This window comes from Saccopteryx bilineata, chromosome 1, assembly GCF_036850765.1.
Source record: "Saccopteryx bilineata isolate mSacBil1 chromosome 1, mSacBil1_pri_phased_curated, whole genome shotgun sequence".
Lineage (NCBI taxonomy): Eukaryota > Metazoa > Chordata > Mammalia > Chiroptera > Emballonuridae > Saccopteryx > Saccopteryx bilineata.
Genome location: NC_089490.1, coordinates 148,976,958 through 149,035,176, shown reverse-complemented (window position 1 = coordinate 149,035,176; position 58,219 = coordinate 148,976,958). Strand labels below are relative to the sequence as shown.

Genomic DNA, 58,219 nt, shown 5'->3' with positions numbered 1-58,219 from the left:
CTCCTCCAATGCTGGTGGGAATGTAAAATAAGCACAACCACTTTAAAATAAGGTCTGGGCCTGACCTGTGGTGGCACAGTGGGATAAAGTGTCGACCTGGAACACTGAGGTCGCCGGTTTGAAACCTTGGGCTTGCCTGGTCAAGGCACATATGGGAGTTGATGCTTCCTGCTCCTCCCCCTTCTCTCTCTCTCTCTGTCTCTCTCTCTTACTCCTCTCTCTCTAAAAAATCATTAAATAAAATATTTCTTTAAAAAAATAATAAAATAAGGTCTGGCCATGGCCAAATATCTCGGTTGGTTAGATCATTGACTGGATGTGCAAAGGTTGCAGGTTCAATCCCCAGTCAGGGCACATACAGAAACTAATCAATGTTTCTATCTCCACCTGGTCAGGCTGGCAGTTTTTTATAAAATTAAATGAGTGCCTGACCAGGCGGTGGCGCAGTGGATAGAGCGTCGGACTGGGATGCAAAGGACCCAGGTTCGAGACCCCGAGGTCGCCAGCTTGAGCGCGGGCTCATCTGGTTTGAGCAAAAGCCTACCAGCTTGAACCCAAAGTCGCTGGGTCCAGCAAGGGGTTACTCGGTCTGCTGAAGGCCTGCGGTCAAGGCACATATGAGAAAGCAATCAATGAACAACTAAGGTGTTGCAATGCACAGTGAGAAACTGGTGATTGATGCTTCTCATCTCTCTCTGTCCCTGTCTATCCCTCTCTCTGACTCTCTCTCTGTCTCTATAATAAAAAAATAAATAAAATTAAAAAAAATTTAAAAAATGAGTACCCACCATATGACCCAGTCATTGTACTCCTAGGTATTTACCCAAGAAAATGATTTTTTTATTTTTTTTATTTTTTATTTTGTTTTTTTTTGTATTTTTCTGAAGTTGGAAATGGGGAGGTAGTCAGACTCCTGCATGCGCCCGACCGGGATCTATCTGGGATGCCCACCAGGGGGCAATGCTCTGTTGCAACCAGAGCCATTCTAGCGCCTGAGGCAGAGGCCACAGAGCCATCCTCAGCCCCCCGGGCCAACTTTGCTCCAATGGAGCCCTGGCTGTGGGAGGGGAAGAGAGAGACAGAGAGGAAGGAGAGGGGGAGGGGTGGAGAAGCAGATCGGGGCTTCTCCTGTGTGCCCTGGCCGGGAATCGAACCTGGGGCTCCTGCACGCCAGGCCGATGCTCTACCACTGAGCCAACCGGCCAGGGCTCGAAAATAATTTTTTTTAAAAAAGTGATTTAAAAAAAGAAAAGAAAAAAATTACAAAGACTTGTAGACAAATATTCATAGTAGCTTTATCCATAATGCCCCAAAACTGAAAGAAACCCAAATGTTCATCAATGAGTGAGTGGTTCAGCAAACTGTGGTCCATCCATATCATAAAATACTTCTTAACAATAAATAGGAATGAACTATTGGTAAGTGCAAAAACATAAATAAAAATATTTTTTAAGTATTATGGCCTTGGCCAGTTGGCTCAGTGGTAGAGCGTCAGCCTGGCATGTGGATGTCCAGGGTTCAATTCCTGGTCAAGGCACAGGGGAGAAGCGACTATTCGTTTCTCCACTCCTCCTCCTCCCTTCTCTGTCTGTCTCTCTTTCTCTCTTCCCCTCCCACAGCCATGGCTTGATTGGCATCCCTCCCCCACCCCCAGAGCTGAGGATGGCTCCTTGGAACCTCTACCTCAGGCGCTAAAAAGTAGCTCGGTTGTGAGTATGGCCCCAGGTCGGGAGAACATTGGCCTAGACGGGGTTGCCGGGTGGATCCTGGTCGGGGTGCATACGTGAATTTGTCTATCTCACCTCTTCTCACCTAGAAGAGAAGAAGGAGGAGAAGGAGACGACAGTGACAACGAAGAAAAAATTTAAGAAGCATTTTGCCGCCTGACCAGGCAGTAGCGCAGTGGATAGAGCATCAGACTGGGATGCGGAAGACCCAGGTTCGAGACCCCAAGGTTGCCGGCTTGGGCGCGGGCTCATCTGGTCTGAGCAAAAGCTCACCAGCTTGGACCCAAGGTCGCTGGCTCAAACAAGGGGTTACTTGATCTGCTGAAGGCCCGCGGTCAAGGCACATATGAGAACGCAAGCAATGAACAACTAAGGTATAGCAATGCGCGAGAAAAACTAATGATTGATGCTTCTCATCTCTCCGTTCCTGTCTGTCTCTGTAAAAAAAAAAAAGAAGAAGCATTTTGCCAAATGAAAAACGCCAGACACTTTTGTATGAATGGTAACAAAACTTGTAACACTGGTTTCCTTTGCAGGAGGTAGTGACTGGCAGGGCCAAAGGGTGTCTTCCAGGGGAATAGAAACCATACTGTAGTTACACAGGTGGGTTCAGTTTGTGAGTGTTATTTGAAACACCTTACCTTTTTTGGGGGGGGGGCAGAGACAGAGTCAGAGAGAGGGACAGATAGGGACAGACAGACAGGAAGGGATAGAGATGAGAAACATCAATTCTTCATTGCGACATCTTAGTTGTTTGTTGATTGATTGCTTTTTTTTTTTTTTTTTTTTTTTTTTTTTTTTTTTGTATTTTTCTGAAGCTGGAAACGGAGAGAGACAGTCAGACAGACTCCCACATGCGCCCGACCGGAATCCACCCGGCACGCCAACCAGGGGCGAAGCTCTGCCCACTAGGGGGCAATGCTCTGCCCTTCCAGGGCGTCGCTCTGCCACGACCAGAGCCACTCTAGCGCCTGGGGCAGAGGCCAAGGAGCCATCCCCAGCGCCCGGGCCATCTTTGCTCCAATGGAGCCTTGGCTGCGGGAAGGGAAGAGAAAGACAGAGAGGAAAGTGGGGGGTGGAGAAGCAAATGGGCGCTTCTCCTGTGTGCCCTGGCCGGGAATCGAACCCGGGTCCCCCGCACGCCAGGCCGACGCTCTACCGCTGAGCCAACCGGCCAGGGCCTGATTGCTTTCTTATATGTGCCTTGATGGGGGGGTGTGCTACAGCAGAGCGAGTGACCCTTTGCTCAGGCCAGCGACCTTGGGCTCAAGCCAACGATCATGGGTTTCAAGCCAGCGGCCTTTGGGCTCAAGCCAGCGGCCATGGGGTCATGTCTATGATCCCATGCACAAGGCAGCAACCCCACTCAAGCCAGTGACCTCGGGGTTTCGAACCTGGGTCCCCCGCATCCCAGTCCAATGCTTTATTTGCTGCGCCACCGCCTGGTCAGGCACATTACATTTTTAACATGGAAAATTTTTTAAAATAATTTAAGAAAGAAAGGTGGCCCTACAGGTTGTAACAAGAGTGAATATTTATAGGGAGCTTACTCAGCATCAAGCAAGGTATTAAGTGCTTTATATTAAATCTTTATATCCATTTTCTAGTTGGGGAAGGTGACACAGAGAGGTTAAGCAACTTATTAAGTGTTTTGCATTAAATCCTTGCAACAGTTCCAGTTGGGGAAAGTAACACAAAGAGGTTAATTTGCTCACAGTCACAGATAGTGAGCCTGTGGCTGTGCAAAGATGTGAACACATGGAGCCTGACTTCACAATCCACATAGCCTCCACACCCCTCTGCCACAAGCCTGACAGTGTAGCCCGACCAGGCTTTTAGGTTCTACTGGTGAGTAAAAATAGCAAGTTGTGTTTAGTGTTTAGTCATGTATGGTATGAGACGGAGAGAGAGAGAGATAGATAGATAGATGGGGGGGGGGACACTACACACATAGGTACATATACATATATCTGCATGAAACTAAGCAGAAAAATGATCACTAAATAGAACACTCTAGTGGTTGTTAGAGGGACCAGGATGGAGTGAGGCCGGTAAAGGGAACAAGATTTCATGATCTATATACTCTCTCTCTCTCTCTCTCTTTAATTTTTATTTATTTATTCATTTTTAGAGAGAGAGAGAAAGAGAAAGCAAAAGAGGGGGGAAGAACAGGAAGTTCAACTCCTATGTGTTTTGACCAGGCAAACCCAGTTTTTGAACAGGTGACCTCAGAATTCAAGGTTGATGCTTCATCCACTGTGCCACCACAGGTCAGACTCTCTCTCTCTTTTTATTTTTTTTTAATTAAAAAATTTTTTTTTACTGAAAATAGAACTACCTTATGACCCAGCAATCCCTCTACTGGGTATATACCCCCAAAACTCAGAAACATTGATACGTAAAGACACATGCAGCCCCATGTTCATTGCAGCATTGTTCACAGTGGCCAGGACATGGAAACAACCAAAAAGCCCATCAATAGATGACTGGATAGCCCTGGCCGGTTGGCTCAGCGGTAGAGCGTCGGCCTAGCGTGTGGAGGACCCGGGTTCGATTCCCGGCCAGGGCACACAGGAGAAGCGCCCATTTGCTTCTCCACCCCTCCGCCGCGCTTTCCTCTCTGTCTCTCTCTTCCCCTCCCGCAGCCAAGGCTCCATTGGAGCAGAGATGGCCCGGGCGCTGGGGATGGCTCTGTGGCCTCTGCCTCAGGCGCTAGAGTGGCTCTGGTCGCAATATGGCGACGCCCAGGATGGGCAGAGCATCGCCCCCTGGTGGGCAGAGCGTGGCCCCTGGTGGGCGTGCCGGGTGGATCCCGGTCGGGCACATGCGGGAGTCTGTCGGACTGTCTCTCCCCGTTTCCAGCTTCAGAAAAATGAAAAAAAAAAAAAAAATAGATGACTGGATAAAGAAGATATGGCACATATACACTATGGAATACTACTCAGCCATAAGAAATGATGACATCGGATCATTTACAGCAAAATAGTGGGATCTTGATAACATTATATAAAGTGAAATAAGTAACTCAGAAAAAAACAGGAACTGCATTATTCCATACGTAGGTGGGACATAAAAGTGAAACTAAGAGGCCTGACCTGTGGTGGCACAGTGGATAAAGCGTCGACCTGGAAATGCTGAGGTCGCCGGTTCAAAACCCTGGGCTTGCCTGGTCAAGGCACATATGGGAGTTGATGCTTCCAGCTCCTCCCCTCCTTCCCTCTCTGTGTCTCTCTCTCTGTCTCTCTCTCTCTCTCTCTGTCTCTCCCTCTCCTCTCTAAAATGAATTAAAAAAAAAAAGTGAAACTAAGAGACATTGATAAGAGTGTGGTGGTTACGGGGGGAGGGGGGAGAGGGAGAGGAAAAGGGGGAGGGGAGGGGCACAAAGAAAACTAGATAATAGGTGACAGAGGACAATCTGACTTTGGGTGATGGGTATGCAACATAAGTGAACAACAAGATAACCTGGACTTGTTATCTTTGAATATATGTATCCTGATTTATTGATGTTGCCCCATTAAAAAAATAAAATTATTTAAGAAGAAAAAATTTTTTTTTATTTTTATTTATTTATTTATTACAGAGACAGAGAGTGAGTCAGAGAGAGGGATAGACAGGGACAGACAGACAGGAATGAAGAGAGATGAGAAGCATCAATCATTAGTTTTTCATTGCGTGTTGCAACATCTTAGTTGTTCATTGATTGCTTTCTCATATGTGCCTTGACCATGGGCCTTCAGCAGGCCAAATAACCCCTTGCTAGAGCCAGCGACCTTGGGTTCAAGTTGGTGGGCTTTTGCTCAATCCAGATGAGCCCGTGCTCAAGCTGGCGACCTCGGGGTCTCAAACCTGGGTCCTCTGCATCCCAATCCGACACTCTATCCACTGTGTCACTGCCTGGTCAGGCTCTCTCTCTTTTTAAATAGGAGAAAGTATTTATATATTCTTGGGTAACTAAAACTCTATTTCAAAAAATAGATTCAAGCAAACCAGTCACAAAAGGACAAATACTATGTGATTCCATTTACAGGAGGTCCTTAGAGGAGTCAAATTCATAGAGCCAGAAAGAAGAACAATGGGTTCCAGGGACTGGAGGACGGAGGGTTGGGGAGTGAGTGTTTAATGGGGACAGCATTTCAGTTTGGGAAGATAAGAAAGTTTTGGAGGCCCTGGCCGGTTGGCTCAGCGGTAGAGTGTCGGCCTAGCGTGCGGAGGACCCAGGTTCGATTCCCGGCCAGGGCACACAGGAGAAGCGCCCATTTGCTTCTCCACCCCTCCGCCACGCTTTCCTCTCTGTCTCTCTCTTCCCCTCCCGAAGCCGAGGCTCCATTGGAGCAAAGATGGCCCGGGCGCTGGGGATGGCTCTGTGGCCTTTGCCCCAGGCGCTAGAGTGGCTCTGGTCGCAACATGGCGACGCCCAGGATGGGCAGAGCATCGCCCCCTGGTGGGCAGAGCGTCGCCCCCTGGTGGGCGTGCCGGGTGGATTCCGGTCGGGCGCATGCGGGAGTCTGTCTCTCCCTGTTTCCAGCTTCAGAAAAATGAAAAAAAAAATAAAAAAGAAAGTTTCGGAGACAGATGGTAGTGATGTTTACACAACAATATAAATGTATTTAATGTCTCTGAAGCATATACTTAAAATGAATAAAATGGTAAATTTTATGTTATGTATATTTTGCCATCAAACAGTTTTTTTAAAAAAATAGATTTTTTAAAAATATGGTGCAACACAGCTGTGACAAGAGACATTTGAGAAAGCCCATTGGAAGGATCTGACCTAGACATGGGTTCAGAGGTCAGAGAGGGCTTCCTGAAGAAGAGGCCTAAAAGCTGAACAAGAATGATGTGGAGAAAGCAAAAAGGGGCAGGCATGCACTGGTGGGGCAGGTGCCAGAGGAAAGAGAGAAAGAGAGAGAGGGATTGAAATTAGGTCTGGCCGGTTGGCTCAGCGGTAGAGCGTCGGCCTAGCGTGCGGAGGACCCGGGTTCGATTCCCGGCCAGGGCACATAGGAGAAGCGCCCATTTGCTTCTCCATCCCTCCGCCGCGCCTTCCTCTCTGTCTCTCTCTTCCCCTCCCGCAGCCAGGGCTCCATTGGAGCAAAGATGGCCCGGGCGCTGGGGATGGCTCTGTGGCCTCTGCCCCAGGCGCTAGAGTGGCTCTGGTCGCAACATGGCGACACCCAGGAGGGTCGCAACATGGCGACGCCCAGGATGGGCAGAGCATCGCCCCCTGGTGGGCAGAGCGTCGCCCCCTGGTGGGCGTGCCGGGTGGATCCCGGTCGGGCGCATGCGGGAGTCTGTCTGACTGTCTCTCCCTGTTTCTAGCTTCAGAAAAATGAAAAAAAAAAAAAAAAAGAAATTAGGGAAGGGCAGCGATTCAAGTGGTGCCTCATGGGACAGGTTAGCAGGGGTCTGACTATGCCAGGCTGGGCAGCTCAGGGCAATGGGGAGCTTTGAGTGTGAGGGAAGGTGGTAGGGGCTGTGGGTTTTAGAGAGATTCCATTAGTGGTGTAGAGAAGTGATTGAATGGGGTGCTAGAAGCAGTTCCCTCAGGGAAACCTAGGCAGGCTGTAGGTACTTAGGAGGAACTGGGGCAAGGTCACAGGTCCTGGGGACAAGGGAAGTTGCAGCTGAGGTGGGGCAGCTATTAACACAGAGATGCTCTGTTCTCTGACTCCACTGAAGCTTTAGGGCTCATGAATTTTTCATCCAAACAGGACTTGAGTTTCAGATTCCAGGGCGCCTGGCACAGGCTTTTGGGTTCTATTTACTGCCTGAAAACATCACAGGGCCCCAGGAGAGGGACCCTTGCAAGATTTAGTAATGCCAGGGCTGGGGTGAGACATTGGCAGCTCCCAAAACTCCCTGGATTACCTTCTGAACAGGGGGCTGGTAGGATCATGGAGGAAACCTCTATTTGAGAATCAGGCAGCACAGCCCTGGCCAGGTAGCTCAGTTGGTTCACTAAGGTTGTGGTTTGATTCCCCAATTAGGGCAAATACAAAAATCAACCAATAAATGCATAAATAAGTGGAACAACAAATTGATATTCCTCTCTCTCTAAAAAAAAATTAATCAATCAATAAAAAGTGGTTTTAAAAATTTTATTTATTCATTTTATTTATTTATTTATTTATTTATTTATTTATTTATTTTTCTGAAGCTGGAAACGGGGAGACAGACAGACTCCCGCATGCGCCCGACCAGGATCTACCCGGTACTCCCACCAGGGGGCGATGCTCTGCCCATCCGGGGCATCTCTCTATCGCGACCAGAGCCACTCTAGCGCCTGGGGAAGAGGCCAAGGAGCCATCCCCAGCGCCCAGGCCATCTTTTGCTCTAATGGAGCCTCGGCTGAGGGAGGGGAAGAGAGAGACAGAGAGGAAGGAGAGAGGGAGGGGTGGAGAAGCAGATGGGCGCCTCTCCTGTGTGCCCTGGCCGGGAATCGAACCCGGGACTCCTGCACGCCAGGCCGATGCTCTACCACTGAGCCAACCGGCCAGGGCCTATTTATTCATTTTATTTTTTTTTTATTTTTATTTTTTTTATTTTTTAATTTTAATTTTTTTATTTATTCATTTTAGAGAGGAGAAGGAGAAACAGAGAGAGAGAGAGAGAGAGAGAGGAGAGGGGAGGAGCTGGAAGCATCAACTCCCATATGTGCCTTGACCAGGCAAGCCCAGGGTTTCGAACCAGTGACCTCAGCATTTCCAGGTCGACGCTTTATCCACCACCACAGGTCAGGCCTATTTATTCATTTTAGAAAGGAGAGAGAGAGAGAAGAGAGAGAGAGACAGAGAGAGAGAAGGGGGGAGGAGCAGGAAGCATCAACTCCCATACGTGCCTTGACCAGACAAGCCCAGGGTTACGAACCAGCGACCTCAGCATTTCCAGGTCGATGCTTTATCCACTGCACCATCACAGGTCAGGCAATAAAAAGTTTTAAAATAAATAAAAGATACCTTCTTCTTGAGAATGAGGCAGCATAAAATCTTGGGGTTTGCAGGACTAGAATTCCAGCTCTGCAACTGCTGGCAGGTGACTGTGCAAGTCACTCTCTGAGCTGCAGTTTTCCTATCTGTCAAATGGAGATAATAGGCTTCCCTAATTCAAAGCATAGTTCCACTGAGGATTCCACTGAGGGAACAACATATAAGCTTGAGATATTCTTAGTAATAGCAGTACTTGTACCCCACAATGCAGGAGAGAATCTGAGTGAAGGCTGGAACCTGGCTTGCCAAGACTCAGAGATTCAAATTCTGACTTGACTTGCCTCCAGGCTCTGTGGTCTTGGATGGGTGGCTTCAGCTCACTCTACCTCTGCTTCTTCTAACATAAGAAGACAAGAAGGACTTCCCCTCAGGTCCTGAATTATCAAGAAAACAGAGTCAAACACAGGAAAAATAACAGTCTTAAAAAAAAAAAGACATGAAGAAGTGTTGGAAGATAAAGGCCCAATGAATGTGCACTACTGCCCTCATGATTGTGTAATTGCTGATGTTAGTTGCCAGTGGAGGGGGATTGGGCAGTTCAGATAGCTGCTTCCCCCTCTCTTTCCTCTCTCAAGTCCCCTGAAGGGATACTCACTTCAGTCCAAGGGATACTCACTCCAGTCTGGGGCCAGGTTTGGGGAATGAGGGATGAGATCCAAGACAGAGCTGCATGTCTCCCCTAGAGGCCTGCAGGATCTTCCCTCTCTCTGTGAAGCAGAATTGCTTCCAGTCAGGCTGAGATTAAATTTCCCATTTTCTGGCCCTGGCCAGTTGGCTCAGTGGTAGAGCGTCAGCCTGGCATGCAGAAGTCCCGGGTTCTATTCCCGGCCAGGGCATACAGGAGAAGCGCCCATCTGCTTCTCCACCCCTCCCCCTCTCCTTCCTCTCTGTCTCTCTCTTCCCCTCCCGCAGCCGAGGCTCCACTGGAGCAAAGATGGCCCAGGCGCTGGGGATGGCTCCTCAGCCTCTGCCCCAGGCGCTGGAGTGGCTCTGGTCGCAACAGAGCGACGCCCCGGATGGGCAGAGCATCGCCCCCTGGTGGGCAGAGCGTCACCCCCTGGTGGGCGTGCCGTGTGGATCCCGGTTGGGCGCAAGCGGGAGTCTGTTTCCGGCTTCAGAAAAATACAGGAAAAAAAAAATTAAATTTCCCATTTTCTTCCCTCCTCCCCCAAATTTCCCAGAAGCCCAAATCACACACAATCATGCAGTACAACCCTGGTCGGCAGTAGTTGATGAGCCGGGAGCCTAGGTGCTGTGCCAGGCATGAGTTGTGCCCAGAAACGCAGAGCACAGCCTGCGGAAGCAGCACCCACAGCTGTTATGCCTATTTATTTATTTTTTTATTTTTATTTTTATTTTTTTACAGAGATAGAGAGTGAGTCAGAAAGAGGGATAGACAGGGACAAACAGACCAGAACGGAAAGAGATGAGAAACATCAATCATTAGTTTTTCATTGCACATTGCAACACCTTAGTTGTTCATTGATTGCTTTCTCATATGTGCCTTGACCACAGGCCTTCAGCAGACTGAGTAACCCCTTGCTCGAGCCAGTGACCTTGGGTTCAAGCTGGTGGGCTTTTTCTCAAACAAGATGTGCCCGCGCTCAAGCTGGCGACCTTGGGGTCTCGAACCTGGGTCCTCTGCATCCCAGTCTGACGCTCTATCCACTGCGCCACCGCCTGGTCAGGCTGTTATGCCTATTTAACAGAAGGGGAGACTGAAGCATAGAGGTGCAATCACTAACCCAAAGCCCCATAGCCAATGGTGCACTCAGGATTCAAACCCAGCTCTTGTGCTCTGAACTGCCATATAGTAAATAATAATAAGAAACAACTCACTCTCAAGTTGACCAATGTACTTTTCGCTTTTTCCCAGCAGGACCCGTGCCCTGGACCCTTTCTTTTTCTCTACTTGGATAGAGCATGACCTGCAACACTGAGGTTGCCGGTTTGAATCGCTGGGCTTGCCAGGTAAAGGCACATAGGAGAAGCAATAAATAAACAACTAAAGTGAAACAAGTTGATACTACTCTCTCTCCCCCCCCTAAAATTAATAAATAAAATCTTTAAAATTTTTAAAAACTAGGTCCTGGCTGTTTGGCTTGGTGGATAGAGCATCAGCTCAGTGTGCACAAATCCTGGGTTCAATCCCCAGTCAGGGTACACACGAGAAGTGACCATCTGTTTCTCTTTCCTTCCCTTTGCTCCTTCTCTTTCTTCCCTTCTTGCAGCCCTTGGCTTTGATTGACTGGTTCGAGTATGGGTTTGAGTATGGGTAACGGCCCCAGACGGGGCTTGCCCGGTGGTTTCCAGTTGGGGCGCATGTGGGAGTCTGTCTCTTGATCTCTGCTCCTTTCACTTAATTTTTTTTTTTTTTTTCATTTTTCTGAAGCTGGAAACGGGGAGAGACAGTCAGACAGACTCCCGCATGCGCCCGACCGGGATCCACCTGGCACGCCCACCAGGGGCGATGCTCTGCCCACCAGGGGGCGATGCTCTGCCCATCCTGGGCGTCGCCATATTGCGACCAGAGCCACTCTAGCGCCTGAGGCAGAGGCCACAGAGCCATCCCCAGCGCCCGGGCCATCTCTGCTCCAATGGAGCCTTGGCTGCGGGAGGGGAAGAGAGAGACAGAGAGGAAAGTGCAGCGGAGGGGTGGAGAAGCAAATGGGCGCTTCTCCTGTGTGCCCTGGCCGGGAATCGAACCCGGGTCCTCCGCACGCTAGGCCGACGCTCTACCGCTGAGCCAACCGGCCAGGGCCAAAAAAATGTTTTTTTAAATAGTAAAAATAATATTATTAAGCATTGGCTACATCCTAGGCATAGTCTCAAGCATCATGTTATGTGTAAGAACTCATGCAATCAGCTATAATTTAATTAGGAAAGTGCAATTATTTCATGAATGTGCAAACCGAGATCCAGGCAGGGGAGGCCAGGTGACCAAGGCCACCCAGGTGGCCAGTTGCAGACCCAGGACTTGAGTCCAAGCAGCTGTCTCCAGAGCCAACCTGCTCAACAAGCACACATAAACAACAATAAAAGTAATACTAGTGCCAGCGTTGTGCCAGGTTCTGCACTGGTAACCTTCCTCTTGGGTTATCCCCATTCATTAGGTTGTGGTGGAAATTTTCAAAGGTCAGCTCTTTCTCTGATCTCCCTGCACACAGCCCCCACTTATTCCCCAATGCACCACCCCCCCCCCCCCCCCCCCCCCGCTGACAGTACTGTTGCCTTCTTCACTCCCATCTTCTCCAGGGATCATCTTGCTTTGGGAATTTTGTGTTGTGTGTCTCTCACCTTCCATAGAACGAGAGCAGTGAAGTGGCATTGTCTTTGTCTCCATTCAGAGCACCACAGGAGGCACTTCATACTCACCCACTGAGTGAAATATCAACAGTATCATTATCATTAACATAATCATTATCATAAGGAAAGCATCTTCTATTTATCTCGTTTAGAACACAATAGGTGTTCAAAAATGTTTGTTAATGAATAGTATCATAATTACTATAGTAAAATAATAATAACCATTTATCTCTTAAACATTCTATCAACATCTTAATGTCACATAGTAGGAGTTTATAAATATTTTTGGTGTGTACGCTACTGAAGTGAGCACTTTGAAAAAATTTTTTTTTCCACTTTCTTTTCCTAGTGAGAGGAGGGGAGATATAGAGACAGAGTCCTGCATGCACCCCGACCAGGATCCACCTAGCAATCCCTGTCTGGAGCTGATGTTCTGCCCATCTGAGGCCATGCTCGCAACCAAGCTATTTTTAGTGCCTGAGGACGAGGCTCCACAGAGCCATCCTCAGAGCTCTGGCCAATGCGCTTGAACCAATCGAGCTATGGGGGAGAGAGAGAGAGAGATGGGGTGGAGTGGTGGAGAAGTAGATGGTTGCTTCTTCTGTGTGCCCTGATGGGGAATTGAACCCAGGATATTCACATGCCCTGCTGACACTCTACCATTGAGACAACTGGCCAGGGTCGAGCACTTCTTTTTTTTTTTTTATTGATTGATTTTAGAGAGAGAGGGAGAGAGAGATAGAGATAGATCTGTTGTTCCACTTATTTATGCGTTCACTGGTTGATTCTTGTATATGCCTTGACTGGGGATGGAACTGCAATCTTAGTGTATCCTGACAACACTCAAACGAACTGAGTTACTGGCCAGGTCGTGAGCACTTCTTTTTTTTTTAATTTTTAAAAAATATTTTATTTATTGATTTTTAGAGAGAGGGGAGAGAGAGAGAGAAGGGGGAGGAGCAGGAAGCATCAACTCCCATATGTGCCTTGATCAGGCAAGCCCAAGGTTTCAAACTGGCAACCTCAGTGTTCCAGGTTGACGCTTTATCCCACTGTGCCACCACAGGTCAGGCGAGCACTTCTTATAAATATTTTTTCAATGAATAAGAATACCATTAGGGCCTGACCTGTGATGGTGCAGTGGGTAAAATGTCAACTTGGAATAATGAGGTCGCCTGTTCAAAACCCCAGTTGCCTGGTCAAGGCACATATGGGAGTTGATGCTTCTTGTTCCTCCCTTTTCTCTTCTCTCTCTCCCCTCTCCAAAATGAATAAATAAAATTTAAAAAAAACCCAAAAAACAAGAAAAATACCATTAGGAATAATAATAAAAGCAGCTACATTTGCCCTACTCACAGTGCAAGTCACAGTTCTGTCACTGAATGAAAGAATGTACTAGTGAGTAAATATTTGAGTTAAAGAATAATTCATTAATATTTGTTGTATGAAGAAGGGAAAGAATAAATGATTTGGGAAAATATTATTGAGTACCAGGTTGGGCACTGGGAACACATACATGAAAAGGACAAAGTACCTGCCCTATTGGTGCTGACATGTGCGTGGGAGAGACAGAGTGAATGGATGGATGGATGGATGAATGGACGGACGGACCGACGGATAGATGGTTAGTTTGGGATCTCTTCTGATCAGTACTCCTGGGTGCGAAGGGAAAGTGAGGCGGTGTAGCTCCCGGGTCCGATATCCTGCTCCTTTCATTCCCCTCAGCGTCTATTCGTCCCCTGACAGCGCCGCTCACCTGGCGGCCTCCCCTTTAAGACGCGCTCACCTGGGCGCTCACCTGCGCGCGGGCGCTTCCGCAGGAAGAAGGAAGCGGCGCCACCGTCGCCTTCTGCCCTCCCTCCTGGCCTCCCGGGTCCTCTGGCAGCCACCATGTCTGCCTCGGCAGTCTTCATCCTCGATGTCAAGGGCAGGGTGAGGCTGGGCGTGGGGGTGGGTGATGGACAGGTGAGGTTGCACAACCCGGTACCTAGGGGCTCCCTTCCTTGGAGGCAGGAAAGTCCCAGATAGCCTGGAGAACGGGGGAACACCTCCTTCCGCAATCCCGCGGAGTCTTGGGTTCTATCCCACCAGCGCTGTTTACCAGCTGCTTGCTTGGGGCAAGGGGCTATGCCTCTCTGATCTTCAGTTGCACTATCTGTAAAAATGAATAGCAAGAAAAAAAAAAAAGAATAGCAGAGGTCCCCAACCATAACAATTAATACAACCCAAAGCTAGTGGTAAACTACTTAGCACAGTAGGCCTGCTGCAAACATTAGGTGGTTGACCAATTGAAATTGTTACTTCTATCACCATCCTCATCCACAGTATTAATATTTGGGGAAGACAGCAGGGCCGGGGTCCCTAATTCCCCTTTATGGCTGCCTTGTCCCTTTCCGGAGCCCTCTCTCATTCCTCTTGTCATTCAATAGCAGTAATAAGAGTGATGGGGAAATAATATTCTTTGTAATAATACTGAGAGCTAAGGTGTTTGCCCTCTCAGTTCTAAACATTGGACTAAAACAACCTCACCAAGTAGGTACTGTTATTACTGACTGCTTACTACCTGCCAGGCTGAAAGAGATATATGGGCGTCATAATTTTTCTTTTCTTTTTCTCTTTTTGGCATAATCTCATCTTTTCTTTCTTTTTTATTTTCTTTCATTCTTGGCATAATCTTAATTTTCTTCCTTTCTTCTGCAATCTTTCTTTTTCTTTCTATAATCTATTCTTCCTTTCATCCTTCCTTCTTACCTTTGGTCACCCCTACCTTGCCCTGGCAAGAGCAGGACTTTTGGAGCCAGGTCACTTGGTCCAATTCCTGATTTCCCACTTATTATGCACATGGTTTCTGCCGCAGTGTCCCTATCTGTAAAATGGAGGTTACAATGACACCCACCTCACAGGGTTGTGGTGAAAGCTAAATCAGCAAGCAAAAGTCCAGTGTTTGTTTTTGTTTTGAAAGTACATTTATTAAAGCTGGGACAGTGAAACAAGGAAGAGTTTAGGATTAGGGTAGAAGAAGCAACAGGAAAGAGCCTATACAGGGCTACTTTGGCTCCCTAGAAATGTTTTAGGAAACAAATGTGCCTAGGTGGGCTGCTTTGTCTCACTGAGAAATAAAAGTCATAGTAAAATAAGTGAGCCAAGGCAGGGGTGCTGTTGATTCACTGAAAAGTCAGAGAAAAGGGGGTCTTGGAGATAAATTGAGGGGATTAGTCCAGGATAAGCTGCCACTGCCCATTGCTTCCTGGTTGCAAGTCTCATGGGGGACCCTTAGAGTTTCGGAGATGTATGCCTGAGAAGGAAGAAAGATGTGGGAGAGTATGGAATATCCAGTCTTTTTTTAATTTTTTTTTTTTTGTATTTTTTTGAAGTGAGGGTGAGGAGCGGGGAGGCAGAGAGACAGACTCCCACATGAGCCAGACAGGGATCCACCCAGCATGCCCACTAGGGGGCGATGCTCTGCGCATCTGGGGCGTTGCTCTGTTGCAACTGGAGCCATTTTAGCACCTGAAGCAGAGGCCATGGAGCCATCCTCAGCACCCAGGGCCAGCTTTACTCCAATGGAGCCTTGGCTGCAGGAGGGGAAGAGAGAGATAGAGAGAGAGGAGAAAGGGAAGGGTGGAGAAGCAGATGGGCGCCTCTCCTGTGTGCCCTGACCGGGAATCGAACCCGGGACTCCTATACGCCAGGCTGACGCTCTACCACTGAGCAAACCAACCAGGGCCTGGACTATCCTGTCTTTAGTAGAACATGACTTGGACCTTAGTGAGGGCTCTGTACATATTAGCTGTTATTATCTTGTGCCAATTTCACAGAGGTGCAGAGAGGCATAACCTTGCTTAAGCTCTGGGCCAGGAAGTGGAGTGAAAACCAAGCACTCTGATGGCCCTGGGTGGAGGGTCCATGGATCCCAGTGGTGACTGTGCCTTCTCTGATCACCCTCAGCCCCTGATCAGTCGCAACTACAAGGGTGATGTGGCCATGAGTGAGATAGAGCACTTTATGCCTCTGCTCATGCAGCGGGAGGAGGAGGGCGCCCTGGCCCCACTGCTAAGCCATGGCCAGGTTCACTTCCTATGGATCAAACACAGCAACCTCTACTGTATCCAGCCACAGCTTTGGTCTCTGGGGGACTGGGGTGGTGACAGCTCAGGCCCAGAGAGGGTGGGCTAAGGATAGGAGTTGCATAGTACATCAGTGGGGGCTCAGGCTGGGGAGATGGGGGTGGGTAGAAATAGGGTGGGAAGATTTGATGGGGACAGGGTGGGGGGTCAGGTTCTGTGCTCCCTTTGAGCCCTTGCAAAATGGCACCTTTTCCTTAACCTCGCTGCCCACAGTGGTGGCCACCACACTGAAGAACGCCAATGCCTCACTCGTGTACTCCTTCCTCTACAAGACAGTGGAGGTAGGTCCTGATCTCCCATTGGCCAATTGATCTTGTCTTGCCTACCTCTTTCAGGATCTATTTTCCCTAAGAAGCGTTGTCTGACCTCCCTGGGGGTGCCCCCATCAAAGCCCTATCACTCAGTGTCCTCACTGGCTGCTATGGGATCATGTCTCCTTATAGGGCAGGAACCAAGGGGGTCTCTGAGGTGGTGTAATTGCTCAAATCTGTGCCAGAGTGAATTGGGTTCTAATCCTAGCTTTCCTTGCTTTCTGGCTGTGTGACCTTAGCAAAACACTTCTCTCTGCACCTCCAAATTGGGGGTTATAACAAGTCGTACCTCAGGGTTGTTATACAAAATAATAAAATTCTTACCTCTAAAGTGCCTAAGACAGGGCTCAGTATATACTAAGTACTCAATAAAATTTTGGTACTGTTGTTAGCATTGTCACTGATGTTATAAAATCGTATCATGATTTATTGAGCTCTTAGATATGCCATTCTCACTGACTGAGAAGGTGCTCAGTCAGCACTTTTCAACAAACAAGAAATAGTTATTAATTTATCTTCCTGCCAGGCAAAGAGAAGATAGAGCTATGCATTAGACAGATTCCTCTATTCTGAGGAGTTAAAGGGCATAAAGGAAATTAAACAAAAGGAGATTAAGTCGGTGACTGAGATGCTGGTCTCACCATAGCATGATACTCATGGGGAGATGAGAACTGGCTTCACTGAGGTGGTGACATTTGAGCCAAGGCCTGAATGATAAGCAGCCCTCTGTGAGGCAAGCTTAAGGATAAGTGTTCCAGGCAGAGGGGACAGCATATGCAAAGGTCCTGGGATAGGAATAGAAAGGCCAGTGAGGTCAAGGGATGGAGGGCGGTTCAATGTTTATAACTAACAGGTTCTCTTCTGTGGTTATGCCTACTAATTACCAGGGGCTCTTAACTCGGGGTCCCCAAACTTCCAGGCTACTATGGATAGAATCTAGAAAGTCCAGGATCTTAGTCATATTTCTATGTAACAGGTTTCCTTTGCCATCCTGTGTATTTTATATTATATACTCACACACCTTATTCTGAGGTGGTCTGTGACATCACCAGATATTCAGGGATTCATGGTCCATGAAAAAAAAGAAAGGGAGGAAGGAAGAAGGGAAGGGCGGGAGGGAGGGAGGGAGAGAGGGAGAGAGGGAGAGAGGGAGGGGGGGAGGAAAGAAGGGAAGGAGGGAGGGAGGGAGGGAGGGAGGGAGGAAGGAAGGAAGGAAGGAAGGAAGGAAGGAAGGAAGGAAGGAAGGAAGGAGAAAAAAAGGAAGGGTTCTAATTTCTCCAGGAAGTTTTCTGGACCTCTTCACTTCTGGGCTCCTGCTTTCCTTGTGTTTTCTTTTATTGCACCCAACACGTTGGATTATATTGGATCTGCTACCAGTCTAGTTCTCCTGCTAGACTTTTCTCTGAGGGCAGGAACCCTGTGAGTTTTGTTCACTGTTAGTGTCCCAGCATAAAATGTAGCCACTCAATAATTGCTTGTTGGATGACTGGGTGGATCAGTGGAGACCTAGCCGATGGCTACACCAGCTACACCTCTGTGGGTGTCTGTTCCCCACACCCCCAGGTATTCTCCGAATACTTCAAGGAGCTGGAGGAGGAGAGCATCCGGGACAACTTTGTCATCGTCTATGAGCTGCTGGATGAGCTGATGGACTTTGGCTTCCCTCAGACCACTGACAGCAAGATTTTGCAGGAGTAAGTGGGCCAAGGCAGCAACCACAGTGCATATTATGGTGGAAGGAAGTTGAAGAGGGCCTGGGAAGTGTCCCTGGGTCTACCTGCTCATCTCTCTGCTGTCCTGACAGGTATATTACGCAGCAGGGCAACAAGCTGGAGACAGGCAAGTCAAGGGTGCCACCCACTGTCACCAATGCTGTGTCTTGGCGCTCCGAGGGCATCAAATACAAGAAGAATGAGGTCTTTATTGATGTCATAGAATCTGTCAACCTGCTGGTGAGCCCCCATGACTTTACCTCACCCCTGCCACAGTCTGGGAGCAGGAGAGGGGGACCTCTGTCTGCTGACCCCAATCCCCATGTGTGCATTCTCAGGTCAATGCCAATGGCAGTGTCTTGCTGAGCGAGATTGTGGGTACCATCAAGCTCAAGGTGTTTCTGTCAGGAATGCCAGAGCTGCGGCTTGGCCTCAATGATCGCGTGCTCTTTGAGCTCACTGGCCGTAAGTGTCTGGAGTGGTGCTAATGGGGGAGATGGAGACCACCTCCACATTTGGGGCCACAGAGAATTGCTACCAGTTTTGAAATAAGCACTCGTGCCCCCTCTGCTGGTCATGGGCAACACTACAGCTGCTGGCTCATGGAGCAAATGTTTCCTTATTGCCAGGCGCAAGGATAGGGCAGTGAAGAGAAAGACAAATCCTGGCCTTCCTGCTCCTCCGTGGAGCTGACGTTCTAGGCTATCCTAGGAGACAGAATAGCATTGTATTTAAAATCCTGACAGTGAGAGTCAGGTTCCCTGGGTTCAGATCCTTGTTCTGCTCCTGGCTAGCTGGGTGACTGGGCTAGTTATTCATCAATTCTGGGCCTCTGTTTCCTCATCTGTAAAATGGGGGGTGATGACAGCAATGGACAATTAAAGTATGGGTAGGTACCATGCCCTGACCCCCAGAGTCATCCTGCATGCTTGGCTCTGAGTTTCAGGGAGCAAGAACAAGTCTGTGGAACTGGAAGATGTGAAATTTCACCAGTGTGTGCGACTCTCTCGTTTTGACAATGACCGCACCATTTCCTTTATCCCGCCGGATGGCGACTTCGAGCTGATGTCCTACCGCCTCAGCACTCAGGTGAGGCGGGGTCAAGCCCCATGGCAGGTTAGGAGAGTTGACTCCAGAGCCTCCCAGAACTCTTCCTTCCTCTGTCTGCAGGTCAAGCCGCTGATCTGGATTGAGTCTGTCATTGAGAAGTTTTCCCATAGCCGCGTAGAGATCATGGTCAAGGTGCGTGGATGAACAGTTACTCACAGTGCTTGATCTGCCCCTCCTGCCCATTCACCAATCTCATCTCATCTCCCACCTCCCTCCTGGTTCATTTTCCTCTAGCCATGCTGGTCTTTTTCCTGGTTCCCAGGTATGCGGGGCATGGGTTCCTTGACCTCTGCAGAGCCTTTCTACTGGCTGTTCCCTTTCCCTGCATCACTCCGCTCCTACTCACCCAAGTGTATGAGTCTCCTTAAGCTTTTTGCTTAAATGTCACTTCCTCAAAGAGGATTTCCCTGATTTACTTATTTAGAATTGTACCTCCCTAGCATTCTCCACCTCCCTTCTTTGCACTATTTTTTCTCCTATTACATATCACCATCTGATATATGATCTGTTTTACTTACATATTTAACTTACTTTCTTACTAAATATACATAAACATAGTATAGTTACATTATTTAAAGCATAATTAAGTACCCAGCTTATTCAAATATACTTGACCAGAGCCTCTAAATCTCCACATGTTCCTGCCCAAATTCCTGCTCTCCCCTTGCCTAGTGGTCATCACAACCTTGAATGTTATGAAAATGATATATTTTCTCTCTTTCTCTCTCTCTCTTTCTTTTTTTCTTTCTCTTCTTTTCTTTTTTTTTACAGGGACAGAGAGAGGGATAGCTAGGGACAGACAGACAGGAACGGAGAGAGATGAGAAGCATCAATCATCAGTTTTTTGTTGTGACACCTTAGTTGTTCATTGATTGCTTTCTCATATGTGCCTTGACCGCGGGCCTTCAGCAGACCGAGTAACCCCTTGCTTGAGCCAGCGACCTTGGGTCCAAGCTGGTGAACTTTTTTTTTTTTAAGATTTTTATTTATTTTTATTCATTATAGAGAGGGGAGAGAGAGAGAGAGAAAGAGAGAAGGGGGGGAGGAGCAGAAAGCATCTACTCCCATATGTGCCTTGATCAGGCAAGCCCAGGGTTTTTAACCGGCAACCTCAGCGTTTCCAGGTTGACGCTTTATCCACTGCGCCACCACAGGTCAGGCTCCAAGCTGGTGAACTTTTTGCTCAAGCCAGATGAGCCCGCGCTCAAGTTGGCGACCTTGGGGTCTCGAACCTGGGTCCTCCGCATCCCAGTTTGACGCTCTATCCACTGCGCCACCGCCTGGTCAGGCTCTTTCTCTTCTTTTCTAAGTGAGAGAAGGGGAAATAGAGAGACAGATTCCCACATGCATCCTGACTGGGTTCCACCTGGCAACCCTTCTGGGGCCATGCTCGCAACTGAGCTATTTTTTAGCATCTGAGGTAGGGACTCCACAGAGCCATCCTTAGCGCCTGGGGCCAATGCGCTCAAACCAATCTAGCCATGGCTGTAGGAGGGGAAAAGACAGAGAGAAAGAGGTGGGGAGGAGGGGAGAAGCACATAGTCACTCTCCTGTGTGCCCTGATTGGGCATCGAACCCAGAGCATCCACGTGCCTGGCTGACGCTCTAACACTGAGTCAACTGGCCAGGACCTCTTTGCTTTACTTTATAATTTTGCTACCCACATATGTAACCACAAATTTTGTTCTGCCAGTTTCTGACCTTCATATCAGTGGACTCAGGCTATATGATTTTGTGTATAACTTACTTTGTTCATGTAATTTTTATTTTTAATTGAGAGAATGAGAGAGAAGGAGAGAGACAAGAAGGGAGAGAGATGAGAAGCATTGTGGCATTTTAGTTGTTCATTGATTGCTTCTCATAGTGTCTTGATGTGTGTGGCGGGGAGCAGCGGCTCAAGCCAACCCAGGGACCCCTTGCTCAAGCCAGCGACCTTGGGCTTCAAGCCAGTGACCATAGGATCATTTTGATGATCCCACACTCAAGCCAGTGACCCTGCACTCAAGCTGGTGAGCCCTGAACTCAAGCCAGATGAACCCACACTCAAGCCGGTGACTTCGGAGTTTCACCTGGGACCTCAGCATCCCAGGTCGATTCTCTATCCACTGTGCCACTACCAGTCAGGCTATGTAATGTTGATTTTTTTAAAAATAATTTTTATTTATTTATTATTATTATTATTATTTTACAGAGACAGAGAGAGAGATAGACAGGGACAGACAGACAGGATCGAAGAGATGAGAAGCATCAATCATTAGTTTTTCGTTGCGCATTGCGACACCTTAGTTGTTTGTTGATCACTTTCTCATATATGCCTTGACTGCGGGCCTTCAGCAAACCTAGTGACCCCTTGCTCGAGCCAGCCACCTTGGGTCCAAGCTGGTGAGCTTTTGCTCAAACCAGATGAGCCCGCACTGAAGCTGGCAACCTCGGGGTCTCAAACCTGGGTCTTTCTGCATCCCAGTTCGACGCTTTATCCACTGCTCCACTGCCTGGTCAGGCTATGTAATGTTGATTTTTAAGATGACTTCTGGCCCTGGTCAGATGATTTTGTTGGTTAAGAACTTCGTTCCAGCCTGACCAGGTGGTGCACAGTGAATAGAGTGTCAGACTGGGATGCGGAGGACCCAGGTTCGAGACCCCGAGGTCGCCAGCTTGAGTGCAGGCTCATCTGGCTTGAGCAAATAGCTCACCAACTTGGACCCAAGGTTGCTGGCTCGAGCAAGGGGTCACTTGGTCTGCTGAAGGCCCGCAGTCAAGGTACAAATGAGAAAGCAATCAATGAACAACTAAGGTGTCGCAATGAGAACCTGATGATTGATGCTTCTCATCTCTCTCCATTCCTGTCTGTCTGTCCCTATCTATCCCTTTCTCTGACTCTCTCTCTCTGTCCCTGAAAAAAAAAAAAAAGAACTTAGTTCCAAAGCACTGAGGTTGTGCATTAGATCCCTTGTCAGGGCACATACAAGAACAGACCAATGTTTCTATCTCCCTTCCTCTCTCTCTCTCTAAAATCAGTAAATAGGCCCTGGCCAGTTGACTCAGTGGTAGAGTGTCAGCCCAGCATGTGGAAGTCTCAGGTTTGATTTCTGGTCAGGGCAAACAGGAGAAGCGTCCATCTTTTTCTCCACCCCTCCCCTTCTCTCTTCTTTTCTCTCTCTTTCAAGCTCCTCCTCCTCTCCTGCTGCTCTCTCTCTTCTCCTCCCCTCCTGCATCCAAGGCTCAGTTAGAGTGAATTGGGCCCAGGCACTGAGGATGGCTCCATGGCCTTCGCCTCAGGCGCTAAAAAAATAAAAAAAATGGCTTGGTTGCAACGGGGCAGGGGCCCCAGATGGGCAGAGCATTGCCCGCTAGTGGGCTTGCCGGGTGGATCCCAGTCAGGGCACATTCAGGAGTCTGTCTCTGCCTCCCTTCCTCTCACTAAAATAAATAAATAAATAAATAAATAAATAAGATTAATTGCAAGTGTAATAACTTAGTGTATCCATTTCTGTAGCTGTAGAATATTCCACCAGGGAAATCTTCTATATCTCTTCATTCTCTCGCATGGGTTTTTTTCAGTTCTTGGCTATTCTGGCTCTAATTGCCATAAACAGCTCTAATTCATGTCCTGGTGCCCCAAGCAAGAACTTCTTCAGAGCTTATAGTTTAGCCCTCTTTTACAGATGGGGAAACTGAGGCCCAGGGGATTAAGATGTCATTCATCTAGGAAGGGGCTTCCCCACATTGAACTTATCTGCTTGCCTTAGGAGTCTGTGTTCTTAGATTTGACTTTGTTCCTGCTTTTGGGGTCTCAGAGGAGTTAGGTTACACTGCAGATGGTCACCAGGGAGGGTCCTGATGCTCCTCAGTGTCCCTGTCTCTGCAGGCAGGAAGTGGAAAGGGGCTATGAAGCTGGTATCTCACAGAGAAGAAAACGCCCTCCCTCACCATTTACCTCCAGGTCCTCTGCCTCAAATATCCCTCCCCAAATGAATAAATAATAGTAGTAATCGTAATGCTGGCTACCACACACGGAACACTTAGAATCTTTGTGTTAAACACTTGTCCTGTGTCACACATTTCTAGATATAAATATAAGATTGTAACTTCTTCATTTATCTTCAAGGTGGGTATGCAATGATTGAGGATGCAGGCTCAGTTTGAGTCCCTACTGTTCCAGTTGCCAGCTATATGACTTGGTCAAAGTGCCCTTTCTCTTTGTGCCTCAGTCTCTTGCACAATGGTCCTTAGGAATAGGTCCTACTTTAGAGAATCAGTGGGATGATTAAGTGCCTGACATGGGGCCTGGCACATGGCAGGGGCTCAATAAATGCCACTATCAAATAAAAACACCTTTTATGGGTTCAAGGGTGTCGTTTTCCAAATGGAAGTCACCAAGGATAGGGCCTCTGAAGTGTCATGGGTGTGGACCCCAGCTCTGCCACTTGTTGGCTGTGTGTCTCTAGGAAAATGCCTTAACTTCTCTTTTTCTTTTTTTTTTTTTCAAATGAGTTTGTTTAATTCCAGGTGGCACAGAATTTGGGGTAATACAAAGACTGAAGAACACACTTTGACAGGATTCTGGCTGGGTTTTCTCTGACCGCACAGCTAAGGCTGAAATGGCAGAGCAAGAAGAACTAAAGAGATGAACGAGCCACTGCATGATTGTTATTATCATTCTTTTACAAAAGTTTCTTCTTAAATATACAACAGGCTTCAAGACAACACTTCATTCCAGCTATAGGTGGCAAGAGATGTTATGATAGGGAATCCAGATGTTCAAACAGAAATGGAGTTAAGGATCACCATTGCCCCAGGCTCAAGGAACAGCTCACTTTTTGCCAGATTTCTTTTTTTTTTTTTCTTTTTTCTGAAGCTGGAAACGGGGAGAGACAGTCAGACAGACTCCCGCATGCGCCCGATCGGGATCCACCCGGCATGCCCACAAGGGGGTGATGCTCTGCCCCTCTGGGGCGTCGCTCTGCCAAGACCAGAGCCACTCCAGCGCCTGGGGCAAAGGCCAAGGAGCCATCCCCAGCGCCTGGGCCATCTTTGCTCCAATGGAGCCTTGGCTGCGGGAGGGGAAGAGAGAGACAGAAAGGAAGGAGGGGTGGGGGGTGGAGAAGCAAATGGGCGCTTCTCCTATGTGCCCTGGCCGGGAATCTAACCCGGGTCCCCCGCATGCCAGGCCGACGCTCTACCGCTGAGCCAACCGGCCAGGGCTTTGCCAGATTTCTTAATTCCACCTTTGGCCAGGAAGGCCTTTCCCTTGGCCTTCACTTTTAGCTCTTCAAGTTTCTTCTGCTCCTCCTTTTGCTTCTGCTTGAATGCCTTATCTCGTCCATCTCCTTGGCCTGTTTCTTGGGCTCCTTCAGGGGCTTCTTGCCACCTTTGCGGCCCGACATGGCACCTGCCTGCTTCAACTTTTCTGTGCCTCTGTTTTTTGTTTTGTTTTTTTTAATTTTTATTATTTATTTATTTGTTTGTTTGTTTTTGTGACAGACCGAGAGAGGGACAAATAGGGACAGACAGATAGGAAGGGAGAGAGATGAGAAGCATCAATTCTTTGTTGTGGCACTTTCATTGTTCATTGATTGCTTTCTTATATGTGCCTTGACTCGGTGGCTACAGCAGCCAAATGACCCCTTGCTCAAGCCAGCGACCTTGGGGCTCAAGCTGTGAGCCTTGCTCAAACCAGATGAGCCTGCGCTCAAGCGGGCGATCTTGGGGCTTCGAACCTGGGTCTTCTGTGTCCCAGTCTGACTCTCTATCCACTGCACCACCACCTGGTCAGGCTGTGCCTCTGTTTTTCTCATCTGTAAATTGGGCAGGATAATGGAGGCACTCGATGAGATGGCATATGGAAAAGGCTTGGTGAATAGTTGTAGAATCTGTGAGCTAATTCCTCCTACTACACATTCTCTCCCCCAACAGGCCAAGGGACAGTTTAAGAAGCAGTCGGTGGCTAATGGTGTGGAGATATCTGTGCCAGTACCCAGCGATGCTGACTCTCCACGCTTCAAGACCAGTGTGGGTAGTGCCAAATACGTGCCCGAGAAGAACATTGTGATTTGGAGTATTAAGTCTTTCCCGGTGAGCACTGGAGAGGGGTGGGGATCTAGGGGGATCCACTCTGACTGCATGAAGGCTAGGTGAAGAATCATTCGAGGACCACATCTGCCTGCACATGATTGTGTTCTTGCTGGGGGTGTAATAAAGCTGAACATCAGGCCAACATGGCAGTTAAGCTTCCCCCACCCCCAGGTCTGGAGGAAACCAGCCTTGGGTTCAGATTCCTGCCTCACTCTTGCTTCTCTGAGCTCGATGACCTTGGAAAGCCTTCTTTTCCTTGTGGAGCCTCAGTTTGCCCATCTGAAATAGGCAGGATTACGTTACCCACATTCTTGGGTTCATGGAGGATTTGGTCGGTCCCTGGAATCTGGGGTGGGGGGGTCATCAGGGCCTGATAAATGGGAAATGGTCATTAGAATCACCCCACCCACCTTCCAACCAGGCTGTGCAGTCAGAAGCTTTAGCTGTGAGTCTTGGCCAGAAGCCTTTCTTGTCTGTAAAATGGGCTGAGAGTTGGACCTGCTCCAGGGGCTGTTGTGAGGATGGTCTGGGGTGTATAGGGGGCCCCTCAATGTGTCTCATGGCCCCATATACTTTTAGGGGGGCAAGGAGTACCTGATGCGTGCCCACTTTGGCCTCCCCAGTGTGGAAAAAGAGGAGGAAGAAGGCCGGCCCCCCATTGGGGTCAAGTTTGAGATCCCCTATTTCACTGTCTCCGGGATTCAGGTGAGGGAAGTGAGTGGTGTGGCTCTTCTCTTCTACCTCAGTAGTTCCCTTCTCTCCCATTTCTTGTCTCAGGCCACCTTTGTTCCCTGGCCTGGGTCACCTCTTCTCTGTAGTCAACCTTATCTTTTCCCCAGAACAGTGTTGCCTCTTCTGCTCTCAGCCTTGGTCTCCTCTCCTGCTTTGTGCCACCTTTTCCCCACTGGCTTGTTTACTTCCGTTCCTCTCCTATCCACAAGCTATTCACCATACCCTTGGCCTGTGCCACCTCATACCCCCAAAACTGTGACATGTCTTTCTGGACCACTGTCCTGGACCAGCTTCCTTTCCCCCACTCCCACTGCCCACACTTCATCTTTGCTCTAAGCCATGTCACATTATTACTCCCCGCCTGTGCCATCTTATTCCCCTAAATTGTGTCACATATATTCCTTTGGTCCCAACAAGCCATCTCTCTGGCCTGGCCACTTCCTTTTATTTCCTTCCAGGTCCGATATATGAAGATCATTGAGAAAAGTGGTTACCAGGCCCTGCCCTGGGTCCGCTACATCACCCAGAGTGGTGGTAAGGCAGCCCAGTTCCCTTGGATGATGGGGTCAAGGGGATGATACAAATGGGGATGGTCTTGGAACTTTGATAATTCTTACTAAGAAGGCTCCAAAACTCAACAGGCCTATCCTGTCTTTGTCACCATGCGATTCTGGGCCTTGATTTGCCCATCTTTAAAATGGGGGCAGTTTTCCAGTTCCTGGGTGCTATGAACAGGCTTGTTGCTATGGGTATAGTCCCTGTGTTTGACCCCATCCTCAGCCTTGAAACTTCCTGGCAGGTTGATCATGAGCAGTGGGGCTAGGGAAGGATTGGAGGGGACTGTCCCTCTGTGTCCTTTCTCCAGTTCTGAGATGGTCCCTGCTTATTGTTTTCTTGCAGATTATCAACTTCGAACCAGCTAGAAGGGAGATGAGGTAGGGGCTTAGAACATGGGCCTCCCTCTCCCTAGGTCCTGACTGAAGACTAGAGAGATGGAAGGAAGGTGGGGAATGTGTGTGTGAGCAGGCCCCTGTTGGGTTAGCAGTTTCTTGCTTTCTGCTCCCAGCACCTGGCCTCCTCCCTGTCTTGTCCTCTACCCATAGACTGGTAGGGACCCTCTCCCTGCCTCCCAGCTCCTGCTCTTCCACCTTTTTTTTGAAGAAAGAGGAAGGGCTTGAAAGATCCTTCAGGAGTGCCTTCTTGCAGTTACCTGCCTTAGGGGGTGTCTGAGCCCCTTCTCCTTCACAGCTGCTGAGCCCAGAGGCCCCACTGGCCGTACTCCTCCGAGTTTTAGGATGGCATTAAAAAGATTGATTTAGCTGCTATGTATGTGCTTCTTGTCTGGGAACTGGGGGTGGCAGGGACGTCCTTTACTGCAGGGATGAGAGTGGGCAACACACATCCATTCTTCAGCCCTGGTCATATCTCATCTCAGCTAGCACAGCTGCTTCCTCCTGGATCGGGACTTCCTCCCCCACCAGTCAGTTCCCCTCATTGCCGCTAGAGGGCGCCTGTTAACTTCTAAGTCAGATCCTGACTCCTGCTCAGAACCTACCATGCTTCCCATCTTGCTACTTAAGTTCTCACCACCGCTCACCAGGATGATCTGCCCTACCCATCCCACCTACCTGCTCCTCACTTCCTCCCCCTCTATATCTCGCTCTTCCTGAATACACCAGGCACACTGCCACCTCAGGGCCTTTGCATCTATAGTGGCCTCGATCTGACATGCATTTCCTTAGATATCCAGCGATTCCTTCCCAGGTCTTCAGGTCTAAAATCAGTGTCACCAACTCAGGGTGGTTCTCTCTGATCTCTATTTTTTTTTTTTTTTAGTTTTTATTTATTTATTCACTATAGAGAGGAGAGAGAGTGAGAGAGAGAAGGGAGAGGAGCAGGAAGCATCAATTCCCATATGTGCCTTGACCGGGCAAGTGCAGGGTTTCGAACCGACGACCTCAGCGTTACAGGTCGATGCTTTATCCCACTGCGCCACCACAGGTCAGGCTGATCTCTATTTCAATGGCCTTCCCTTCCCAACAAATTATTATTTATCCCGTTTTATCAGCTCCTTAGCGTTTGCTACTCTGAAAAGATTTAATTATTGTCCTCTCCTGCCCTAAACGGTTGCTCACCTATTACATAGTAGGTGCTTAATAGATGTTTGAATGAAGGCCTCCGTAAGAGCCACCTCCCAGGTTCAACCACGTGACAGCTGCAGCGTGAACGTTCCTCCTCGCCCCTTTACTTGCTGTGCTTAAGACTGGCTCAATCAGAACGAGATTTCTTCCTTACCCACCCTCGTTTCCCCGTTTTATTTCCTTCAGGGCGCTTAACGCTATTTTCAATTATTTAGGTGCTCGAATGTGTGCTCCCCAGTGTTTGGAACGGTTTCTGCTCATGGTAGGTGAAATGAATGAAATAAAAAGCTTCCTGCCCAGTAAGGGAAAATAAACAACGCGTAGCTGAATGGTGGAACCCTGGACTGGGCGACCCCAACCCTGCCTCCCCTCCCCCAAGGAGGTGCCGAGGTCCTGGAGCAGCCCGCGCCACGCTACCCCGACCTTTCTTGGGTCAGTTAAACCGGCCTTCTCTCCCGCTCACCAGGAGCATTTGAAAAACCGAAAACCCCGCCATTGTTGGCGGGCCACCAATCGCTGCGGCTTGGCCAATCAGGAACGGCACCGCCCGAGCCGGAGTTCAAACCCTCCCCGGCAACGCGTAGCTATTGGCTGTACTAGACGCGTGGGTGGGGCGCCTCAGGGTCACGGGTCGGACAGCGCGGCTGGGCTACACTATAGCGAGTTCGTAAGAAAACAAATCCACCGCGTTCGAGGCGGGGCCTAGAGCACGCCCGCTCCGCCCCCTGGCGGACTGTTCGGCTGCCGCGTCGGCGGCGTCTGCTCAGAAGAGACTCCGCCCGTAGAGGAGGAGTGAGGGTGAGTTGGGCGGAGACCGGGCCCCCTGCGGGCTGTGGAGGGTTGGGTCTGGCTCCCAGCCCCTCGCGGCTGACAGAGGGGAGGAGCCGGCCGGGAGGGTAGGGGTCGTCCCGGAGCCCTGCACTGGCGAGCTCGGCTGGAATCCTTGTGCAGGCTGGGCGCTCTGCGGGAGGGCTGTTAGGACCTGCGTCGGTGGTTTTTCCTGTCCTGACCGGGGTGGGGCGGGGGGCTTCTCAGGCCGCCAGTGTCGACATGCTGCTGGAGGAGGTCCGCGCCGGCGACCGGCTAAGCGGGGCCGCGGCCCGGGGCGATGTGCAGGAGGTGCGCCGCCTTCTGCGCCGCGAGCTGGTGCACCCCGACGCCCTGAATCGCTTTGGCAAGACGGCGCTGCAGGTGAGGCTGGACTGTTCCTCAGCGAGGCCGGGCGGCAGAGCCGGGAGAGAACTGGGGTCCTAGACTCCTTCCCCCAAGTCTCCTGGCCCGGTGGTGGCCGACTGGGATCCGGTCCTCCATTTCTGGTCTGACGTTACTCCCTGATATCCCCTTTCGTAGGTGGGTGGTGAATGGGACTAGGATGGAGGGAGGGAAGGCTTTCCAATTTTGGTGTATTTCTTGCTTTCTGAGTGCTGGGGAGTCAGTTTCCCTGGGGAGATTCTTATTCCATCAGTGAGGGTTCAGCTTCTTTGGATACCGATTTCATGGGGACGACTCTGGTTTCTCTGGGCTTCTATGGGGAGATCCCATCACTGGAGGAGGGATTTATGTCTCGTAGGCGTTTTTTTTCTTGTTATCTAGAGAGTTATCTGAAAGGTGTCTCGTTTCTTTGGGGGGGGAGTGGGTGATCTCCATTCTTGAGTTTTTTTCAGATTCCTGGTATATTAAGGAGGGGGGAGTGCAATGAGGGAACAGTTACAGATTGCATGGTAGTCCCTTTTCCTTGGGAGTCATTTTAAAAGGGAACCCCATGTTTTGAGGGGTTCAGGTGCTCTGGGTGTCATTCTGATTATATGAGTGGGGTTATTTATTGGAGAAGTGGTTTCAGATTTCCTGGTCATCTCTTTTCCCTTGAGAAGGCTGTCAAGTTCTTCAGGGAACAGTTCTCATTTTATGTGACCAATTTCCTGGATGGAGGTTTATATTTTCTGGTGATCTTCTACATTTGGGGGGGCATGTAGTATCCTGGGGGGGTGACTCGTTTCTTGGGGGGTCCCTATTTTAGGGCTTCTGGGGCCTCAGACAGCTTCCTGGAGGCTTGTGTTCCCTGGGCTTTTTTCACTCTCCAGAGGACTTCATCTTAGGTGTTCTTTATTTCTGAATGACCCCTCTCTCCAGTGATGCTTTTTCCTAGAACCCCTCCCTTGAGGGCCCCCTGCACTCTGTCCCTGCACAGGTCATGATGTTTGGCAGCGCCACCATCGCCCTGGAGCTCCTGAAGCAAGGTGCCAGTCCCAATGTCCAGGACGTCTCTGGCACCACTCCAGCCCATGATGCAGCTCGCACTGGATTCCTCGACACACTGAAGGTTTTGGTAGAGCATGGTGCCGATGTCAATGCACCTGATAACACAGGAGCGCTCCCCATCCATCTGGCAGTACAAGAGGGCCACACAGCTGTTGTCAGCTTCCTAGCTGCTGAGTCTGATCTCCATCACAGGGATACCAGGGGGCTCACACCCCTAGAGCTGGCTCAAGGGAGAGGAGCTCAGGATCTCATGGACATACTTCAGGGGCACATGGCAGCACCACTGTGACCTGGGACCACCCACTCCAGCAACAGGACCCAGCTGGGTTCTATCTCAGAAGAGGAAAGAAACACTTTCTCTTTTCACTCCTCCTGCCCACTGCCAAAGGTGGAGGGGCACCAGTTTGTGGCTTGTTGGTATTGATTTATGGGGTGTGTGTTTAAGGGGCATTTCTCATTTGTTTTTCTCTTTTGTGTGTTTGGAGAGAAGGGCTCCTGTAGGCAACAGCCACCTAAACGGTTCAGTTTCCTCCATGCCCCAGACGGCTGGGGCTGCAGATGAGTCCCAACGGCAGAGGGTTTAAAGCCTCAGCCCTAGAGTGAGGTCATTGCTTCCAGGGCTCCTGGAACCTGGCAACTTTGGCTGACTGTACCCAGAGAGAGTCTTCAAGTGTGCACACTATTTTTGAGGATTGGGGAGGGGGTAGTTCCAAATAAATAAAAATGTAGTATGAGTTAATTCATATTTTGTTGGAAGTTTGTTTTCCAGTCTCTTGTACAGCATTAAAAAAAGATTCTATTTATTAAGCTTTATGGAAAAATGTGATAATTTAATGTTTTTACCCATTAAATTAATTCTTGTGCATGATCATAGTACTGGTGGCTTCTGATTTTTAAGTCCGTGATGGCGAGTCACGCGTCCAGGATGTTTGTGGGGGTGGGCACGGGGGTCGCGGATCATGGATGCTTTGGGGGAGGGGTGAGAGTTGTAATTCCCAGGGCGCCCGGGGAGAGAGAGCTGGGTGGGGCAGCGGTTTGTGCTGTCGGAACGGAAGGGAGGCAGGAAACCGCGAGTGGAGAAAGGGCCCCCAGATGTCAGCTGGGCGCGGGTAGCCCCGGGCGTGGGGTAGGGTGGGGTGGGCGGTGGCTGCAGCTTTCCCCGCAGAGGCGTGGCCGTGGGCGGGAACTGTAGTCTTGCAGCGTCAGAGATCCGGGAAAAACCGGGGGCGGGGTTAAGCACCGCCCGCGAGGCTCCGCCCTTTTTAAAGTTCGCGTTGGGCGGGTCGAAAGCTGCCCTATTTCCTGGGGGCGCCGTACGCGTGCGCAGTAATCCGCAGAGCCGCCATGCCTGAACCGTGCGGATCGTCTCCCTTGCGGGTGAACGCGACATTTGCCGCGCGTTACAGCCGTTACCGGGAACGTGAGGAACTGCAGCGGCGTGAGTTCGGGGCTGGCACTGCGGGGCTATCGGGAAGTAGGGGTTGATCTGGTCCCCCTAGGCTGATCTGGGGGACTCCCATCTGTGACCCACAGTGAAAGATCGCTACCGGGACCAAGACAGTGGAGAGAACTCAAGCTCCGAGTCTGACTCCAGCGACGAGCGCGTGGTGAGCTTCCTCACCCCGCCCTGGACGGTATTCAAGCTCCGTCCGTGGCTCTCAACCCCACACCACATCCCGACCCCAACTACAGCGGGCAGCTGGCTCGCAACCCCATCGGGCCGTACCGGAGTCCAAACCCCGCTCCCAATCCCACAATCCCATGAAGGACAGACAGCCCCCCACCCCTCATCCTTAGGGGGTGGCCAAATAACTCCATTCCCCTCCCCCGCCACGAATCTACCTGTTCATCCAGATGGGTTTGGTGTGACCCCTCTGTCACCCTTTTTACCTTCTAAAAATCTAACCATTTTTCTGTGTCCTACCCTGTCCCCAAAGTGGGGCATTTCTGCCACATGGGACACCCAGCTTCTCCTCACATCAGCCACATTATCTTCCCACCTCACTCTGCAGCCCTGTCCCTCCTCCTGTCCACTGTGCCCTCTCTGTCACCTGCCCCATGTCAATCCCATGTCCCCAGGAAGTACCCTTTTGTCCACTACTGCCCGCTGTTTGTATCCTGTACTTATGTGTGGCCTGCCTTCTCTTCTCCCCCTGTTTGAACGCTCACCCCCCGCACGTGCCACTTCCCAGTGGTATCACCTTTTTATTCCATCTATTATATGCCCTTCCCTCCACCTCAATTCTCACACCCTCTCAGCCTACCTACCCCAGTTGCTTACTGCCCTCCATTGCTCTCACCACCTCCCCCCCATTCCCCCCCCATTTTATTTGAGAGACAGAGAAAGTGGGGAGAAGAGGGAGAAAGAAAAGCATCAACTCATTGTTCCACTTAGTTTGTACACCCATTAATTGCTTTTCTTATGTGCCCTGACCAGGGCTAGAACCGGCACTCGTGGGATCCAGTCGCGACCTGGGATGGAACCAGCGACCTCCCATCTCCCTTCTGAAGTCTGTGACCAATCCTTTTCTTGCCCTAGGAATTTGATCCCCAGCAGGAGCGAGACTTTTATAGGACACTCTCTTTGCTGAAGAAGAAGGACCCTCGCATTTATCAGAAAGATGCCACCTTCTACCAGAGAACAGGTCTGGGGCTGCTCTTCTTCAGGGGCGAGGTTCCTTGTGGCCTGTCATTTATTGTTACTATTTAATGAACTATTTCATGTCAGAAGTGCTTAGTAGAGTATCTCCTACTTAGATTATTACCTATTGCTGTTAATAACAACCGTATGCTTAGTACTAGTTGAGAGTGCCAGTTACTCACTGAATGACCCACTTCTAGGTACTGCCAAGTGCTGGCTATTATGATAAATGTTGTATAGTTGGGGACTGGCAGCTTGGGGATTTGAAGCCTTCATCTGACTCTAGCCCAGCCAATGGGATTCTCTTTCTGGGGAAGGAAGGGAGTTGTGGTTGTGGGTAATGGCAAGTGTCTTGCGGTGACTCCATAGCAACACCCTTGGAGAGTGAGGAGAAGGTGGAAGCCAAGAAACAAAAGAAGGTGCAGCCCATGTACCTGAAGGACTATGAGAGGAAGGTTATCTTGGAGAAAGAAGGGTAAGGAGGAGTCCTGACACATACCATCCTGTGCCTGCCTTCCCAGAGCATGCAGCCACATGGGGGTCTTATGGGCATGGGTGGGAAGAAGCAGGTGGCTTACCAGAATTGAGGGAATGCCAGAGAGCAGGCTCTTCAGTGATGGCCTACTCCCCATTGGCTCCCCCACTTCCCCCCACTGCACTGGGACAGACAGACTGTGGAGAATCTATTTTGAAGCTCCAATCCTTCCTTGCACAGCAAATATGTTGATGAGGAGAATTCAGACCAGGAGACCTCCAGTCAGAGACTCCAGGTGGGTGGGATGAAGGCTGGGTGGGGGCTTAGGGGCCCGGGACTGGGTCTGAGGCCCATGGTACCCTCTCTTTAGCAGGTCTCGTCGAAAAGTTATGTGGAAGAACAGCAACAGCTCAAGGAAAGGTGAGTTGGGCCAGTGAGTGGCCAAATGGATAGTTGAGGTTCTGGGGTTAGGCAGCTCTGTCACTAATGGCTGTGTGCCCTTAGGTACGTTACTTGCTCTCTCCATGCTTCAGTTTCCTGATCTGATAATGGGGTTGATAGTGCCCTCTGTGTCTCAGCACGACTCTGAGCTTGTCGGGCAGAACTCAGGCCTTAGTGAACAGGGTTAATCTTGGGGCAGTGGATAGGGGCTAATCTGGATGTTCTGAAACCTGTTCTCTGATGATGGCAGCTTCCGAGCATTTGTGGAGGACAGCGAAGATGAGGATAGTGCTGGGGAAGGTGGCTCCAGGTTGCTGCAGAAACGCACTAAAACCAGGGAGGAGAAGGTGGGTACTGAGGCCCTTGCTGGACCAGGGCTAGTGGCAGGTAGGGAGTGCTAGGCCCTCAGTGCTGGCCTTCTCTCAGGCCCAGGAGGATGCGGACTACGTTGAATGGCTGAAGGGGCAGAAGGAGATTCAGAATCCCGAGGCCCTGCAGGAACTGGTGAGTTTCCAGGCATAGACACTGAAGGACTATACTGCCTGTCCTGCCTCCATCAGCCTTTTTCCAGAAACCAACCCTCGAAGTGGTAGCTAAGTGTACATAGTCAGAAGATGAATATGCTCCTTCCTCTTTGGGCCTCAGTTTCTACATCTGTGAGATGGGAATAATGCTTCCCATCTATTTCATAGGCAGGCTGTGAAGTGTCAGTTACTTGAATCCACTTGGTGCCCATGTGTGTCCTCCTTTCCTGCCTCTGAGTATCTAACCTGGGTCCTGTCACCCCTTCACTCCCAGACCCACCTCAAGGAATATTGGAACAACCCAGAGCTGGATGAAGGAGAGCAGTTCCTACGGGATTATATCCTCAACAAACGCTATGAGGAAGAGGGAGATGAGGAGGAGGAGGAAGAGCAGGAGGAGGAAGAGGACAGGTGAGCACCTAAGTTCTCACCAGGGCTTGGAGCCAATTCTGGCCGGAAAGCAGAGGGCACTGGTATTTACTTTTCACACAGATGATAGCAGTTAGTCATCTGTTAGGAAGAGCCTTGGAGTGTGGGCTTTAGAGCCAGGTGGTACTAATTGAAATCCAGACCCTGCTGCTAGACATTTGTGCCTCAGTTTCCCCATCTGTATAGTTGGGGTAACGGTGGCACCCTACTTTAGGGTTCTTGGGAGGATTGAATATGTTGATACAGCCTGGTACACAGGAGTTTGGCTGATCCCAGTCCTGCACTATATTGACCCTCAGGGTCCCAGGCCCTCCACTGCAGCTGTCTGTAGAAGACTCCTCAGATGAGGGGGAGCTATTTCTGAAGAAGCAGGAGAACTTTGAGCACAAGTACAATTTCCGCTTTGAGGAGCCAGACTCAGCCTTGGTGGGTAGCTAGGGCTCGGGATTGGGGAGAGCTGGCCCACAGGGCCCTGGCCACAAGATCCCAGCATCATTTCTGCAACCCACAGGTCAAGACCTACCCTCGGAGCATTGCGTCCTCTGTGCGCCGCAAGGATGAGCGCAGGAAGGAGAAGAGGGAGGCAATGCAGGAGCGAAAGAGGAGGGTGAGTGTAAGGGGCGGTGGGTTCAGGAGGGCCCCTAGCCTATGGGGAGAGCTCGTACCTACTCTCTCCCTCTGGCCTGCCGCACACAGGAAAAAGCAAAAAAGCAGGAGGAACTCAAGCAGCTGAAGAACCTGAAGAGGAAGGAGATTCTGGCCAAGTTAGAGAAGCTGCGGCAGGTCACGGGCAATGAGACAGTAGGCTTTGAGGAACGGGACCTTGAGGATGACTTTGACCCCACCCAGCATGACCAGCTCATGCAGGTATGGCTACCACACCCAGGTCCAGCCATGTAGCAAAATGCTTGGAAGTGTGGCTCTGGAATTCAGCAATTGTTTCTTGGCAGTGGAGCCTCAGAGAAGTGACTTGTCCTCTCTGAGTCTTTTTACCTGTCAGCGAAGTGGGTCTAATCATAGCAGATACCACACAGCTATTAAGGATAGCTGTTATTAATACACATAATAGTTGGTGTAAATGCTCAAAGAACAGTGGATCACTGTATTTCCTTTAAGCTCATTTATTGTGCCATTTGTGTTTTTGTTGTGTTTGTGGGAATATAACATCAGGCCATAGAAACAGGTGATGAGGGCTGTGTGGGGAGCAGTAGGGACCATAAGAGCCCCAAAGAGGTCCTTGACCAAGCCTGGGAAGTCAGGAAAGAAGACTGAGGTAGACCAGATGAAAACTACAGTGGGGGAGTGCTATGTAGTTGGAGTTTAGCCTTCACTTTCTAGAAGATTCTCAATCCTGAGCTCTACTTTCTCCATAGAATGGAGGTACTTTCAGTCTCAGGGTGCTTGTGCAAATGGAAGATGTAGCCAGCATTGTGCATATAATAGGTGATCAGTAAATGACATGTTTAGCAATATCTGCTTTTGCTAGGCTCTGCGCTGGGTACTGGGGTTTCAGTTCTCTTGGAGCTTATGGAGTGGTGAGAACCAGTCTAACATTTATTGATCACCCACTGTTTGCCCTCTCAGAGCCCCAAGTCTAGTTTCAGGCACTTAACTGTATGGTTACAATCTTCAGGGTTCAGAGTGGTGATGGGGACATGTAGGGGTAGGCGAGAATCTCAGAAGAGTCCTTTGATTGGTTTCATCTGGCCACATCAGGAGCTGGGTCCTGATAGGATGCTAGGAAGTCATGCATAGTGCAGGGATAAAGCTGTCTAGGAGAGGTTGGGCCCTGCTGACCCTCCTGGCCCCTGACCCTGCAGAAATGCTTTGGGGACGAGTACTACGGCACAGTGGAGGAAGAGAAGCCACAATTTGAGGAAGAGGAAGGGCTCGAAGGTAAGGTCACTGGGCCAGAGTGGGCATACTGGGCCTAAAGCCTGGAGCCCCATCCTGAGCCTGTCTGTCCTCTGGAACCAGATGACTGGAACTGGGACAGATGGACTGGGCTGGAGCAGAGTGGAGATTGTAGCCAGCAGGAGCTGCACTGCGAGGACCCAGACTTCAATGTAGGTGCCATGGGCAGGGCAGTGGGTGGTACCTTGGAAGGTCCCATGGCTGGCCTGACCTGCTTGTCTTGGCAGATGGATGCTGACTATGACCCCAGCCAGTTGCAGAAGCAGCAGCATGAGGTCCCTTTCACAGGCAAGAAGAAGCGCAAGTCGCCCTTCGCTGTGGCTGTGGGGCAGGAAAAGCCTGTGTTCAATCCCGGTAAGACCCCTGGTGGGTGTGTGGTGGGTGGGCAGGGGCTCTGCAGGGCCAGCACACCCCAGCAGCCTGGCTCTCTGCCCACTCAGGGGACAAGACATTTGAGGAGTACCTGGATGATTATTACCAGCTGGACTATGAGGACATCATCGACGACCTACCCTGTCGCTTCAAGTACCGCACTGTGGTGCCATGTGACTTCGGGCTCAGCACTGAAGAGGTAAGGCCCAAGGTGGTGCAAGGTACTGGGAAGCACCCACGTGGTAAGAGGGAACACACAGCCAGGAGTTGCGGCCACACGACCTGCATCCTTATATCAAAAATGCCAGGAATGATAGTGCTAATGAGAGTACCAGTACTTTCTGCCTCAAAGGGCTATTTGAACCCTTTGTAAATGTTACAACAGTTGACCCTTGAACAATGTGGGGGGTTAGGGTTGCTGACCCCTTTGCAGTAAAAAATCCACATGTAACTTTTTTTTTTTTAAACATTCTTGGAGGCCCTTCTTTTATTTTTTATTTAAAAATTTTTTTCTTTTATTAATTTTTAGAGAGGAGAGAGAGTGAGAGAGAGAGAGAATGGGGAGGGAGGAGCAGGAAGCATCAACTCCTCTATGTGCCTTGACCAGGCAAGCCCAGGGTTCCGAACCGGTGACCTCAGCATTCCAGGTCGACGCTCCATCCACTGCGACACCACAGGTCAGGCCACATATAACTTTTGATTCCCTTAAAACTCAATTATAGTTGGCCTTTCATAGCTGCTGGTTTCACATTTGTGGGTTCAACCTTTGCAGTTGCAAAAAGGCTGACTGTTTTAATAGCTTATTGTTGACTGGGAGCCTTACTGATACCATAAAGTTGGTTAACATATATTTTGTATGTAATGTGCATTATGTACTTACTATCCAGCCAGGGCTATACTGTATTCTTACGCTAAAGTAAACTGGAGAAAAAACGTTAAGAAAATTATAAGGAGCCTGACCAGGCGGTGGTGCAGTGGATAGAGCGTCGGACTGGGATGCTTAGGACCCAGGTTTGAGACCCTGAGGTCACCTGCTTGAGCACGGGCTCATCTGGTTTGAGCAAAGCCCACCAACTTGGACCCAAGGTCGCTGGCTCGAGCAAGGGGTTACTCGGTCTGCTGAAGGCCCATGGTCAAGGCACATATGAGAAAGTAATCAATGAACTAAGGTGCCACAACAAAGAATTGATGCTTCTCATCTCTCTCCGCCTCTCATTAAAAAAATTAAAAAATAAAAACAAAAAAAAAACAGGCCCAATAACAGCCCCCATTTCATGGCCATGGAGCTAAAATGATGTATGGCTCTTCAGAGGGCACTTGTCCCTTAGTCATCCATGATGGCTGTGGTGACTATTCATGGTCAGTAAAAATAGCTGTTTACTGAGTTTATACCATCTGTATTCAGTCTTCTTATTTTTTTTTTCATTTTTCCAAAGCTGGAAACGGGGAGGCAGTCAGACAGACTCCCGCATGCGCCTGACCGGCATCCACCCGGCATGCCCACCAGGTGGTGATGTTCTGCCCCTCTGGGGCATCGCTCTGTTGCATCCAGAGCCATTCTAGCGCCCGGGCCATCTTTGCTCCAATGGAGCCTCGGCTGCGGGAGGGGAAGAGAGACAGAGAGGAAGGAGAGGGGGAGGGGTGGAGAAGCAGATGGGCGCTTCTCCTGTGTGCCCTGGCCGGGAATCGAACCCGGGACTCCTGCATGCCAGGCCAATGCTCTACCGCTGAGCCAACCGGCCAGGGCCTCAGTCAGTCTTCTTGACAGTCTTCCAGTAGGTTCTGAGGGGATGCCTAAATGAGGAAACTGAAACCTGGAGGTTGAGAACCTGACTTTTATAATTAGCAAATGTCATAATTGGCAGAGACCTCTGTCCTGAAGCTACTGGGACCACAGTGTATGGGTGAGGGTTATGGGGGCCTGGAATCTGAAATCAGCCACTGCTACTTGGGAGCAGCAGTGACCAAGACAGACAGGGTCTTATGGAGCTGATGTGTGGTAGGAACCCCTTTCTAAACCTGTTTCCTCATCTGATGTCCTCTGCAAAAAAAAAATGGATTGATGTCCAGACATCATTCTCTCCTAGCATCATGGACATCCTGCTGGATGGTACTAGCATTAACCTGCTTTGACTGAGGTGACTAAGGCTTAGTCAGGGCTTGCCCAGGACTCATGCAGCAAGACCCCACTTTTCCTTCCTGTGCAGATCCTCACTGCTGATGACAAGGAGCTGAATCGGTGGTGTTCCTTGAAGAAGACCTGCATGTATAGGTGACGGGGTGGGGCTGGGCCACGTATGCGGGAGGAGGGGCAGGCAGGCGTGCTTGGGCACTTCCCACAGCACCGAATGACAGGTGTGTCCGCTGGGTGCCCAAAGGTCAGAGCAGGAGGAGCTTCAGGACAAGCGGGCATACAGCCAGAAGGCCCAAAAGTCATGGAAAAAGAGGCAGATCTTCAAATCGCTGTGCCTAGACAAGTGAGTGTCGTTACCAGGGGAGGGTGGACTGGGGAGCTTACCAGGCCTGGTTTAAATCTTTCTCTGGCAACCATTTGTTGCATGACCTTGGGTCTGGGCCTTCCCTTGAGACGTTGGTTCAAATCCTGGCTGGGCTACAGCTGTGTGACCTTGGGCAACCTACTGTCCCTTTTGGGACCTGTTTCCTCATTTATGAAATGGGGATAAAGGCTCGTGTCTTATTGGGTGTTTTGAGGATTAAATGAATAAATTCATGTGAAGTGCTTATTAAAACATAGCAAATTCCATTTAGGTTTTAGCTGTTATCGTTATTGTTTCCTAGTTAATAAAGCAGGGGCGATAGGAGTTCTAGGAGTTGATTTAAAGCTAAAGTGAGTTAACATGGGAATAGCTTAGTGTGAGCCCAGACTCAAATACCAGAATGATCAGCAACAAAGTGCATCCTCAGGACTCAGTAGAAAAACTTGGTTTTAGTGTCAGACCCAGATATGAATTCCAGGCAGGCCCGTGAATTGCTCTATTGCTCTCTGAACCTCATCTTTCCTAATTTATAAAATGTGGGATGTGCATACCCAGGAAGGGGCCTAATCATGCTGGCCTGGGCTGAGCCCCAACTTTTCTCCCCCAGGACAGAGACACCCATGGAAGCCAAAGGGATGCCACAGAGAGACAAAGCTGGCTCACAGGGGCAGCTGCTGGCATCAGATGGGGCCTATAGGAAGCAGCCTGGGCCTGAGAGCCCCCCAGCACAGAAGGTGGCCCCTGTGTTACCGCCTGAGAAGCCAGACCCCCGGAAGTGGAGAAGGGGCAAGAAGGCTCGCCTCCTGGGTCCCACAGTGAAGCTTGGAGGACAGGAGTTCAGCCGTCAGAGACTGCAGGCCTTTGGCCTCAATCCAAAACGGCTGCACTTCCGCCAGCTGGGCCGACAACGGAGGAAGCAGCAGGGGACAAAGAACAGCCCCTGAGCTCGATGGAGCAGGCAAGGACCCCCAGATTTTTTCCTTCAGTCAAGCCCTTGAATGCATACCCTCTTGTTCACTGTATAAACTCATGTCTTCCTTGGGCAAGGGAGAATGCCCATCTTAAAGATGTAGAAGCTGAGGCCTACCTACTTAACAAATTCCAAGAACACTTGGACACCTTACCTTGAGATATACCCTGGGTCCAGCAATAGCCGAGGTCAAGTCAGAAGGCTTTATTAACCCCCAGCAGCCTCAGTTCCACACTGCCACCAGCCCTGGGCAGGACAGGGGCTTCAAGACCAGTGAGAGGCATGGGCAGTCCAGTGCAAACTACAGTACTTGAGTCAGGCCCTGAGTGGGTGCCCACCTATCACGCCTCCCTTCCAGAGAGGGCCCAGCTGGCAAGAGGCAGGCCTGTGGGCTCTGTCCCTGGCTTAATGGCCCCAGCTTAGAGTTTTCCTGGGCTGGTCTGAGCTGCACTTATCAAGGGAGTGAGTAGCAGGAAATCCCATCACCACCAGAGTTCAAGTTCCCACACCAAGCATGACATAAAAATAAAAAAATAAATAGTGTTTGTCCTATCTTCTCCCCCATCCCATCCCTTTATAAAAACACAAAGTCCTCAGAACTTGGGCACTTGGTTTTGCGGAGCTGCCCAGTGCGAGGGAGCTGCAGAGCTGGCTGGGAAGGCTGGGAGCAGAGGTTCTCTAGGCTGTGGTCCTGAGCATGGCCCTCGGCCAGGGTGAACATGGGATACCGCTCTGTGGCTGAGGAGGAGCTGAGGACCTGGGAGGAGGAGGGAGAGAGCAGCTCAGCCCCCAAAGCAGTAACAAATACTTATCCTGTAGGCATAGTTATTCTAACTAATAGGTATATTTAAATAGGTGTTTCCAGCCTGACCAGGCGGTGGCATGTTGGACTGGGATGTGGGAGGATCCAGGTTTGAGACCCTGAGGGGCCAGCATGAGCATGGGCTCATTGGATTTGAGCAAGGCTCACCAGCTTGAGCCCAAGGTCGCTGGCTCGAGCAAGGGGTCACTCGGTCTGCTGTAGCCCCCTGGTCAAGGCACATATGAGAAATCAATGAACAACTAAGGAACCGCAACAAAGAATTGATGTTTCTCATCTCTTTCCCTTCCTGTCTGTCCCTATTTGTCCCTCTCTCTGACTCTCTGCCTCTGCCACAAAATAAATTAATAAAATAAAAGGTGCTTCCAGCCTGACCAGGTGGTGGCGCAGTGGATAGAGTGTCGGACCAGGATGCAGAGGACCCAGGTTCGAGATACTTAGGTCGCCAGCTTGAGCGGGCTCATCTGGTTTGAGCAAAAGCTCACCAGCTTGGACCCAAGGTCGCTGACTTGAGCAAGGGGTTACTCAGTCTGCTGAAGGCCCGCAGTCAAGGCACATATAAGAAAACAATCAAGGAACAACTAAAGTGTCCCAACGAAAAACTGATGATTTATGCTTCTCATTTCTCTCCGTTCCTGTCTGTCTGTCCCTATCTATCCCTCTCTCTGTAAAAAAAAATAAAAAAGAAAAAGAAAAGGTGCTTCCAGCCCTGGCCAGATAGCTCAGTTGGTTGAGAGCGTCTATGCAAAGGTTGCTAGTTAGATCCCAGTCAGGGCACATACAGGAACGGATCGATGTTTCTCTCCCTCAATAAAATAAAGTCAATAAAAATAAAAGATACTTCCAGAACTACATATACTCCCATCCCTCCAGGGCAATGACCCAGGCCAGCTAATCACCTTCTATTCCCCAGGACAGCAATTGGCTCTCAGTAATAAGCATGTGAGCCAATGTAGGCAATGAAAGGCAGCCCTGGGATTTTTACTGTGCTGGAAGAGTGGGGCCCCCTTTCCCCTGAATTGGGAGCTATGTGCCCTGACGGGGTAACAACCAAATCTTGACAACATAAAAAAGCCCTGATGGGACAGAGCCAAGAGATAGTGAGGGTCCTGCAACTTAGCTCATGAACATAGCTGTCCCCTAAGGGAGAAACGCCCTTGACTTTCATACTATACCCCTTTTTGGGTCTATTCAGAGCTGGGCTTTTGTAATTTGTGGCAGGAGGGTAATCCTTGAGGCCACGGTTCCTCTCCCACACCAGCTCTTGCCTCTTTTCCCCCACCCTCCACCACTCATCTTGCTCACCCTGGTCAGCTCTGAGCACAGTGTTTCAAACTCCTTCCTGTCTCCAGCATAGAACCCCACAGTACAGCTTGGGTCCATCTTGGTGAAGGCCATCTTGCGGGGTGAGGTGCAATGGAAGGACTGAGGCAGACAAAGAAGGGGGGCTCAGGAGGCCCCAGCTACCTCCACAAGTCCCCAACCCCGTCCCAGGGGCCCAGCTCACCTCCAGGGGGAAGTCAGCCTTGCTGACATCCACAGTGGGCTGGCAGTAGTGGGGGTCCAGGTAGAGCAGGGAGTCATCTGCAAGGGAGGAGGTGTAAGTGGGGTGGCAAAGGTAAGGTAGGATGAGCAGGATGGGGCTGGGTCAAGCCTACCCTGGTAGCCGATGAAATACAGCGAATGCCGCGGCTTGCCCCCCATAATGCCCAGGCACAGCTCTGAACGCAGGAGCTCCTGCAGGTAGGAGAGTGGGCCAAGGTGAGAACTTGGGGTGGGTGCTGTCAGACAGTCCCTCAACAAACACTTAGCTAACACCTAGTATGTGAGAGTCCAGGACTGTGCTGGACTTGGGAGCAGCAGTGACCAAGACAGACAGGGTCTTATGGAGCCGATGTGTGGTAGATGAACAAGGAACAAGATGAGTGAGCTATATCATGTGTCAGAAGGTGATTACACTGGGAAAAGAATAAAGGAGGCAAAGGGGTTTTGAAATTATAAATAGGGGAATCAGGAAAGGCCTCACTGGGAGGTGAGGTGATTGTTTCAGCATCTTGGGAAAAAGTAAGTACAGAGGCTGAGGCAAGTGCATTGAGAATAGTAAGGAGGCCAACAAGTAAGGAGAGTGAGCAGATAGGTGAAGGAAGGGACAGAGCCGGGGCAGGGTTCTGTGGGCTGTGGAGAGATCTCTTGCTTTTTATTCTGAATGTAAACACACCAGGGTCTTTCCAGCTTTGCTGTGCCCTTTGCCTGGAACACTCATCCTCTTGCTCTTCACATGCCCCTGGCAGGTGGGGCTTTCCTAGGTTGTGCAGCCAGCTCCATCTGCCCTTTATCACTAGTTTTCTTTCCTTTACAGTCCAAGTTGTAACACCAAATCTGTCTATTTGGTTCCAGATCCACTGTCTGTCATTACAATGTTCACTCCCAGAAAGCACAAATATTTGCCTGTTCACTTCTGAATCCCCAGCGGATTAGTGCTTGGCTCATGATAGGTGCCCTGTAACTACTGGATAAACAATGAAGGAATGAAGGAAGCACACATACTTAACCCAAGCTGAGAAAACCTGGAGGGCTCCTACGGAGGCATGGTGAATCTGGCTGAACCTACCTTCACACAGGGAACATACACGGGGTTGAGAGTCTCACCACCCAGCCGCACGGGCACCAGGATGACCACAGACTTCCATTCAGCTGTGGGGTCTGGCCTAGCCACTAGGCGTGCCACATCCGCCTTGTACACTGAAAGAATAGGGCAGTAGGTCATCTTCTCACTGCCCTTCAAGCTTCAGAGTGTGACCCTCCATCCCCAGGGGCCCAACATCACACAAGCAACCCCTGGGGTGGGGGTGGGGGTGACACTCCCATTGTCAGTGGAGAAGAAAATATTTCCAGAGCTCCCCAATTACCCCAGACAATCATAGGGCTCCCATTTTACAGAGTAACTAAGACCCTGAGAGGTGGATGAAAAACATATAGCTAGGACGAGGTGGAGCCTTCCCCAATCAATCCTCACTGAATGTCCCTGTGTGTCCCTCCTCCTCCAGTCTGATCTGCTGCTGTCCATTCTCCCCCTCTTCCTTTGCTGGTGCCCGTAGAAGTGGATTCAACCCTTTTCTGGAGACACAACTACTATAATCTGAATGCTTGGGTCCCTCCAAAATTCCTATGTTGAAATCCTAATCCCAAGGATGAGGAAAGGGACATGTGCGAGGTGATTAGGTAATTGAGGGTGGACCCTTAATTGGATTTGTGCTTTTTTTTTTTTTTTTTCTTCTTTTCATTTTTTCATTTTTCTGAAGCTGGAAACGGGGAGAGACAGTCAGACAGACTCCCGCATGCGCCCGACCGGGATCCACCCGGCACGCCCACCAGGGGCGACGCTCTGCCCACCAGGGGGCGATGCTCTGCCCATCCTGGGCGGCGCCATATTGCGACCAGAGCCACTCTAGCGCCTGAGGCAGAGGCCACAGAGCCATCCCCAGCGCCTGGGCCATCTCTGCTCCAATGGAGCCTTGGCTGCGGGAGGGGAAGAGAGAGACAGAGAGGAAAGCGCGGTGGAGGGGTGGAGAAGCAAATGGGCGCTTCTCCTGTGTGCCCTGGCCGGGAATCGAACCCGGGTCCTCCGCACGCTAGGCCGATGCTCTACCGCTGAGCCAACCGGCCAGGGCGGATTAGTGCTTTAAAAGAGGTACCTCCCCCAATTTTTAAAAACTACACATGGAAGTGGGGTCCGTAGGAACAGCCACACCAGTGTTGGCCATCAATTCAGGATGAATTAAAGCAGTTCTGATTATTGTATTCATTTTATAGAAGGGAAAAATGGAGACACAGGGAAGTTAAATATACTGTTACAGAGGCATTAGTTATACTGCTCACAAAAATTAGGGGATATTTCAAAATGAGTATGAATCAATAAAAAAAAGCATTTGAATTTTTTTTATTAAACAAGAACATCAGAAAAGCAAATGCCTAACCTATGGTGGCGCAATGGAATAAAACGTGGACCTGGAACACTGAGGTTGCTGGTTCAAAACCCCAGGCTTGCCTGGTCAAGGCACATATAAGAGCTGATGCTTCCTGCTCCTCCCCCCCTTCTCTCTCTCCGTATCTCTCTCTGTCTCTCTTCTCTAAAATGAATAAATAAAAATAATTTAAAAGGAAAAGCAAACAAGTTAAAGAAAGTTCTTTGATTATGCAAATGAGATGCAAAACCAACTTTTATTTCATTGGTGAAAATGCAGTATACAAAAGGTTGAAAGTACAGAGTATCTGCACGTTCATCTTCATTTTGAAATATACTCTAATTTTTGTGAGCAGTATAGATTTATTGTGGTAATCATTTCACAATGTACAAGATGGGGCAAAAGTAGGTTTATAGTTAGTTATGAGTACACAAAAGTTCATCCTTGTATATTATTTATTATATTATTTTCCATACAAATAACTGTAAGCCTACTTTGCCCCACCCTGTATACAAATATCGAATCATGAAGTTGTACACCTGAAAGTAATACTGTTATAGGTCAATTATACCTGAACAGAAAAAACACAAAAAAACAAAACAAAGACCCCCAGAGAGCTTGCTTGCCCATTCTGCCATGTGGGGACACAGCAAAGCAAACCAGGGGGGTGGGCTCCCACCAGACATCAAATCTGCCTGCACTGTGATCTTGGACTTCCCAGCCTCCAGAATTATGAAAAACAAATTTGTTTTTGTTTTTTTTTTTTAAACAAATTTCTGTTTTTTTATAAGCCACCTGGTCTGTGCTTGTTATAGCAGTCCAAATAGACTAAGACACTAGCTCTCTGTGAAAATCGAACCTTGTCCCAAACTCCTACAATTCTGCATAAATATTTATTTTTGTAGATTCCCTGATGCCAATCCATGGAGGCTCCTAATAAGACCCTTTCTAAGCTGATATGGAGGATGATAGGGAATACTAACAGTAATTGCTAATATTTAATGACCATTTACTATGTGATAAGCACTGCTCTATGGGTTTAATTTGTATTACTGACTCATTCTTATAACAAACCTACCAGGCAGAGGAGACCAGATGTTTGTACATGTTAGAACTGTACACAGACCCTGGCCAGTTGGCTCAGCAGTAGAGCGTCAGCCTGGCATGTGGAAGTCCTGGGTTTGATTCCTGGTCAGGGCACACAGGAGAAGCGACCACCTGCTTCTTCACCAATCCCTACCCCCTATCCCCTTCTCTCTCTCTCTCTCTCTCCCACAGCCAAGGAATGGTTCAAGCAAAAGTTGGCCCCGGGAACTGAGGATGGCTCCATGGCCTGACCTCAGGAGCTATAGTAGCTCGGTTGCCGAGCAACGGAGCATGGCCCCATAGGGGGTTTGCCGGGTGGATCCTGGTCAGGGCACATGCGTGAGTCTGTCTCTCAGCCTCCCACCTTCCACTTAATTAAAATAAAAATAAAAATAAGAACTGTATACAAAATAAGAGTTAATTAGATCTGAAAGAACTAAGTCCTTATGTCCTTTATTCTATCATTTGGGGAGAAGCCCCTGAAATTTCCTCTCCTGGATCTAGAGGGAATGGAGGGATCCTGAGCAACTCTCCCTGTGTAGGCCTTGAATCCTTTCTAAGGGTCCCTCTGACCCAGAACTTGTTTCAGCCTCTGAGAAAGGTGGGTCCTAAGAGGCAGTTAAAGTAGTGACTGACTCAGAATGAGAACCCAATGACCTTGGTTAGCAGCCCCTTACCTGTGCAGTCCTGAGAAACGTACACCGCCAGGCGGGTGACCTCTGAGCTGCTCTCTACAGCTTTCCTGGGGACGAGAGAAGAAAAGCTTGAGTTTCTTGGGGTACCCAATGGCTTCCATGATCCTTTCCTGTGGCCCTCACCTGAGTATATGTGCCACGAGAGATGGCCCATACCAGTCACCTGCCTTCTTGCCTGAGCTTTGCCCAAGCTCTACCAGCTGGTGTAGGCCAAAAGGGGCCTGGGGATGGTCGGCGAACCAGGACACGATCTGCCGATGCCGGCGTTCTTGCTCCAGCTCAGGGGTGCCCGGGGCCCAGCGTGGGGGCATCCAGTGGGCACGTCCACGGTGCCAGTTTGGAGAGGCCAACCCTGATGGCTCAGGTGGGCCCAGGCCTGCACCCTTGGTCCATGTCCAGTCTGGTGGGGATGGAGTGGAGTACACAGTCAACCAGTGCTGGCATGTGGGGGGGCACAGTTCCCATTTACTCACACTTTACACACAATTCTACTGCTCCTGAGACCCAATGTTTAACAATGTTCACATTTCTGAAACTCAACTCTTACTCCCTCCCAAAACTTAATTTATATACAATTCTAACATGATCTTAAACTTAAGCTGCGATTATAACACTGCTGACCTATGTGGATGGCTCATACACCTGGTCTGCCCTTTCCCCTCCGCCCCTCACCTCTGGGCAGGAAATGTAACAGGAGGCCCTGTGCCAGCATCATCTGCCCACTTCGCAGCATGCAGCCCCAGCCACAGTCTGAAGTCAAACAGCCCCCAGCAAATGGCGGGAAGTCTCGGCGATATGTGAGCCACAGGCGGGACACGAAATCCCGCTGGAAACGCTGGATATCACCTATAAGAGCAGCATTGTTAACTCCACCAAGAAAACCCCTGGGAGCCTCCCCAAACTCCGGCTAGGGGTCACCAGCTCACTCTCGTTCTCAAAGAGGTAGCGACGGCCACAGAGGTGGACACTGGAGATCTTGCTAAAGCTGGTCCGGCTTTTGACTGCCCAACCTGTGGAGACATGGGGCAGCGAGATGAAGGACACTAACATAATATGACAGCAACAGAGCTCCCATCCCCCATCTGAGAAATGGGGACCAACAGGAGTGGCACTGAAGAATCCATGCCATATTCCTCTTAGATGGAAGTGGGGCCCCTAGCAACAGCCACGCCAGTGTTTGCCATCAATAGTATGAATTAAAGCAGTTCTGATTATTGTGTTCATTTTACAGAAGGGAAAAATGGAGACACAGAGAAGTAAAAAAGCTTGCTCAAGGTCACACGGTGAAGGACAGAATTTGAAAACACCTTCTCTGTTGGACCTGCCACAGATCCACGCTGGGCAGGACCGGGCAGGGCGGGGGACCTACAGGTGACTCACGGGAGGAGAAATGGAATATTCGGACTACAGGGCAGGGTCTGGTTCCTTGACTCCCACCGACCTCTACGTCCCTTGCCTGGCCAAACTCTGGGCGCAATCGCACCGCAAAACCGCCCGCTCCTCACCGTACTTGACGTTGTTCCAGGCAGTGAGGAACTTCGCCTTAAACTTGTCCACTTCGTCCGGCTCCCCGGAGGTGGTCCCGGACAAGCTCAGAGCGGGGCCGCTGGCTCCAGAGGGCGCCAGGCCACTGGGTTCCGGGACTCCGGGTCCCCGCTTCCAGCGGCCCTCGGGGCGGCGCGCGTCCTCGGGGCTCCTGCTCCGGTACTGTGCGGCAGCCGGCGACACGGAGTTCATGGGCGCGCCGGAGAGCCGGACCCAAGGCCCGGTTGGGGCCGCGAGCCAGTGCTCCAGAATCCAGGACGCCGCCGGGATGTGAGCTTCCTGGAAGATACTAGTCGGCCCCCGACGCAGCGACCAAGTCCCCTGGCCCGGCGCGGGACGATGTCACCGCCGTCGCCGCCATTTTAACGGCCCCGGTTCGGGAGAAAGGCGGGCGTGACACTGCTGGAGGCCCCGCCCCGGGCCCCAGCCTTGTCTTGAGTCCCAGTCCGGGTAGCCGCACTAGGACGCACTCGGACCTCCAGAAGCGGCGGCGTCCCAGAAACAGCCGCCTACCCACCGTCTTATCGCGACGCCCAGGCGCGCCGAGCCCCTGCAGGCCCTTATCTGAAACCCTATAGCCGGGAAGCCCCGCCTCCACGCCGCCACGCCCCCACTTCGCTGGCGCGCTGGGGACTCACCACCAGGAGGGCGCGCAGGCGCGGATCTGCATGGGGGGAGTCTACCTGCGGACCAGAGCGCCCAGCCGTGGGCTGCGTGTCCAGTACCCGCCTTGGCCTGGGGCCATACCTGTGTGGGTGGGGTGGGAAGAAGCTAGAGAGAAGTTTTTTTTTTTTCGATTACACACCAAAGCTTTATTGTCTAGGTTGGCCAAGCAGCGGCAACTCTGACGGAAATCTGAGGGAGAAAGCCAAGAGAAGAATTTAAAAAGGGCTAGAGGATACTTTTTTGGGTCGGGACATGTTTAGGTTTCCAGGATATGGAAACTCGGAGTGTACACTTTAAATGTCTGTGGTTTGTTGTACATCAATTATACTTTCAGAAAGGTGTAAATTTTTTTCCTCTTTTTTTTTTGTGTGTATATTTCTGAAGTGAGAAGCAGGGAGGCAGAGAGACAGACTCCCGCATGCACCCGACCGGGATCCACCCAGCATGCCCACCAGGGGGCGATGCTCTGCCCATCTGAGGCGTTGCTCCATTACAACCAGAGCCATTCTAGCGCCTGAGGCAGAGGCCACCAAGCCATCCTCAGTCCTGAGGCCAACTTTGCTCCAATGGAGCCTTGGTTGTGGGAGGGGAAGAGAGAGACAGAGAGGAAGGAGAGGGGGAGGGGTGGAGAAGCAGATGGGCGCTTCTCCTGTGTGCCCTGGCGGGAAATCGAACTCAGGACTTCCACATGCCAGGCAGATGCTCTACCACTAAGCCAGCCGGCCAGGGCTTTTCCTTTTTTTTTTTAAGCTGTAAAATTTTTTTTCAGTGCATCTAACTCAGGACTGTTAGGAGGAGCTGAGTTCATCCGTGTTAAATTCTTAGCGTGGCTTTTGAGGTACAGTTAGGGCTCAGCGAACCGCAACCTGAAAAATGAGATGATAGTGTAGTGACCCTATGAACCAGAGAGAGTGACCTCTAGTGACCAGTCCAAGGGCACTGTCCTCAGCCAGCTTAAAGTCAGAAGAGAATTTGGATGAGAATGTGCAATGTGAAGGATAGGACACAAAAGTACAGTCACCTCCGAGTTTCCCTCTGCTCTCCGGTCACTCATTTCCCTTCAGCTGCACCTGACTCCTTTCTCAAACTCAAAAGGTACTGTCCACATTGGACCTTTGCAGTTGTTGTCTTCTTTCTTCCCTGAGATATCTGCATGGCTACCCCAGACCTCCTTCAGGACTTTATTCAAATGTCACCGCTGAAAGGTGACCTCCCTTAAAATTATTCCTCCCCATACCCAACCCTGGACTCCTTTCTTCCATCTCTGCTATATTTCTTTTTCCAGAGTAGTTACCACAACCTGGCTAACTCAGGCTGCTATAACAAACACCACAGACGTTTATCTCTCACAGTTCTGAAAGGTAGAAGTTTGAGATCAGGGTGCCAGTGCTGGGACCTTGGTGTGGGCCTCTTCCTGGGTATGTCCTCACATGGCCTTTCCTTGCAGAGATAGAGAGCTCAAATCTCTTCCTCTTTTTATAAGGGCATTATTCCCATCATAGGGACTCCACCTTCATGACCACATCTAACCATTTCTTTTTCTTTTTTTCTTTGAAATGAGGGGAAAGGAGGCAGAAAGACAGACTCCTGCATGTGCCCCGAGATCTACCTGGCAAGCCCCCTATAGAGCAATGCTCTCTGCTCATCTGGGGCTGTTGCTCTGTTGTTTGGCAGTTGAGCTATTTTAGTGCCTGGGATGAGGCCATGGTGCCATCCTCAGCACCCAGAGCCAAGTTGCTCAAATGAGCCATGGCTGCAGGAGGGGGAGAGAGAGAGAGAAGGAGAGAGAGAGATGGGGGAGGGGGTGGAGAAGCAGATGTCTGCTTCTCTTGTGTGCCCTGACTAGGAATTGAACTGGGACTTCTACAGGCCGGACCAACACTCTACCGCATCTAACCTTAATCACCTCCAAATACTGTCACATTGGGGGTTAGGGGTTCAATATAGGAATTTGGGGGGCACAAATATTCAAACCATAGCTCTGATTTTATATATACTATATATGTTTATTATATATATATTATGTTTACTACTTCTGTTTCCATTATACCTCAAGGGCAGGAGTCTCTGTCCATCTTGGTCACTGCTGGTCCATCTCAACACAGCCTGTGTCCTGGCCCACAATAGGTGCTTAATGAACAACACAGTAGATGCCACAAAAAACTTGTGAAATGAAAAAGAACTTGTTGCCTCACAGGGGATAGATGGGTTGTGGGGGCCTTCTGATTGATCTGGTATCTTACCCCCACCATGGCCACAGCTGGTTTGCCCTTGAGGTGGGGGTCCTGGATTCCTTGACCCTCTCCCCTCCTCCCTGAGAACAGCCACATATCAGCTTCCCACTTGGGTCTTGGTTCTCAGCCCAACGTCCAGCTGCCTGAAATGTTGCCCATGGAAGACAGGAGATGGGTGGCTGCTCTTGATTGGGGCCCTCCTGCACCTAAGGCAGGAAGATTGTGGCCACAAAGAAGATGAAAAAGTCACTAGAATTGATCAACTCTAGCCTCCAATTTGTTATGAAAAGTGGAAAGAAGGTGCTGGGGCACAAGTGGACTCTGAAAATGATTAGACAATGCAAAGTGAATCTGGTCATCCTAGCCAACAAGTGTCCAGCCTTGAGGAAATCTGACATAGAATGCTATGCCATGTTGGCTGGGACTGGTGTCCATCCCCACAGAGGCAATAATATTGAATTGGGCAAAGCGTGTGAATAATACTGCAGAATATGTACACTGGCTCTCACTGATCCAGGTGATTCTGGTATCATTCATTACAAGCATGCCAGAACAAACTGGTGAAATGTAAATCAAGTAAAATTTTTCATTAATATAACTGGCCAGAGCTTGGTTTAAAAAAGAAAATAAACTTGCTTGCATAATGTCCTCAAGGTCCATCTATGTTACCTCAAATGACAAAATTTTCTTCTTTTTATAGCTGAATAATATTCCATTATATATATATAAATATATATATACATATACAATGGAATTTATATTCATTTACCCATTAATCCTTTAATGAACATGGTTCTTTCCATATCTTGATTATTGTAAATAATGCTGCTGTGAATATGAGGGTACAGATATCTTTTCAAAATAGTGTTTTTATTTTCTTCAGCTATATTCCCAGAAGTGGAACTGCTAGATCATATGGTAGTTATATATATTTTTAGGAACCTCCATACTGCTTTCCATAGTAGTTGCACCAGTTTATATTCCCAACAGTGCACAAAATTTCCCTTTTCTCTACATCTTTGCCAACACTCATTATTTCCTGCTCTTTTGACAATAGCCATCTGACATCTGTGAGTTGATATTTCATTGTGGTTTTGATTTGCATTTCCTGGATATTTAATGATGCTCAGCATCTTTTTATGTACCTGTTGGCCTTCTGTATGTTTTGTTTGGAAAAATGTCTATTTAGATCCTCCAGAAAGACATATTGAAATCCTAACCACAGGTACCTGTGGCTGTGACCTAATCTGGAAATAGGTCTTTGTCAATGTAATCAGTTTTATCAGTTTTATTTTATTTATTGATCTTTTTATTTTTTATTTTTTGGAGAGAGAGGGGAAATAGAGGAAAAGAGGGGGGGAGAAGCAGGAAGCATCTACTTGTATGTGCTTTGGCTCTATGTGCTTTGACTAGGCTAGTCCAGGGATTTGAACCAGTGACCTCAGCTTTTCAGGTTACCACTTTGTCCACAGCTTCACCACAGGTCAGGCATTGTAATTAGTTAAGATGAGGTCATAGTGGATCAGGGTGGGCCCTGAATCCAAGAGGACTTGTGCCCTTATAAGAAGGAATATAGACACACCTAGGAAGAAGGTCTTGTGGACATGTAGGAAGAGATTGGGGTTATGTAGCTGCAGGCAAACCAAAGAATGCCTGTACCCACCAGAAGGAAAAAGCAGGGAAGGATCCTTTCCTCTCCCCTTTAGAAGGTCCTCCTCTCTCCCCCTCAGAGAGAACATGGCCCCAATAACACCCTGACTTTAAGACTTCTAGCTTCCAGAACTGTGAGGGAATGCACTCTTTTTTTTTTTTTTTTTGTATTTTTCTGAAGCTGGAAACGGGGAGAGACAGTCAGACAGACTCCCGCATGCGCCCGACCAGGATCCACCCGGCACGCCCACCAGGGGCGATGCTCTGCCCACCAGGGGGCGATGCTCTGCCCCTCCAGGGCGTCGCTCTGCCACGACCAGAGCCACTCCAGCGCCTGGGGCAGAGGCCAAGGAGCCATCCCCAGCGCCCGGGCCATCTTTGCTCCAATGGAGCCTTGGCTGCGGGAGGGGAAGAGAGAGACAGAGAGGAAGGAGGGGGGGTGGGGGGTGGAGAAGCAAATGGGCGCTTCTCCTATGTGCCCTGGCCGGGAATCGAACCCGGGTCCCCCGCACGCCAGGCTGACGCTCTACCGCTGAGCCAACCAGCCAGGGCTCTTTTTTTATTTTAATTTTTTAAACAAGAGAAAGAGACAGGAAAGGAGCGAAATGAGAAGCATCAATTCATAGTTGTGGCACTTTTAGTTGTTCATTGATTGCTTCTCATTATTGCCTTGACCACGGGGCTCAAGCTGAACCAGTGACCCCTTGCTCAAGCCATCAACTTGGGCTTCAAACCAGTGAACTTTGGGCTTAAGCCAGCAACTGTGGGGTCAGGTCTATGATCCCACGCTCAAGCCGGTGACCCCATGCTCAAGTTGGTGAGCCTGAACTCAAGCCAGTGACCTCAGGGTTTCGAACCTGGGTCCTCAGTGTCCCAGGTCGATGCTCTATCCACTGCGCCACTACTGGTCAGGCAGGAGTGCACACTTGTTTTAAGCCATCCAATCTGTGGTGGTTTATTACAGCAGCCCCTGGAAACCAAGGTAGCCTGTTGATCCCTCCTCTTCTCAGTGCCTCAGCTTGTCCATCACCTGCTCTGAGAGGCCCGTCCCGGTTTCCAGCTTGGGCCAGGCCTCTTTATGTGTTCTCAGGCTTACCCTGACCACAAGTGTAATGATTCTTAATCACCTGTGTCATTTCTTGTTAATCCTTGTGTCCCCTGTGAGAGTGAAAGCCCCATGAAGATGAGTAACAACTGTCCTGTGGCCATTATTCTTTCAAGAATATCATCACTTGCAGCCTGTCTGCACCAGGACTAGCAGTGACAATGAGAGAAAACAAGCCACACCTGCTCTCCAGTGACTCTTCTCTTGAAACACGCAAGATGCACAATAACTGCTTGTTGAATGACTACATAAATGGTTATAGAACTTAAGGTAGCTGTCGTCTGAGCCTCCTCCCAGCTGTTTCTGAGAGTCTCCATAGCTGATTTTTCTAGAGCTTTCTGGATCAACTTCCTCGAGCCTTGCCTTACTGACTTTATCTGTCTTAAGTCATTTAACTCTTAGCACAACCCTGTGTAGTAGGTACAAATATTATCCTCATTTTACTGATGTGGAAATAGAGGCTTAGAAATAGAGGTCATACAGTAGGGGAGCTACTGTTATTCCTGGTGGTAACCTTCATAGTCACCATGCCTTTAAAGCTCAGAAAGCAACCCAATAAAAACATGGGCAAATTATTTGAACAGACACATTACAAAAGAAGATAACTGATGCCAACAGCACATGAAGAGTCTCAACATCATTAGCCATCAGAGAAATGCAAAATGCTATTGCAAACCCGTTGGAACAGCTATAATGAAAAGACTGGTCTTACCAAGAACTGGAAAGGATATAGAGGAACTGGAACATCTGAAGTTTGTGCAATTTATTGTATGTTAGTTATATCTAGATAAAATTGGAAAAAAGTCAGTGTAGTAGCTTCAGGGCACCAAGGCAAAATTGCACTTGAGTGGAACTCAGTAAGGTAAGACTGTCTTCTGTGGCTGTATTTTGGCATCAGTGCATGGATTTTATCGTGAGTCTCTCGATAATTCCAAGAATGTTTCCGTGACTCATGCCTCTTAGTGAAATAAATCAGGCTCTAGAAATCCTTCTCAGGCTAAACAGTTGCTAGACTAAATTACACCCTCTTGAAGAAAACATAAATATGTAGAGAGATGCTTTCTCACGATAGATGAGATTTTACTTGTCCTACTTCTTTGCTTCCGCATCCTGCTTTTCCTGCCTCTATTGCACTGTGAATTGTGTGAGAGAATGCTCTAGGAATGAGCTGTGCTCCTTGCTGCCTTTTTGGCTGAAAGTTTGCTATACTTTTTTTTTTTCATTCAACAAATGTGTCCTGGGCATCCATTATGTGCCAGATTCTGTGCTGGATTCAGGACTGCAGCAATGGTTAACACAAATACTGTTGTCTCTTCTTGGGGTCTTGGAGGTAGGATGTGTGAGCTAGATGATAAACTCATTACACAAATAATTACATAGTTACAATTTTAATGAGGGTAATGCAGAAAAACAAGCTTACATTAAGGGGAAGTAATCTCCTTTGGGGGCTTTGATCTAAGAGGACTTCTCTGAGGAAGCCATGTTTAAGATGGGCTCTGTATTTGTTAGAATAGGTCAAATTTCACTGCAGTAGCAAGCAAGTCCAAAGCTCAGTGGTTTAACACAACCAAAGTTTATTTCTCCCTCATTTTACTCATCCTACATGGGTTGGTAGGGACTCAGTGCCACAGTCATGCAGGGGTCTATGTTAACAAGGCACCTGCCATCTTGCAGCTGTACCATCTGGAACTCATCACCTTAATTGCCATAGAGGGACAGAAAGGGAACTCGAGAAGTGTGTGGGGGCTTTTTGATGCCTCTGCTCAGAAATGAGTGACATACTCATCTCCACTCACATTCAAATGGCTGGCATTAGTCAAGAGAGCCACTTAACTCAATGTAGATTTTAATTCAATTAGGTATTGATCTACCCTAGAAATGTCTATCATGAGATCTAGGGGATGAGTAGAAATTGGGCATAAAAAATAGAGGAAGTGCATTCCTCCCAGAATAAACAGCACATTTAAAGACAGCAGAAGTAAAGAGACAAAATTCAGACAAAAAAGGATTTTCAACCCAGACCACTATTTCCAGGTAAAACATTGGTCAAGTGTAAGGAGCAAGTGAAGACATTTCAAAACATGGAAGTGTTCAGAAATATTATCTCCCATGCAGAAAGTTACAGCAGGGTGCACTCTTCCATAGCAGTAAAACAACAACAACAACAACAACAACAACAAAAAAGAGACATGAGATTGAAGAAACCAGTCTCAACATAGGCTATAAAGAGAATTCCTGGGAGGGTGAGAGATTTCCCCAGCAGAAAAAAACCCAGCAGGGAAACAGAATTCTACCTATAGATTCTCTGGCAGATTTGATCATTTGGAAAGTTGAATTGAGATGCACAGCCAGAACTTCTAAGAAAGACAAGAAAAAAAAGCCTGACCTGTGGTGGTGCAGTGGATAAAGTGTTGATCTGGAATGTTGAGGTAGCCAGTTTGAAACCCCGTGCTTGCCTGGTCATGGCTCATATAAAAAGCAACTACTATATATGAGTTGATGCTTCCCATTCCTCTCTCCTTTCTCTCTCTCTTTCTCTCCTCTCTCTCTAAAATCAATAAATAAAATCTTTAAAAAAAAAAGAAAAAGAAAAAGGCAAGCCAGCTTGAGTGTGGGATCATAGACATGACCCCGTTGTCGCTGGTGTGAGCCCAAATGTCACTGGCTTGAAGCCCAAGGTTGCTGTCTTGAGCAAAGGGTCACTAGCTCGGCTGAAGCCCCCCTTTCAAGGCACGCATGAGAAAGCAATCAATGAACAACTAAGGTGTCGCAACTATGAGTTGATGCTTCTCATCTCTGTCCCTTCCTGTCTGTTTGTCTGTCTGTCTCTGCTTCTCTCCAGCTGGAAAATCGTACATCATAATAATTACACTTCTCAATTGAATCTTTCAAAGAAAAATGAAATTACATTTCCAAAGAAGCAATGAAAAGAATGTAAGCCACCATGACACCAGGTGAATAAATGTCTTATATCTAGTTCATGACTCAGTGGCATCATGTGATGGCTGGGAGGCATCTTAAACCCAACCTGCCCCGGACTGAATTTCTCAGATTTAATTGACCTGTCTGCAGCTCTGTGGCCTTCCTATCTCAGATGCCTGAAACACCACCTATCATGGTTTGGGGGCTTTCTAAGGCCTGGATAAAGGTGCTCAGACCAAACCTGGGATGACCTCTTCCCACATTCTTTAATCTTAATCTGGCCAATCAAAGCAGTCCATCCCTCAGGGCAGGTGATTGGTTTAGTTATGATATCTGATTTGAGCTGGGTCAATAAAATTCAGTACTGGAGTAGCTGGATTTTTTTTCAAGTGGCTGCTGAGTGGGAATAAGGGATCCACAGTGGGAGGCAGAATCTCTGTTGCCCAAAGGGGAACTTGATTAGCTAAAAGCCCAGTTGAGCCAAGAGATAGACAGATTCCTGGTGACACTGGAGTCTCTCTCTCCTTTTTTAGCAAGAGAGAGAGGAAGAGAGATACAGAGACAGACAGACAGATAGGAAGGGAGAGGGATGGGAAGCATCAACCCATAGTTGTATCACTTTAGTTGTTCACTGATTGCTTTCTCATATGTGCCTGATGTGGGGAGGGGGGTGCTACAGCAGACCGAGTGACCCCTTGCTCAAGCCAGCAACTTTGGGTCCAAGCTGGTGAGCTTTGCTCAAACCAGATGAGCCACACTCAAGCTGGCGAGCTCAGGGTTT

The 58,219-nt window shown here is 49.3% G+C and overlaps 4 protein-coding genes across 9 annotated transcripts; 3 read left to right on the top strand and 1 right to left on the bottom strand.

Annotated features, from left to right (window-relative positions):
- Window positions 1-13,845: 13,845 nt before the first annotated feature.
- On the top strand, window positions 13,846-27,409 carry AP1M2 (adaptor related protein complex 1 subunit mu 2). 2 transcript variants are annotated; one of them, XM_066273368.1, is made up of 12 exons: window positions 13,846-13,951; window positions 15,968-16,124; window positions 16,360-16,427; window positions 18,021-18,151; window positions 18,262-18,409; window positions 18,508-18,634; window positions 19,116-19,258; window positions 19,340-19,411; window positions 25,196-25,354; window positions 25,934-26,059; window positions 26,545-26,620; window positions 26,987-27,409. In XM_066273368.1, exons 1-12 carry the CDS (start codon window positions 13,910-13,912, stop codon window positions 27,007-27,009), a joined length of 1,272 nt encoding a protein of 423 aa, XP_066129465.1. In that variant the 5' UTR covers window positions 13,846-13,909; the 3' UTR covers window positions 27,010-27,409. The 2 variants fall into 2 exon arrangements, with proteins under 2 accessions (XP_066129465.1, XP_066129456.1); XM_066273359.1 differs by having other exon boundaries at window positions 19,110-19,258.
- Window positions 27,410-28,933: 1,524 nt separating this feature from the next.
- Window positions 28,934-31,350, top strand: CDKN2D (cyclin dependent kinase inhibitor 2D). The gene is made up of 3 exons (XM_066253347.1): window positions 28,934-29,025; window positions 29,263-29,418; window positions 30,416-31,350. Exons 2-3 carry the CDS (start codon window positions 29,278-29,280, stop codon window positions 30,773-30,775), a joined length of 501 nt encoding a protein of 166 aa, XP_066109444.1. The 5' UTR covers window positions 28,934-29,025; window positions 29,263-29,277; the 3' UTR covers window positions 30,776-31,350.
- A 446-nt stretch (window positions 31,351-31,796) lies between these two features.
- On the top strand, window positions 31,797-40,787 carry KRI1 (KRI1 homolog). Of its 3 annotated transcripts, none has more exons than XM_066273308.1 (19): window positions 31,797-31,924; window positions 32,020-32,093; window positions 33,026-33,131; window positions 33,497-33,602; window positions 33,843-33,897; window positions 33,976-34,022; window positions 34,294-34,390; window positions 34,470-34,547; window positions 34,842-34,978; window positions 35,296-35,422; window positions 35,508-35,603; window positions 35,693-35,863; window positions 36,817-36,892; window positions 36,974-37,062; window positions 37,138-37,264; window positions 37,351-37,481; window positions 39,490-39,554; window positions 39,661-39,759; window positions 40,388-40,787. In XM_066273308.1, exons 1-19 carry the CDS (start codon window positions 31,831-31,833, stop codon window positions 40,722-40,724), a joined length of 2,112 nt encoding a protein of 703 aa, XP_066129405.1. In that variant the 5' UTR covers window positions 31,797-31,830; the 3' UTR covers window positions 40,725-40,787. The 3 variants fall into 3 exon arrangements, with proteins under 3 accessions (XP_066129405.1, XP_066129397.1, XP_066129413.1); XM_066273300.1 differs by having other exon boundaries at window positions 33,973-34,022; XM_066273316.1 differs by lacking the exon at window positions 39,661-39,759 and having other exon boundaries at window positions 33,973-34,022.
- Window positions 40,788-40,939: 152 nt separating this feature from the next.
- Window positions 40,940-49,463, bottom strand: ATG4D (autophagy related 4D cysteine peptidase). 3 transcript variants are annotated; one of them, XM_066273328.1, is made up of 10 exons: window positions 48,822-49,461; window positions 48,243-48,326; window positions 47,989-48,162; window positions 47,440-47,716; window positions 47,299-47,363; window positions 44,182-44,312; window positions 43,229-43,307; window positions 43,078-43,154; window positions 42,876-42,995; window positions 40,940-41,507 (listed from the first exon to the last, which is right to left on the bottom strand). In XM_066273328.1, the coding sequence occupies exons 1-10, from the start codon at window positions 49,051-49,053 to the stop codon at window positions 41,325-41,327; spliced, it is 1,422 nt and encodes a 473-aa protein (XP_066129425.1). In that variant the 5' UTR covers window positions 49,054-49,461; the 3' UTR covers window positions 40,940-41,324. The 3 variants fall into 3 exon arrangements, with proteins under 3 accessions (XP_066129425.1, XP_066129434.1, XP_066129443.1); XM_066273337.1 differs by lacking the exon at window positions 42,876-42,995 and having other exon boundaries at window positions 48,822-49,462; XM_066273346.1 differs by lacking the exon at window positions 43,229-43,307 and having other exon boundaries at window positions 41,369-41,507; window positions 48,822-49,463.
- Window positions 49,464-58,219: the final 8,756 nt, after the last annotated feature.

Bases quoted from the DNA above. Each gene is read 5' to 3' on its own strand.
- AP1M2 (XM_066273359.1), top strand. From the start codon at position 13,910: ATGTCTGCCTCGGCAGTCTTCATCCTCGATGTCAAGGGCAGG. The intron at 19,259-19,339 runs GTGAGGCGGGGT...CTCTGTCTGCAG, and splicing joins CCTACCGCCTCAGCACTCAG to GTCAAGCCGCTGATCTGGAT. The intron at 26,060-26,544 runs GTGAGGGAAGTG...ATTTCCTTCCAG, and splicing joins TCACTGTCTCCGGGATTCAG to GTCCGATATATGAAGATCAT.
- CDKN2D (XM_066253347.1), top strand. From the start codon at position 29,278: ATGCTGCTGGAGGAGGTCCGCGCCGGCGACCGGCTAAGCGGGGCCGCG. The intron at 29,419-30,415 runs GTGAGGCTGGAC...GTCCCTGCACAG, and splicing joins TTGGCAAGACGGCGCTGCAG to GTCATGATGTTTGGCAGCGC.
- KRI1 (XM_066273300.1), top strand. From the start codon at position 31,831: ATGCCTGAACCGTGCGGATCGTCTCCCTTGCGGGTGAACGCGACATTT. The intron at 31,925-32,019 runs GTGAGTTCGGGG...TGTGACCCACAG, and splicing joins ACGTGAGGAACTGCAGCGGC to TGAAAGATCGCTACCGGGAC. The intron at 39,555-39,660 runs GTGACGGGGTGG...GGGTGCCCAAAG, and splicing joins AAGAAGACCTGCATGTATAG to GTCAGAGCAGGAGGAGCTTC.
- ATG4D (XM_066273328.1), bottom strand. From the start codon at position 49,053: ATGAACTCCGTGTCGCCGGCTGCCGCACAGTACCGGAGCAGGAGCCCC. The intron at 48,327-48,821 runs GTGAGGAGCGGG...ATGTCTCCACAG, and splicing joins CTGGAACAACGTCAAGTACG to GTTGGGCAGTCAAAAGCCGG. The intron at 47,364-47,439 runs GTGAGGGCCACA...TCTCGTCCCCAG, and splicing joins CTCGTGGCACATATACTCAG to GAAAGCTGTAGAGAGCAGCT.